The 71722-nt window shown below is 39.5% G+C and overlaps 1 protein-coding gene across 1 annotated transcript; it reads left to right on the top strand.

The window, feature by feature from the left end:
- Positions 1 to 11081: 11081 nt before the first annotated feature.
- Positions 11082 to 58409, top strand: LOC121169498 (eukaryotic translation initiation factor 1-like). The gene is made up of 2 exons (XM_041000078.1): positions 11082 to 11162; positions 57895 to 58409. The coding sequence occupies exons 1-2, from the start codon at positions 11082 to 11084 to the stop codon at positions 58228 to 58230; spliced, it is 417 nt and encodes a 138-aa protein (XP_040856012.1). The 3' UTR covers positions 58231 to 58409.
- The last annotated feature ends 13313 nt before the right edge of the window (positions 58410 to 71722 follow it).

Genomic DNA, 71722 nt, shown 5'->3' with positions numbered 1-71722 from the left:
CCTTTACATGGGTGCAGACCCCAAGAACTTGGGCCATCATCCACAGCTGTGCCAGGAGCATTTCCAGGGAGCTAGATTGAAAGTGGAATAGTTGGGACTTGAACTGTCATTTGTGTGGAATTCTGACCTCACAGGTGGTAATTTAGTACACTCTACCACAACACTGACCTTAACCTACAGTTTTCTGCAGATCACTTTAGCAAATTTTGTATCATCTTATGTGACCGACACTTGTAAAAATATGTTTTGTTAGAAACCACCTGGGACACTTTGTAACACCACCATAGGCTACAAGTACAGAAATCTCTGTGGATAACTCACACCATAAGTACAGGGTACCTCAAGAAGTTCTTTGCAAATGAAATCAAAGGATGTTTATTTTGGCACAAACATTTTTGAAATCCATGCATAGTTTTCTTGTATTAGGGCTTTTCCATGAACTTTTTGAAGTTTTCTCAAACACAAGGAAGCTTTCCAGCCACGTGGAATGTTTTACTATTTTATTCTTGAAGGCTCAATAACCTTGCAGAGGGTTTCTTGAAACACAGTTGCCGAGTGTAAGTTGAATTCATGGCCATTCCTTGCTGCTGTTAGCAAATGCTGCAGTATTCAGAGACAACTGAAAAACTGACAATTCTGAAAATGCTGCAATGTCTTTATTACTGCACAGTGTAGGTGTTCATCTAAAGTAAGGTCATGTGAAGTGATAGGACACTGCCAAGATATTTTAGAATTGGAGTTTGAATGAGAAATTCTCCAAAACGTGGTCCTTTTTCAAAAAGCAACAATCAGAAAGCACAGCACTAATATTTATAACCTTTCACAGCTAAGGCAGAGATTGGTACTCAGTCAGAAGTTTCATTACATTTTCCATACATGAGATGATTATTATCAGAGTGTTCATCAAATAATGCTAAATCCAGTGGTGCAAGTTGGGGCTGGAAACACTGAGAGATGTTGCACAGGATTTTGATACTCACATCTTTGAACCAAGGGTGGACGTTTGCATCTGTATCATGTGTGCTAATTTACCCAATGTAATCATCTCAGGTGAACATAGCAGGGTGAGAGGTAATAAAATGGCAAATATTTGAGATCTACAAATAATCAGGAGCATTGTTATGAGCTGGCCTAGCACTTAAAACTTGTATTCCAAGATCAAATGGAATCCCTTGGCAAACTTTCCTTTATTAGACATTCAACTCATGACATTAACTTAGCATAAGAGTGTCATATCTACCCTCATCATATAAAAAAACTATCTAGATTACTAAAAGAAGAAACATTAGCAATCCATGAATGGCATAAGCTGAAATTTTCTGTTTAACCATCAGTCTAGATCTGAGCTGATACTAAGGTCCAGTGAAGGAGTAGCTTGATGAGGCAACAAGAGCTTAATCTGACCTAGATTGGTGAAGAGTAAATGCTGGGTGTTGGCAAAGTTTAAGCATGGTGCTGTAGACGTGGTGAACCCCTCTTACTCTCTCCTGTAGTTTTCCCTATTAGGCCATGCTTCTGATCTCTAGTGTTCTTGACCATTAAACAGCAACCCTACCTTGACTTCCTGTATCCCTGACACCTCTATCTCTGGAAAATCCTAACTCTACATCTTAATTCCATCCCCCCCCCCCACACACACAAATCCCCCTTTTCATGCAGCTTTCAGTTCTCGGATTCTTCACTACACCCAAACCTGTATAAGCTCAGTTACCGTTTTTCAGAATGAAGGGTCTGGGTCTTAAACACTGTATTAAAACATGTTTAAAGCAAAAAGAAAAAAACAAGCTAAAAAACAAAACAAAACAAAACAATCTAAATGTCACTTGTGACATGGCATTCTGTTCCTAACGGAATTCTGCTAAAAACATTTTAAACTTCAGAACATAATTTGCCCTAGCAGTCAAAGATGACTGCAAAACTTGCTAGGCTGTAATAATGCACAACAGGTGAATATTAGCTCTGGCTTTAACATTTCTACTCGATGAATCCCAAAACAGTGTACAAACATAAAGTGATTCATATTTTGCAACAACTATTCAGAGCAAAGTTACTGTGCTCCATGCATTGTGTAAACTACTGGTTATATAAAGACCTATTACCTAGACAAATCTGAAATCTAGTCCTTGGGCCCTGTGTGATAGCGTAGTGGTTAAAGTTCTTGCCTTGAACATGCCAGGATCCCATATGGGCACCGGTTCTAATCCTGGTGGCACTGCTTCCCATCCAGCTCTCTGGTTGTGCCCTGGAAAGGCAGTTGAAGACAGCCCATAGCCTTGGGACCCTGCACCCGTGTGGAAGACCCAGAAGAGGCTTTGGGCTCTGGCTTTGGATTGGCTCAGCTCCAGTTGTTGCGGCTGTTTGGGGAGTGAATCGTTGGACGGAAGATCTTCCTCTATATCTTCTCCTCTCTGTATATCTGCCTTTCCAATAAAAAAAAAATAAATCTTTAAAAAAAATCTAGTCCTTGAAATATGTATAAATTTCCTCTTAAATCTTGGAAGGAAAACCTCTGGACTATTAAGAAACTCCAATCTTACTGACTGAGTCAATCCAAAAATGACAAAGTGGGCATTTGTTGCAGCTACTGAAATACTACTGGGGACACACAAATTCCATATTGAATGTCTGCTTACAATCTCAGTTATTGTGCTTCTAATTCAACTTCCAGAGAGTGTGGACCCGGGGAAGTAGCAGATGGCAACACCGATTGTTGGGCTACTGCCACCCATGTGGGAAGGCCGGGATTTAATTTGGAGCTCATTCTTTTGATTTGACTCATCTTAACTTGTTGTAGGCCTTTGAGGAGTGGACCAATAGAGAAAAGATCTCACTCTACCCTTTCACATAAACCCCCCAAAACACATTTCCTCCCCCTCCCCCAAATGATGAGCACTGGCTTTCTCTTTGTACATGATTAGTAGGGAAGACTTTAGGATTCTTCTATCCCTGCTGAGGTCCCAGTGAGCCCACACGAAGAACTGAGATAAGGAAAGTATAGAAAGTAATACCTGCATCGCCATGAGGAAGAGACCCTTACGAATCACTATGGATTTTAAATGGCCCTTAAAGGGCATTTCTTTCAAACAGCATCATCTTTAACTTCTTCAGGTGCTCCCATTAGTTGAGCAGCTGAAACTACAGACATAGATGAGATGGAAAGGAGAAAAGAACGTCAAGGTGAACCCTGAGTTTGCCTGTCTAATGATTAAGAATTACCCAGAAATTGTGTATGTAGGGGGGATTGGCTATCACTAGGCCAGAGTCAGTTATCCAGATGTTGTGGCTGGATGGAATGATGTGGGGGGGTTCTCTCTGTGGGAAATGAGCTTGATGAAAATTGCTTTTCTTTAACACTATTGGCTCATGGAGTATATATCTCTCTTAGGATTTTATTTTTACCACAAAACTATAAAGAAGTATAAGTCTCCTGCTTTTTTTAGCCTACAAATTAGCATTTTCCTTTGGATGAGTTCTGAATAAAATAAATGAAACATCAGCTGAAATATCATGTATTAGGAGACTTTTCTGAAAGAAACCACTCTAAGACGTTTTCCGTTGTCACAGAGACTTTTGGATTTTTTTTCTGAACACCATTTTATCTTTAAAGCAATCTCAATTTTTATTTTTAAAATGACAGGTAAATAAACAGAAAACTCCTTAATAAATGATGTTAGCTGCATGCATGGGTGTATAGATAGCTTGATACAGAAGCGCATGGAAGTAGGTTGAAATGACATAACTTCGTTATGTTTTTCCTCAATGAATGAGAACATTTGAGAACTGCTGCAGTTAATAGGATGCTTTGGGATGGGTGCTTAATTCAGCAGTTAAGACTCTGGTTGAGGAGCCTGCATCCTATGTGGAAGTGTCTGGCTTCATCTTGCACTTCTGATTCTGAATCTAGCTTCCTGCCAACGTGGGGCCTGAGAAGCAGCGGGTGGGCGAGGGCTCCAGTGCTTGAGTCCCTGCCACCCTTGAGAGAAATCTGGACTGAGTTCTAGACACTTGGCTTTCACCGGGCCTAGCCCTGGCTCTTGTGGGCATTTGGCGAGAGAACCAGTGGATGCAATGTTTCTCTATCCCTCTGCCTTTCTAATGAACAAATCAGTTAACTAAAAAATAGAATGTTCTGCATGGGCAACTGCGTCGGTGAGGGTTTACCACATTTGATGATATGAAGGTCATCGTTTTGTTTATTGAAGTCAGAAGCAATTTTGAACATTTACTTTTATCATAAAACTCTTTTCCTCTGCAATTCCTCTTTCTCAGTGAGGGAGCAATTATATGATTTATGTCTGATTTGTCAAATGGGTAGACACCATGGTTTTTTTTTTTAGCATTAATCCCACTGAAGGCTTGGTCAGAGCTGGGAAGATGGCACAAACAATGCTGGTGAAGAAAGAAAAGCAGCAATTTCATCATTGTCAGGGTGTTTTACTTGTCTTACTCATGTCTTCATAGTTTATCCACTGCTAACTCTCATACATCCAGCTGTAGCAGTGGTTCTAGAATTCAGTTACTGAAGTACACTGCCAGCAGTCTCCTCTGTCAAGGATTGAGTGATTTGTTTTTTGTTTGATTGCTTAATTCATCGATTATGGCGATCTTCCTCTTTTAATGGTTTATTTGTTTATTTACTTGAGAGGCAGAGTGACAGAGATATCCCGTCCACTGGGTCACTTCCCAAATTGCTGCCACAGCCAGTGCTGGATCAGACTAAAGGCCGGTAGCTTCAGCCGAGTGTCTCATGTGGAGACTTGGGTTTCCCAAGTGTTTGGGCAATCTCCAGATTCTTTCCTGTGGACGTGAGCAGGGGGTTAGGTTGGATGTGGAGTAGTTGGGACTCCAGCTGGTACTCCAATACAGGATGCAGGCATCAAAAGCAGTGGCTTAATCAGCTACATGACAATGCCAGTCATAAAGAGAGAATGTTTTAAGCAGCTATGGTAATCATGAATCTCAGTGTTAAGTTTGTGCATAGAAAAAAATCTTTTCAGATACTTCATTAAGGATATGGAAATAGGGGCCAATAATGTGGAATAGAGAGTAAAGGTACCACTTATGATGCCAATATCCCATTTGGGTGCTGGTTGAAGTTCCAGCTGCTCCACCTTCAACTCCATCTCCCCGCTAATGGCCTGGGAAAACAGCAGAAGGTGGTCCAATTGTTTGGACCCTTGAAGTCCATTCAGGAGATACAGATGAAGCTCATTTCTCCTGGAATAGACCTGGTCTGGCCCTGGTAGTTGCAGCTGTCTGGGGAGTGAACTAGAGAGTGGAAGATCTCTTTCTCTCTCTGTCTCTGTCTCCCTCTTTCTCTCTGTAATTTTGACTTTCAAATAAACAAATACATCTTTTACACAAGAATAGAGAAATAAGTGGAAACACATTTTACTGGCTGGTCTGGTGGCCTAGCATACTAATCCTCCATCTGAGGCCAGCGTCCCACATGGGTGCCTGTTCAAGTCCTAGCTGATCTACTTCCAATTTAGCTCCCTGCATATGTCCTGAGAAAGCAGTGCGAGATGGCTCAGGTCTTTGGGATCCTGAGTCCACAAGGAGGTCTAGAAGATGTTTCTGATCACTAGTTTTGGGCTGGCTTAACTCTGGATGTTGTGGCCATTTAGGAGTGAACGGAGGATGGATGATTCCCACTCTGCCCACCCCTCGGCTCTGTCTCTGTGTCTCTCCTCTCTGCAAATCTGCCTTTCAAATAAAAATAACTCTTTAAAAAAGAAATTTACTTTTTAAAAACATATGAATTCAGCCTGGCGCGGTAGCCTGGTGGTTAAAGTCCTTGTCTTGCATGTGCCAGGATCCCATATGGGCACTGGTTCTAATCCCAGCAGCCCTGCTTCCCATCCAGTTCCCCGCTTATGGCCAGGGAAAGCGGTTGAGGATGGCCCAGGGCCTTGGGCCCCTGTACTCACGTGGGAGACCTGGAAGAAGTTCCTGGCTCCTGGCTTCAGATCAGCATAGCACCAACCATTGCAGCCACTTGGAGAATCACTGGACAGAAGATCTTCCTCTCTGTCTCTCCTCATCTCTGTATATCTGCCTTTCCAATAAAAATGAATATAAATCTTAAAAAATATGAATATATTTGTTTGACTTTATAAATTATACAGTATTCAGTTCAATAACAGTACATCTAAATATCTATAAAAATAGGACTGTTCTGGATAAGATAGGATGTTTTCACTTACAGGTTCTTTCCAAGTCAGATCATGTCTGTACACACCTCATCTTAATGCAGAAATTATATGCTTTGGTCTCAGACCCATTTACATCCTCAAACTATTGCCCAGGAATTACTGTTGCCACACTGACAGGTCATGGCATCCACAAAATCCTCACAATGTCTACATCTCAAGGAAGAGCCTCCCTACCAAACTCTCCTTCATTTGTTGAGCAAGTATCCTGCTATAACTCTTTCTGGAGCTTCCTTTTTATGCTTGGGAAGTCAAAGTGGCTCAACTTCCTTGATTATAAATCTTGAAGGAAGGGATTCCAATGAATCCAATCATCATGGGTTTGAACCACCAGTAAATGCCCAGTACTCTGCCATTTGGAAGAGGAGATAGAGGAAGTGAAATTCTACACTGCTGATTTTGAGCTCATATTTTTGGCACCTGCAACCATCTAGAATATTTTTAAATTGAAGTAAAGCAAGAGGCTTCTGAGTGCAGGCATTCTTTTCCCAAAGAGTTGAGAAGATACAATGTTTTTGGTTAACTTTCCAAGCAGAATGAAGGAGTGTTCTGTTTGACTCATAATGGTAGCTGTAACAATCAAAACTGAATAGTGACAATGTACTGCAATTTTCATAAAACAGAAATTTAAATCATGAAAACAAAGTCCAATTTCATCAAATGTTCTTTCAATCAAGGGAAAACAGATTACTTTGTGCTATTTTTAGGAGAAAACATTTTGAACGGCTGAAAAATTCAGGACTTGCTGCAATTTTCTCAGTGACATCTCTCTTTTTAAGTTTTGCTTATTTGTATGAAAGGCAGATCTGGAGAGAGAGAGAGAGAGAAGGAGAGCGAGAAAGAAAATCTTTCATCTGATGCTTCATTGCCTAAATGGCTACAATGGCCAGCACTGGGCCCAGCCAAAGCCGCCATCCTGGATCTTCATCTGGGCCTCCCATTGTGATGCATGAACCACCTTCTGATGGTCTATCAGGAATAGTAGCTGGGAACTGGATGGAAAATGAAGTATTTGGGACTTTAACGGTGCCTATATAGGATGCTGATTTTGTGGGCTGAAACTTAACATACTATGCCACATTGTTGACTCCAAAGGACTTGTATTTTTTTCAAGATTTATTTACTTATTATTATTATTATTATTTGGAAAGGCAGATTTACAGAGAGAAGGAGAGACAAAGAGAAAGATCTTTCCCAAAGGAGATGAAATCTGCATATGAAAAAGGGATCTGGAATACTATATTTACAGCAGCAGTCTCTAAAATAGTAAAGATCTATTTTTATTTGAAATTGCACCTTGAAGTTGATTTCTATTATGTTGTCCAGAGACTCTTCCTGAGATGGGTTCAGGGAGGCAGGAAGAAGTGTTTAAATAGAGAATAGATTTCCTGTGGTCAGTTCATTTGTGAACAATTTGTGTTGTAATGACTTTGGCTCTGCTTCACATCCTCTTAATTTCCATGGCTTGAATAATGGATACTTGGATCATAAGGATCACCTGTCTTGATGTCTCCTGAAAACCACAGAAAATTCAGAGCTGTTAAATGAGATCAATACAAAAGTGTTTTGAATGCAAACTGTTTAATTATTTCATAAATGTTTATTTTTCTTGGAAAGGCAAATTGACAGAGAGAACAGACAGAAAGATCTTTCATCTGTTGGTTCTCTCTACAAATGGATGCAAGTGCTAGAACTGAGCTGATCCGAAGCCAGGAGCGAGGAGTCTCCACTGGGTTTCCCATGCGGGTGTACGGTCCCAAGGACATGGGCCGTCTGCTGCTTTCTCAAATCATAAGCAGCGAGCTGCATGTCAAGTGAAGCAGCTGGGACACAAAATGGTACTCATATGGCATATTGGTAGGTAGAGGATTATTCTGTTGAGCCACCACACTGCCCCTGTTGTTTAATTGTCAGGAAGAATGTATTTATAACTCATAGTTAAGCCTTGAGTGAATACTTTTATTGTTCTATTAAATGTGAATAAATTCTGTCTACCCTAAAAGATTGTACACTTTATGAGGCTAGGACATCTAACAGGAAAGAAAATATCAAACATGTTGGGAGAATATCTTTTGAGATAGCACTCATTCTATAATTTGTTATTTTTCCTGTCCCAAGCCAAGGCATCCTCTTACGACTGTCTCCTGAACTGTGGATTTTGGCATTATATTTTTCTCTGAAATGTAAATAAATATTCCAAGAGAAAAAAGATTATATATTTAAAATTAATTTGGGAATGGCTTCTTCTGGCTCTTCCATGTTTGCTGGAAACCAAGAATTTCAGCTATTCTCCACTGCTTTCCCAGGCCATGAACAGAGAGCTGGATTGGATATGGAGTAGCCAGGACTCAAATCAGTGTCCATTTGAGGTGCTAGCACTACAGACTGAGAATTAGGTTGCCATGCCACCTTGCTGGCCTTTGTACTTACACATTCATTATAGCACTATCCACAATTGGGAATTTTTTGAAGCAATCTAAATAGCCATCACCAGATGAAAACAGAATGGTTCAAAAAACCAAATGTATCTGGAGCCTGTATTGTATTGTAGCACGTTAAGCTGTGGCCTGCAACATTGGTCTCCTATATTAAAGTACTGGTTGAAGTCATGGCTGCTCTGCTTCTTTATTCATTGCCCTCTTACTCTGCCTGGGGAAGCAGCCAAATTTGTTGCAAGTGCTTATGGCTTTGCCACCCACATGGGAAACCCAGATGGCGTTTCAGGCCTCCGGCTTCAGCATGGCCCAGACTTAGCTGTCACAGGCATTTGAGAAGTAATTCGTAAAGCAAATGAAAGTTTCTCTGTTTCCCTTCTCTCTGCCTTTCTCTCTCTCTTTCAAATAAATCAATCTTCAAAAGTGGAAAATAAAGATCTGGCACGGTAACCTAGCAGCTAAAGTCCTCCTCTTGCACATGCCAGGATCTCATATGGGTGCCGGTTCTGATCCTTGCAACCCTGCTTCCCATCCAGCTCCCTCCTTGTGGCCTGGAAAAACAAAGATGGCTCAAAGCCTTGGGACCCTGCACCCACATGGGAGACCTGGAAGAGGCTCGTGGCTCCTGGCTTTGGGTGGGCCCAGCTCTGGCTGTCAAGACCACTTGGGAAATGAATCAATGGATGGAAGATCTTCCTCTCTGTCTCTCCTCCTCTCTGTATATCTGACTTTCCAATAAAAAAAATAAATAAATCTTTTAACGAAAAAAGGGAAATAAGATGTGACATGTACAGTCAAGCACCTCGAAACAACATTTTGGTCAATGACAGGTCACAATATACAGTAGTGGCCCCATAATACCATTTTGAAGCTGAGAAACTACTTTCTAGTGAGATTGTAACTTTCACCACAGCATCATAGTTCAGTAATTAATTATATTGCGATGCTGTTGCAGATATGTCTACTGTGCTGCTGCTCATATAATAGTGCAGTATGTATAACTGCCTATAATGTAGAATACTTGATAGTGATAATAAGCACTTATTTTACTGATTTATGCACTTATTATACTACTTGTTTTATTCTTACTTTAGAGTATACTCATTGAACTTATTAAAAAAGGGTTTACAGGGGCTGGTGTTATAGTACCATGGGTTAAGCTCTTGTCTCCAATGCTGGCATTCTGTATAAATAATGCCAGTTTTGGTTCTGTCTGCTTCCTTTCCAAACAGCCAGTGGCCAGTGCTCCTGGGAGCACAGCATAAGATGACTCAAGTGGTTGGGCCCCTGTCCCCTCGTGGAATAGCTGGATGGGGTGCCAACTCCTGCATTTAGTCTGGCCCAGCCCTGGCCATTGAGGCTATTTAAGGACTGAACCAGCAGATGAAAGATTTTTCTTTCTCTCCTCCTCTGTCTCTATCTCTCCTTGTCTATCCTTCATTTCATCTCTAACTCGGCTTTTCAAATAAATCTTTTTAAAACATTGCACAGAGGCTGCACTATGGCATAATAAATTAAGCTGCTGGGTGCCATGCTATCATTCCACATGGGCAATAGTTTGAGACATGCTGGTGGATGATCCTTCTGAGGATACTGAGACTGTAGTTTGGGAAATGTTGACCAGAGAAGTCTCCCCCCCCCCCCAACTGCACAGAAATAAGACTATATATTTCCTTGGGGCCAGAGTGGTGGCATAGCAAGCTAATCATCTAGCCGTGGCACTGGCATTCCATATGGGCACCAGTTTCTGTATCAGTTGTTTTACTTCCAACTCTGCTGCTTGATCATGTGCCTGAGAAAGCAGTGAAGGTGGCCCATGTTCTTTGGTCTTGACATCCATGTAAGGAAGTTCCTGGCTTCCAGCTTCCAATCAGCTCAGCTCTGGCAATTGCTGTCATTTGGGGAGTGAATCAATAGATAAAATATCTCTTTCCCTCCCTATCTTGTCTTTTCTTTGTTTAATTCTGCCTTTGAAATAAAAATAAAATTTCAAATACAAATAAAACAAATTTTTAAGCAAGACTGCTGTATCAAAGAAAATATTTCCAGGCAGCAAAGTAGATTGCATTTTGGAGATAACATATTGAATAGAGTATGTGTTGGAAGAGTTTCATCACTTTTAGTTCTTTGAACACTAATCAAAATCATTGTACTGGTAAATAGAAATCAAAAGCTGTAGAAGCACATTTGATGAAAATTGTACTTAGATCAGTGATTCCTAAACCTTGCTGTATCTTTTGGGTTGCAATAAAAAAAAAAAAAACACAGTTCAGGCCTCAGTACCCAGATTTAATGGTTTGCTATATTTGAAAATCAGTCATGGTTGGGAACCAACTGCTTTGGGAGTTTGAATTTTGAATGATTATGTGCACAAAGATAGAGAATTGCTAAAATTTATGTATTAGCCTAACGTAAGCAAACCAGTGCATAGAACATGGACGAAGACGGCATAAAACAGAACAAGGACTGGAATAAGGAAAGAATATTTTTGCCTAAGGGTTGTAAGAAGGGGCTGGTAATAAGTCAAAATCTAAGCCCCTGTTAGTGATGCTTGAAATTGGTTCTATATTAGCATGTACTTACTCTTGTTGAATTTAACTGCCTAATAGACCATGCATAGTTCACCAAGTGGTATAGGCATTATTACTCCCAATGTGCAGGTCTTGATTTAAGAATTTCTTGTTTTACTATCAATGCATTTTGATGCTATTCTTTGAGAAGTATAGTTTTGACTCTTTTCACAGAATGAGAGTATTCATTGCATATAAAGCCACCGGGATAAACTCATTGGACTTCACCAGAGAGACTTTATCCAATCTGGTCCTAGTCACTTCCCATAGGCTCACTCTCTAAATACTTCAGGCAGGTTAAGTTTTCTTCCTTTGCATAACTCTTAATGGGCATGAAATTTCAACATGTGAAGCCTTGAGGGACACTCAAACTCTATCTAAATCAGCAGGTTTTTGCAATGTGCTGTGAATTGTGCAAGGAATTGGAGCTGTAGCAGTGAAGAGGAGGAACATAGCTCTGGCCTAAAATATGCTCCCCTTTCCTCTCCACCTTTAGATCCTTCAAGACTCAGCCCCAGGTCACTCTATCTTGTGTCCTTCTTTCAGAAAGACTCAACTTACAGGTTATTGTCTTGCTTTCAAAAAGCAATCAGTTTGTACACCATTTGAGTCAACATATATTCAGTTTTGAATGTTGCTAATAATATTTTTGATTTCAAAGAACAAAATACCTCACTAATGGCAGCTGAACCACAGGGTATTCGAGAAGGAAACTGTTGTACAGCTGATCTGGAATGGCCAGTGTGGCCTTAAGGAGTCAGGCTGCTTTGATCTTCCACATCACTTTCTTTAGTGAGTCAGTGCTATCTTTTCTTATGGTTTGAAAAAAAGCTACCGTAATTGCACATATCAGATGCATTTTTCTCTTTCTTACATTATAACAGTCAAAACAGGATATAAGAGAACAATAGTAGTACTGAAACAACCTTGTTCTGTGCCTTTCTCTGAAGCTCCAATGGATTTCTAGCCACTAACAAAGAGGTGCAAGGTTCTCATTGCTAGATTAAATTATGGAGTGTTTATACTCTAGATCTGGACATATTTGTTCCAGAACACTGTTGGGATATGTTAGGAGAAAAAAGATGAGAGAAAGCTATTTTCTGGGACACCAATTACATATGCTAAAGTGCACAATTTTGGTTTGTATATTTATTAGCTGTGATATTTTGAACAAATTATTGACCCTTCCTAATTCTCAATTAAGGCATCTGCAAAAGTGTTTAAATTACAATATTGGTTTAGCAGCATCAGATGAAATACGCCACTAAAAATGCCTCGCATATAGCAAGTACTCAAGAAATTTTCCCCATATAAAGATTAGGGATAGCTCTAAAACATCACACCAATAGCAGTGTTCCAAGATTTTGATCTATAATACTGTTTGCAGATAATTCAGGTAATTATAGAGAAACTTTACAATGTGCTTCTATGCTTGCATATGAATGTAATAATATAACCAGTGTTGAAAGAGACCTCTAGATCTAAACATGCTTTCTTTGCTTGGAGTGTGTCTCCTGTTACAATACAATAGCTCTGAGTAGAAAAACACAGTAAGCCGTATATCAAGCAACCGTGTGCAAGTATAAATTTTGTAATCATGTCTTTCATATGATAGGTGGCTTAAAGTAGATTGAAGACTTAGAATGTCAAATTGGATATGTTCTACTCTTATTTAACTTCAAGAGATCATGAAATAATAAGTTAGTTCACACTAAACTGCTAACAGTTAATTTCAATATCATGCGTTAAATAGTCTAGCTGAATTTATACTTTCCCCTCTGGGTTAGAATCTAGAACTGAATAGATCTGAATTTGACTCCCATCTCCAGCTTATATGTATGATCTTGGGCAAGTCATCCAACCACTGTGAGCTGCATTATCCACCAATAAAGCAATTGGTCTCAGACTCAATGGTCCTCCTGACCAAGACTGATTCCTACTGACACAAGAGATTTGTGGAAGCTATTTTGGTAAAACACCTGAGTCAATAACACTAATTTTTATTAACAAATAATGTGCACTTATTCTATCTACACCCCACCCTTCTCTTTTTGAAATATATTTGTTTTTATTTGAAAGGCAAAGTTACAGACAGAGAAGGAGAAACAGAAAAAGAGAGAAAACGAGACCTTCCATTTGGTGGTTCACTCCTCAAATGGCTGTAATGGCCAGACTGGGGCAATTTGAAGCCGAGGGGAGGGGCAGCTTCTGTATCTTTCATGAAGATGCAGAGCCAAAGGACTATGAGTTTCCCTCCATTGCTTTCCCAGGAGATTAGCAGGGAGCTGTATAGGACGCAGAGCACCCAGAACTTGATCCAGCACACGTATGGGACACAGGCATCGCAAGCAGAGGATTAAGGTACTATGTCGTGGTAGCGGCCCCACACCTCATCGTTCTGCACAAGCTCTGGAAGGAACAAACTCACAGACATATTGGGAGTCACAAATGGGACAAGACAGTCTGATGTGACTCTGTCCTTCCTCACTGTTAAACAGGCAGCGCCAAGCCCAGAGTCTGTCACGTGATTTGTATTTGCAAAATGAGTGCATTATTTGGCTACTTTCAAAGGCTGAAAATATAATGGATTGCTTGTGGGTTTTTTGTTTGTTTGGATAAAAACATCATAAGCCTACTTGATTATTACGACCAAACCATTTGTGTAAAAAGCATCTTGTTCTAAAGATAGAAGGTAAAAATGAACCAGCCAAGCTAGGGTTTTTAATTTTCCCCATACAGATCTGGACTTTGGACAACATTTCATTTTGTACAAGGTTGGACTTTGATGTTCGTCTCTTCTCAGACTGCTCACAAATCACTTCCTGCAGTGAGAAGTAATTTTTGAAAGGAGCAGCAAAGCCTGATCCTTGGGGGCAAACTCAGCTAGGCCTTTCTGGCTTCTTTAGAAATGAAACATGTAGACAGTGGTTTTACTTTTTCCTTAAACCAAACAACACAGAAATTGTGCCTTGAAAAGTACACGAAAATTAAGTCCAACTCATGGAAAGACGACAATCTCTAATAGTGGGCATTCTGTAGTTGTGATTCTTGCTATGTTACCCCTCTACCTCATTGGGGGCTCTGATAGTGTTGTTTTTATTTGCTTCTTTAATTTTTTCCCTTCAACCCTGTGCCTGAAAAAACCCTTTGTGCTTAGTCCTTTAGACCTCATGGTACATATACTTTTTACCATTCATTGGTACATATACATTTTATTATTTATTAGCAAGTATGCATTTTATCATTTGTTAAGTAAATTTGTTTTGCCCTTTTTGGCTCTTTGTTTTCTACCAGGCACTGGTAAAAATCCTGAAAGTCAGAGATGAGTGAGGCATTGTCATTGCACTCAAGGAATTCACAGTCCTTGCAGGGGTAGGCAGACACACTCCAATAGATAACTTCTCTTACTCAGATGTGAGACAGTACTGTGGGAGTTCACGTCTCCATCTCAAGTGCATCTGATTTATCATCTTTATCTCTAATTCTGAAAGAGAAGGCGAAGTACTCATTAAATGTCTTCAAGCTTCAGAGAAAGAACAGGCTGTAGATGTATTTTTGGCAGATCACCCCTTCCCATTGTCACTAAAATAACACCACGAGGCTACTTACTCAGTCTTTTTTAAAGGCTAGTCTTGCTAATAATATTATGCTTCTTACCCCCCATCCCTAATGAATAACAGAGTGTTTAGCAGAAAAGTTGGGGATCCCATCAGTTAGCTGGAAGACAGACAAGTCTTGTCTACTGGGAGTCAGTTGGAGTGTTTTGGGAAGGAAGCAGCTTGACATGGAGGTTGTTGTCGTTTCTGGGGTTCTCTCATTTCCTCTGGTGCTGCAAATTTAACTGAAAATGAGCAGAGAAGCAATGGAGGGCAAACCTTCGTGTAAGTACTCAGCCCCCAGAAGTCCTGAGGTCTTCCACCAGTCCAAATGGACACATTTAGGAATAACATTTTCCATTTCTGCAAAGGGAAGAGGAATGTGAACAAGAGCGAAGCCAGCCTGAGGTCCTGCCCTCATATAGTGTGCGGGACTCAGCCCGTCTGCCTCTGTGCTCGGGAGGCTCCATACCTGGCCTGCCCAGTAGTGAAAAGCTGAGTAATGCTCTTTCTGAATGACAATGACAGCAGCAACAGCAAGATCTAAAATGATATCTGTGAGGGGAAAAAATATCTTGGGGAAACTTGGCATTACGAGTGTTGAGTTTGTCAAGGAATTAATTGTAGGCTATTTTTTATAATAAAAATAACATAAAAATAAAATATTGTTTAACATTTTAAATTTTTTTATTGGAAAGGCAGATGTTCAGAGATTAGGAGAGACAGAAAGCTCTTCTATCTGCTGAATCACTCTCCAAGTGCCTGCAATGGCTAGAGCTGAGCCAATCTGAAGCTAGGAGCCAGAAGCTTCTTCTGGGTCTCCCACATGGGTTCAGGGTCCCAAGGCTTTGGGCCATCCTCTACTGCTTTCTCAGCCTCCAAGCAGGGAGCTACATGGGAAGTGGAGAAGCCAAGACACAAACCAGCATCCATATGGGTTCCTGGTGGATGTAAGGTGAGGATTTAGCCACTAGGCCATTGTGCCAGGCCAAAGCTGTTTTATGTTTGCATACTTTTTCATTTTGGCCCTTCTGAAGGCTAACATTTGTGATGGCCATGTTACCTTTTCCATGATTATATCACATGCAGATGCAGATTCCCCAAACCATTGATCTCTAACAAATAGGTATAATGTCTGTTTACAAGGGTGATGAAAAATTCAGGATTTCTGGGTACCAGTCAGGCATGTGAAGAGCATAGATGTCTCCAGAAGAAAAAGCAAAAGGCTGGACAGACCATCCTAGTACTGAAGTCACAGGGCAGCTTGTTGCTCCCCAAATTGGAGAACCAGTGGTTATATACTCATGAACATAGTGGAAAGGAAACTCACTTTCTGAGAGTTAAAGGAAAAAAAAATTAAGCTATTTGGCTGTTATTGACATTTTTGCGAGTTTACCTACTGGACACAATTAGGTTCTCACGGAGAAGATCAAAGAGAAATGTTTTTGTGCTTCCACCAGGCGGGGGAGGAAACTGATCAGTTTGAAATATACCAGAACATTCTGTTCTCATTAACAAGGCCTGCTTTCAGGAGAAATTATTTTACCAGAACTTAAATTATTGGGATTTGTCCAGAGCCTGATTGGCTTAGGAGAAAGGAAACACGTCATTCTCTAGTCCTCCACATAAAGAGAAGGAAATACAGAATTCCAGTCAATTCAAGCCATGCCATTCCATGTAAGAGGTGAAAAAAATGCATAATACTTAAGGTAGCAGAGCAGAGGCACAGGCTGGCCACAAGTGTGAGAACAAATCATAGAAAGATCCAATGCTTCTCCTGAGCCGACAGCTTATCACCACGTCACTAAAGGATACCTGCTAACAGTTCCTTTTAACCACTGCATCACATTTGCCTTTCAAAAAAAATATTAGACAGGGCTGGAGTAGTGGTGAATCAGATTAAGTCTCTGCCTGCAATGCTAGTATCAAATCTGAATGCTGTTTCAAGTGCCAGTTGTTCACAGTTTCAGATACTACACAGCCCAAGGTCAATATGTTGGTATCAACATCTGATGAAGGTTTCTGTCTGCTTCCAAGATGGTGCCTTGATCAACACATTCTCTGTAGTAGAGGGATGTTATACCCTCGCATGGATGAAGGGTAAAAAAGGAATGAATTTTATTCATCCTAAGGGCACTGAATCCCATTCCCAAGAGAGGAACCCTTAGGATCCAACCACCTCTTAAAGGTCTCACCTTCTAATACCACCACATTGGCAACACCACAGTTCTGGAGGGGACGCACTCAAACTATAGCACACTATCACTGAACTCCTCAAACTGTGTCTTCCTCATACACAAAACACATACATTCCATCCCAATACCTCCTGATATCCTGTCAGCATGAAATTCAAAGTCCAAGTCTAGAGTCTCAGCTAAAATCAAATATTGAGATTCCAGATATATTTCACCTTTAGGCAGGTTTCCCTGAAGCCTTGAAATAAATCAAGATATGGAGTTCCAAAATACAAAGGTGGAGTAGGCATTAGGATAGATATGTCAGTTCCGAAAGGGAAAAAAATAGATGAAAGGAATAACAGGTCATCAATAGGTCCAAAACTTCAATGGGGCAGCATCAGTACCGTGAAGGTTTGAGTACAATCTTAATCTTGTTGTGCTGCCTTCTAGATATACATGTGGTGATTGTGTCCCCAAGGCACCAGGCAGCCCTGCTCCTGTGACTTTGCTGGGCATAACGCACACCTCAGCTCTCACACAGCACTGCTGCTGCATGCTGGCAACTCTGGAGCATTGGTTTCCAGGGCCAGCCTTGCTGCCGGGACTCAACTAGGCATTTCCTTAGTAGTGACTTTCTGTGGCAGCTCTAATCCCCAAAGTTTCACTGGCTATGACTCTAGTGAGGATCTCTGCAGGCTCACTTGGTGGCAGGTCTCTGTCTAGGTCCTGAGGATCTCTGGCCCTATCTTTTGAAATGCAGATGGAAGCAATGTGGCTTATTACCTAGCTTTCTACCTTTGCAGACTTGCTATCAGTGGGTGATGCCAAACTTTCCCAGAGCCTGCCTTCCAGAGCAATGACCATATCCATGTGTTTGTTGGGGGGTGGGTGGGCACCTAGGTCACAGCTGGGGGTGTCGAGGAGCACTGCCCTGGAATGTGAGGAGCGGAGACTTCAAGCAGTCTTGAGCAGTGATCCTGAAGTTCTCAAGTGTGCTTTCAGCCCCTGCCCCCAAAACCATTCTGCCCCCCAACTAAGGAAGGCCTAAGTGCTCTGGACCTGTGATGGAAATGGTAGCCTGAAGATCTGCATGCTGCCTGTGGGGTCACCCTCCGCTCTCCTGATGACTGGCATCTGGCTTCCTTCTCCCCTGTTTGGCTGCACTTTGGCATTCTCCATGATGCAATCTTTACATGGCCAAGTTGAAAACTTTCTAAATCTTTACATTCTGCTTACCTCAGAATTATAAACTTTACCTTTAAATCATTTCTGTCGCCTCACATTTTAGTATAAACAGTTGAGAGAAGCCATGCAGCATCGTGGACACTTTGCTCATTACAGATTTCTTCTGCCTGCTCTTCTATTCAGTTGCTTGAAAATTCTGCCTTCTAGAGTCCTAAAATGCAGAGTAATTCATCAAGTCCCCTCCCCGACTTTTTTTTTTTTTGCATATCTATATGCTTTGTAGCAAATGTGGCTCTTCCTCTGGCTTCCAATACCTTGTTCCTCATTTCCTTGTGAGACCCCCTCAGAACAGTTTCCACTGCCATAATCCCTAGGAGAGTGAGGTGCTGCTCTTCTGAGAGCTGGCCCAACTCGCCCTGAATGCTGCCTTCACGACTCATTAACCTCCCATAGGGCATACCTCCCAATACCCCTGCACTGGAGGTTAAAGTTCTACATGAATTTTTGAGGAAATACATTCAAACATAACAACTGAGGAAAAGTAAAAGCTACGTTTTCAATTCAGTGGCTAGAGATAAATATAGACACACATATAAGATCTAGTTTTTAACTTAAAATTTATGATAATTTTGCAATAATTATGGACTTTGAGGGAGGTTGAACATAGCCAATCTTTAACAGTGGCTGCCTGGGGATAATGTGGTTGGGCATGTGGGCTTTTTTTCAAATTTTACTTTGCATACTTTGCTATTTTTGATTTGTCAGAATGAACATGTAGTATCATTAAAATATTTTAATAGCTCTTTATCGAAAAAGTAATTTCGAAAAAATAGTAAGTAGTGATACTAAAACTTCTTAAACTTTTAAAGTTAAACTTTTGGAAGTGCTTATTAATCGTAAGTGCAATAACATTTACACATACTCAGGTATCGAGAGAAAGCCATCTAAATACCATAATGCATATGTAAATATCGTATTTTAAATTAGAATTAATAAAGACCTTATACACACAGGGAGACAAAGCAGGATAAACATTCTTTTTAGCATGTAGAAATCTACCTAGGTATATATTATACGCAAAGTAAAAATAAAAGTCATCACCTACCTAGGCTGGTCTCTTTTTTTTTTCATGAGGCTCCATTGTTACGACTCACTTATATAAAGCTTCGTGTTTCTTTCCTCCTCCAAAAAAAATTAGTTACCATTCTCAGCTGCAGCGCTTCCAGGCAATGGAAAGGTCTGGTACTCCATGTTTTCACAGTACCTTGACAAGGGCTGGCAATTTTCTTCAGCTGCTACTTTAGTTAACAATCTTTAATGGTCAAGTCTCCACGCTCTCCCTTCTCTTTTCTAACAGGTGTCAAAAGCTATTCACTAGCTCTTTCCCCTTTCTGGTAACAAGTTCCTTTCCTATTGCTACTGATTGCATTAGGAGGACAGTGGCAATTCTTTCCCATTTTAAAAAATATTCAGAGTAAAAAAATGACTGGGCTTTTGGTTCTTTTCCCTTTGTTTATATGCCTTATAAATGACTGATCTGTAGTTAGGCAATAGGTCCTTGTAGAAAACAGGGTATCAACTCTTTTTTTTTTTTAAGATTTATTTATTTGTTTTTATTAGAAAAGCAGAGTTACAGAAAGGGAAAGACAGAACAAAAGATCTTTCACCTGCTATTTCCCTCCCCAAATAGTCACAATGGCCAGAGCTGAGCTGGTCTGAAGCCGGGAGCTAGGAGTTTCTTCCAGGTCCCCCACATGGTTCAGAGGCCCAAGGATCCTCTGCTGCTTTCCCAGGCCATAAACAGAGAGCTGGATTGGAAGTGGAGCAACAGGGATAAGAACCGATGCCAATGGAATGCCAGCTCTTGAAGTTGAAGGATTAGTTTGTTGAGCCACTCTGCTGGTCCCCTAAGTTACCAACTCACTCAATTGACTTTGCTTCTTCCAGACCAATGGTTCATATCCATAAGAAACTTTTCCTTTTCAGTATATTTCAAATCATATCATATACTGCTACAGAGCTCCACTACCCTTAATTAATTTTTAAAAATATACTTTATGATCTTTTTGTTTGGTATGCAGAGAGACAAAAAGACAGACAACAATCTTCTATCCTTGAATTCACTTCCTAAATATCAGCAACAGGTCTGTGCTAAGCCAAAGCTGACACCTAGAAACTCAGTCTGGGTGTCCTATGAGGATATCAGGGGCCTAAATAATTGTGCCATCCATTCATGTCTCTTTGAGTGTGAGTTCAAAGTAGCTAGGACTAGGATCAGGCACTTTAATATGAGATACATGTATCCCAAGTGGCTACTTAGCCACTGCCACACAGCCACCCTTACTAGCACTATTTTTAATGAGGGCTGCTTTAAAAACATGTTTTGACCTTTCCTCTCGAAAAATTTTAAGGGCCATTTAAAGAACACACACAAGTTTTGTTTAAAGAGTAATGTGGACCTCTCTTCTAAATTTGGAATAATATGGTGAAGAGTTAAAGAGTAAGAATGACATGTCAGTTCACCAAGAATATCATATACTCTTTTTCTTCATGGTGGGATAGAAAATGTTGATCCTTAACCCAATAGCATCATACACTATAGTAAAACACTATAGATGCATTCCTATTAAAATCAGGAGCAAAGTAAGAAGACCAACTGTCACCATTACGATTTTCAAATTTTCTATCCTGGGCAATAAACCAGAAATCAAAAATAAAAACCTTTACTACTACAAATTAGGATACTCAGTCAATATGTATAAATGAGATAATTTCCTAACCCAAGAGAATCTAAATGGAGTAATTTATAATGAGCTATAAAATTTACCACTTTGTCTAAATATTTTAGTAACCAGTTAGAAAACACAAAGGTAAGTCAATTTTTTTTCTAGTAACATCAAACTTTAGAAGTAACTTAGGAATAACTTTAACAAGAAATGTACAGGGTTTGGGGTAGGGTGTTTACTTGGGTTCCATACCTGGCTCTGGCTATTGATGGCAGCTTCCTGCTGATGCAAACCCTAAAAAGTAGCAGGGATCACTGAAATCATCGGACACCTGCATTGTGGTAGACCTACATTTTGTGTCTCCCAGGTCAGCCCAACCCAGCCTCCTTCAGCCTTCGTCGGCATTTGGAGAGTGAATCAGTAAGCGAGCAATGGCTGGAACTGAGCTCATCTGATGCTGGAAGGCAGTAGCTTCTTCCAGATCTCCCACAGGTTGTTCAGAAGCCCAAGGTCTTGGACTTTAGTCTGCTGCTTTTCCAGGCCATTAGCACTGAGTTCAATGGAAACTTGGGCAATTGGGACTTGAGCCAGTGCCCGGTTTGTATGTTGGTGCCTCAGGAGGAGACTTAACCTGGTGCTGGCCCCGCTTCCGTTTCTGATCCAGCTTCTTCATAATGCACCTTGGAAAGCAGCAGAGGATGGCCAAACTCTAGGGTTTTGGATAGCCACATGGGAGAATCTTTTTTGTTCGTTTGTTTTAAAGATTTATTTTTAAATTTCTTTGAAGATTTATTTATTTTTATTCAAAAGACGGATATACAGAGAGGAGGAGAGACAGAGAGGAAGATCTCCCGTCCGATGATAAACTCCCCAAGTGGCCACAACGGCTGGAGCTGAGCCAATCCAAATCAGGAGCTTCTTCTGGGTCTCCCACGCAGGTGCAGGGTCCCAAGGCTATGGGCTGTCCTGGACTACTTTCTCAGGACACAGGCAGGGAGCTGGATGGGAAGTGGGGCCACTGGGGTTAGAACCGGTGCCCATATGGGATCCTGGTGCGTTCAAGGCAAGGATTTTAATTGCTGTGTTATAGTGCCAGGCCCAAGATTTATTTATTTCTATTGGAAAGTCAGGTATACAAAGAGGAGGAAAGACAGAGAGGAAGATCTTCCATCCATTGATTCACTCCCCAAGTGGCTGCAACGGTTGGAGCTGAGCTGATCTGAAGCCAGCAGCCGCTTTCAGGTCTCCCACATGGGAGATTCTTATGGAATTATTTGTGTCTGGTTTTATTACGGACTAGATCTAGCTGCTGAAGCCATTTGAGGAGTGAATCAGTGGTTGGAAGACGGCTTTCTTGTCTCTCCTGCTCTCTCTGTTACTCTGCTTTTCAAATAAAATAAATATTAAAAAACAAAAGCATTTTTGTTTTGATAGATGCTACTTTCCCACCAGGATTCTTGATTATTTTGTTAAGAACAATGGGGGAAAATCATTCCTGATGGTCTAGACGCTTCTAGGAAAAATTAAGAGGCATAGTTTTATCTATCAAGATTTTCTTCTAATGTTTCATTCTCCTTCAGTGAGTATATAAGTAACAAGAGCTGAAGTGCATGCTTTGGAAAATGATGTCAAATATTTAAAAAGATTAGCACTACCTCTGAGTTTCTCTTTTGCAGGTGTCTGGTTGAACATAGATTTCATTATTTCTACTCTTTGATCTAAAGAGCCTTTTAAGAGGTAATTTCAAGATATTATTTCCTTGGGGACAGACACCTCAATTAGCACATCTGTTAAGGTAGCATCAAAGTCATCTTTTGGAAGACTTCATTGCAAAAGCAAATAGATTCCAGTTAATACTTATGTATTATGTGTAACTTTATTTTTATAAATTAAATTATATATTTAAATATTTCACTCATAAGACTTGTATATCCGAAGATAGAGTATGATCCAATATGATCCAAAGTGAGAGAAAGGAGACATTTTTAGGATAATTTCATATTCTTTTTTATTTTATTTTATTTTATTTTATTTTATTTTATTTTATTTTATTTTATTTATTTTTTTTTTAGGAACAAGAGAAGGTAACATGGTACAGCTATCTCAGTTTGATGACAAGTTCTTTAGACTTCACCTTGCCAGTTTGGCAAAGAGAGTCACAGATTTGGGATTGAGGATGCTGCCTTCCCATCAGTGGTGTCACTCAAGCGCTTCAAAACATTTTGGTAGCAGTTTACATTTTAGTCAAAATAATATACATCTTTGCTGTTTTTTTTTGAGGGTTTTGTTTTGTTTTGTTTTTTTAGTTTTGTGATCACCAGTTCACTGAGCAACTCCAGGAAACCAGGAAAGCTTTCACTGCAAGTGAGATTTTAGAAACAAAACAAAACAAAACCAAAAAACCCTCAAAGACAAAAAAACCCTGCATGCTAATGCTCAGTGAGGAAGCCCTGGACAACCACATCGTATAACGATGACGCAACATCCTTCTGGGAGTTGTGCATATTCCAGGAGTCAGGGTTAGAGTCTGCATTCACACTTAGCACAGGTGACCTTGGATAGAATAGTTCTGCACTTCTTTATGTCATTTTCGAAGGATGTGGTGAAGAATTCTGGAATTTCTTGGAAATATATTAAAGATGATACAGATTAAGAGGGAATGAAAAGAAATTGCTGGATGGTCTTTCCAGTCAAAATATTTTAAAAATATTTTTTATGTATTTGAAAGGGAGAGAGAGAAAGAAAGAGAAATATTTTCCATCTGTTGGTTCACTCCCCACATGGCTGGAAGTGAGTTGATCTGAAACCAGGTACCAGGAGCTTCTTTTGGATCTCCCATGTGGATACAGGGACTCAAGGACCTGAGCCATCCTCTGTTGCCCTCAAAAGTCCTCAGCAAGGAGCTGGATCAGAAGTGGTGCATTTGTGATACAAATCAACACTTATATAGGATGTTGGAGCTGCAGGTGTGGGGTCTAGCCTGCTGTGTTATGGTGCTGGCCCCAGTCAAGCTTGATTTTATTGTATCATTTTGACTTGCATTTATTTAAAAATTGGGATTACACTGTTTGCAGAGGCCACTGGACCACCCTTCCCATCCCCACCCCTTAATGTTTTGTAGGAGAAATGTGTCAAGATACTGTGTGACAAGGAGCAGCTTAGGTGTTTCTTCCTTGTTCACCATGCAGTGATTCAATGCCTATCACCTTCCTCAGCACCATCACCTCCCTCTCCTTTCCTGTCACTGTGAGTGACACACCAGCTGATGGTGTTATGAATAGGAAGGTTTGGGCAGAGTGACTGTCAGAAATATTTTTACCGTGTGAAGGGACATTTGTGGAATGCAATGGCATCATTGCCTCTTGCCCCTCGGAGAATGTGGCATTGGATGCTGGGCTGTTGCCATTGTACCCAGCATACTGAAATGATTTTCTGGCTTCACCGAATATTACAAAATACCTAAAAAATGCCTCACCTTATATATCTTAATGTGCTTGTTTTTATGGTCTTCCTTATGGCCAAACTCAGATTTTGTGTTTTGGCTGAGGCCTCTGAATACTTCAGTAAATGCTAGTACCAGAATTAGAATGTTCCCCTTGAGTTGCTGTGAGATTTGTGCTAAAGTTCACAATGTGAATTTGATAGCTTCAAACATGAGGTATGTGCTTGCTGCATTTATTGAAATCCCTCAGTCCCCTATCACTTTCCTTTGATTTCAAAGTTATGGAATTGTCCAGTATGTTTGCTCAGAATGACCTGATGTGACTCAAGTGTTATTCTGGGTATGGCACTGTTTCCAGTTATGTTGGCCCACGCGTTTTAATGGATTTGATTTGAATTATCAATGCAAATGACTTGCTTGCATGGGATTCTTTTGTCTTTTCTATTGTAATAACATTATATTCCTTTTTCAGATATTTCTTTGTATCAGATTACAATGAGACATCTTGATATAAAGCAATGTTAAGTGGGGTTGACTCAGTGTTTATCTTTAAACATGCAAATTTTTTAATTTGGATCATGTTTTATCGACAAATGCATAAGCCTCTAACATGTTTTGGATAGTGTCTGAAAGGATTACAAGGTTTCCCGTACCTCAAGCCATGTGATAATCTGAAAAATATTTCTATTTTATTTATTTATTTTGGAAACAATTTATGAGCCACTATGTCTTTGTGAATAACTAAATCCAAGAAAATATGTTGATTTGGCTTTATGTACGGAATCCCAGCTAGCTTTAGTCAGAGGTGAGCTTATTGGTTGTGTATTTTTTGAGACTTGATGATTCCTGCCTTTAAAACAGTTCCATTTTACTGATTCATTTGAAACTACTCCTTAGTGTTTCATTTCTAGCAGTGGTATGATGAAACACAAATAGCTTTCGATGGGCTATATATCATTCTGCTGTCTAACATTACCATCTTTAATACAGATTTATTGAACAGATAACTGATAATCAGCTGCTAAGACCTGTCACGATCAAGATTTGGTATTGGTGAAAGTGGATGATATGATTCGCTATTGGCTTAGGTGAAAAATAAGTCATCTCTAAGTCTGTTTTCACTAGGGAAAGATGCCGGTATAGAATTCACTGACTTCACTGAATTTTCAATTTCTCTGAAAGTGCTTGCCTGTGACATATAGGTAAAGTTAGACTCCCTTATGGCTGCTGTGTCCTCCACCCTGCAGGGTAATTGCATACAGCGGCCTAAAGGCTGAGCTATTCTCTTTGCAGGTGGCTAAGATGCATTTCGGTTACACCTCCCTCTTTCCATAATGTCTTTAGGTGTCATCATCCGGCTGGTTTTGGAAAAGCAGTCATTGGGAATGTTTTCATTTAGGATTCTTGATGCTTTTCCCTTTAATGAAGGGAATCCTGGTTAATATGCTTTTTAAGATTTATTTCATTATTATTTTTATTATAAAGTCAGATATAAGGAGGTGAGGAGAGATAGAGAGGAGATCTTCTGTCCGTTGATTCACTCCCCAAGTGGCTGCAGTGGCTGGAGCTGAGCCAATCCAAAGCCAGGAGCCCAGAGCCTCTGCTGGGTCTCCCACGCAGGTGCAGGGTCTCAAGCCTTTGAGCCATCTTTGACTGCTTTCCCAGGCCACAAGCAGGGAGCTGGATGGAAAGTGGGGCCACCAGGATGAGAACTGGCGCCCATATGGGATCCCAGCATGTGCAGGATGAAAACTTAAGCCACTGGGCTACCTACCACGCTGCGCTGGGCCCCTAGTCAATGTCTTGTACCATTTTTTTTTTTCTCTTTAAAAGAGATTTTATTGGTTCCAGTGAGGAGCCAGGTACAGCTTATTTAATTTCTTGAAGAAATTCCTGCGAGCCATGTTTATTATGATTTCCCACATATTATTCCACTCTTTTGGTTTAGTCCTTTATCTTGAATAAAAACAATCTCCAAGACTTTCTATGCAAAGCTACTTGAGAGAGAGGTGAACTGAACTTTTCATTATTTGAAAATACCTGTATTTTGCCACTAAATTTGAATAGGTATAGAGTGATTGGAACTTATTTTCCCTTAAACTTTGGAATATTTTGGTTCACTGTTCTCTAGTGTGAAGTGTTGCTATTGCATCACTGTTGCTACGTTGGTACCTCACACTGATATTTTTTGGTGTAATCTGTTTTATCCATTATGAGAGGCACTTAATGAGCCCTTTCAGTCAGGAAACTCAGATCCTTAAGTTCATAAACACTTTTTTTGTTTTTGCATTATGCCTTAGAAATGTCTTTTTATTCCAATTGGTTTTTTCTCTCTATAAAGTTTATTATCCAGACCTTAAAATTTCTAGACGAAGCATCCACTTTTGTCTTTAAAAACTTTAGCTTACAGGGGTTTTCATCCAAGTTAATTTCAAGACTTGGCTTTAAATTTTGCTTTGAATTTCAGGAACATTTTTGTTTTGTTTTGTTTTGTTTTTTTGTGAGTGCTATCTTTTTATAGCTGATTGTTGATGCCTAAAAATTTTAGCTCTCTGAAAATGAAGGCTTTTTTTTTTTTCAAAGTTATCTTCTGTTTTTCTGTGTAGGCTATGTTCCTTCCAAGTCAATCTTTTCTGTTGTTTTTCTTTCTCCAATGTCTTGTTATTCTGGATGGCTGTCTTACGTATAGCTATTAGACACTAAGAAACTTATTGAAAGATCCATGGGTCTAGGAGGTAGATCACATTTCCCTTCAGCTTGAGAAAGCAATAGCTCAAACTTTTCACTATGTTTCCTCAAAATATCAGCATATTTAAATATTTTCTTTAGAAATTTTTGTTTCCCCAGGGAGAAATAGTCCAACTTCCTATAAAGCCTGGCTTCCAGTATTTGGAGCTGTGTGAAAGAAATCACTTGGAGACTGAGGACTGAATGTGGCAACTATCCTTATGTTTTAACAAACTTTTCTAGAAAGTAAAATGCCTCAGTGTTTTACACGCGTTGGCAAAGGGAAATTACTCCATGTGACATATGACCGAACTTAGGAGTAGGGGTTATACATTCCTTATATTCCAATTGCCAACTCTATCACTCTCATTTTAGTCTTTTCCATATCCTGCCTCTATCATTTTTGATATCTTCAAACACTAGTACTTTCTAAGGTTCTGTAGCATGAATTGCCTTGCTATAAATTGAATTGACTTCTCTCAAGTTTCAGGCTTAAGTTTCAGTATTATCTACTTTGCCAAGTCAGTTAGCACCTGCACATCTATTTTCCATCTTACAAAACTTGTATTGACATTTCTACCGTACTCTGCTCTCATGTCCTGACTTTTCTTTGGAGTCTTTGACTTTTAACAATTATTTCTACCATTTTAGTAGTATTTGTGGAGTAAGCAGAAATAAAAGTGTTCAATCTGTTATGTTTTCTGGAACATACATTCATTCATTTCCAATAGTTTATGATATTCTATGTATCTACAGACAAAGGAATGAGATGACAAATATTTAATTTCTGCTAGGATCTGAGCTTCAATCAATCAGAATGGAAACCAATTGTAGTGGTAAGCATGCTCCTGAAGCCAACATCTATGCAAGTGTTAAATCTAGAATGTTGAAATGAATAGAGACTAGTATCTTGTTCAATGATGGAAAGATCTGACATAGTCAAAGTGTATCTCCATATTAATATGTAGATACAACTCATTTTCTATCAAAATCCCAACAAGATGCTTTTAGAAATAGACAAGATTATTGTAAAATTTATATGGGGAAAAAACCTAGACTATTTAAAGAAATTTTGAGAAGACGTACAAAATGAGAGAGATCAGTGTAGCCTTGAAAGACTTTATATAGCTGCTATAATTTAGCTTTTGCAACGTTGTTGGAAGAATAGAAAGAAATATAGATCGGTGGAATGAAATAGAGAACAAAGGAGTAAATTCACACAAATATACCCATTTGGAGGGACAATGATATAAACACAATTAAAAGGAGAAAGATCACCTTTTCAACGAATGGTGCTGGAGCAATTGGATTTAGGTAGGTGCAGCACTATCCTTGGATAAAACCTAGTATCTTGGGCCTGGTGCAGTAGCCTAGCAGCTGAAATCCTCGCCTTGCAAGTGCTTGGATCCCATATGGCTGCCGGTTCTAATCCCTGCAGCCCTGTGTCCAATCCAGCTCCCTGCTTTTGGCCTGAGAAAACACTCGAGAACGGCCCAAAGCCTTGGAACCCTGCCACCCACATGGGAGACCCAAAAGAGGCTCCTAGTTTCATATTGGCTCAGTTCCAGCTGTTGCGCTCACTTGGGGAGTGAATCAATGGATGGAAGTTCTTCCTCTCTGTCTCTCTTAGTCTCCGTATATCTGACTTGGCAATAAAATTAAATTTAAAAAAACCTAGCATCTTATTAAAAATAGCTCAATAGCAAACAAGACTCTATCAACCCTGTACGTTTCCTGTTTGATATATCATCAATTCTAGCTTCTATTAATTTTTTTCACAGGTTTATGTTATTTTTATTGAAAACTCAGATTTACAGATAGAATGAGAGGCAGAGCAGAAGATCTTCAGTCTGCTGGTTTACTCCTGAAGTGGCCACAGTGGCCGGAGCTATGCTGATCCGAAGCCAGGAGCCCAGAGCCTGTTCTGGGTCTCCCACATGGGTGCAGGGTCTCAACGCTGTGGGCCGTCCTCGACTGCTTTCCCAGGTCACAAGCAGGGAGCTGGATGGAAAACAGGGCCGCTGGGATACAAATGGGGCCAATATGGGATCCCAGTGCATGCAAAGTGAGGACTTTAGCCACTAGGCTAGCAAAAGCCCGGCCCTCTAGCTTGTATTTTTTTTTCCTGTCTATCTATAATTAAAAACTCTACATTATTAAAAAAATAAACAAAAGCTCAAAATAATGGGGCTGGCATGGTGGCTTAGTTGGCTAAGCCTCTGCTGGTATCCCATATTGATATTGGTTTGTGTTCTGGCTGCTCCACTTTTGATCTGCCTTCTTGCTCTGGCTTGGGAAAGCAGGGAAGGATGGCCCAAGTCCTTGGCTCCTGCACCCACATGGGAGACCCAGAGAAAGCTTCCAACCAGCCTGGGAGGCAATGATTGATGGCCCAGGTAGTTGCACCCCCTATTACACACCTGGGAGGTCCAGACCGAGTTCTGGAATCCTAGCTTTAACCAGGTACTGTTGGGGGGCGGGGGGCGGTGTTTGGAAAATGAACCAGCAAATGAAAGATCTCTCTCTCTCTCCCCACCAACATCTCTCTCTCCCTTTCTCTCTTTCAGACACACACACACACCCCTTATATCTCTGTGTGTTATAAACATAATGAAAATAAACACCTTTTTAGAAAAAGAAAAGCAGAGAAGAGAAAAGGGTAAACAAGAGATTCTGGTATACATTTGATATACATTTCTCTCTCTCTCTGTCTCTCTCTCTCTCGAGAATACTCAAATGTTTGTAGACACGCACCCATGACAATATCTTTCACAACAGGCACTGGTATACAGAATGATGAGACAGATGTGAGCAAACATATCCCAGACCAAGCGAAAGGAGGTAATCCTCTGGCTCTTTGGAACTTGTTGCGGAGCTAGTCTCTGTGTTTTCCATCCGCTGCTATCTAGAGGATGCTCTGGGTCATTTGGGCAGTAACAAACCTCATCTGTCATTACATCGAGATGAACACATAGACCTTTTAGCTCCAAATAGAAAATGAAACAACAACATAAACACTGCAACATCAATGAAAGCCAGGCTTGGAACTGTTACGTGAAGTGTCTGGCTTAGAAAACTTTTTTCTTTACCTTCTTCTTCTTTTTTTTTATACATATATATTATTATTAGGTAACGGTTTTACCGTCACCCCACCAAACGTATAAAAAAATGGTTTTCATTGCTAGATCTATTTGCAGTCCTGTCTGAGCATTTTAACATTGCTCAATTCAGCAGGTCTATAAAAATATATGTAATAGTGGTTATTTTCTTAACTCCAGTTATTCTCCAGATTGGAACACCACTGGAGAAGCTATCAAATCTTAAGTCAGAAGCCAACCTTGATGAGAAGCAAGCACTTCACCTAAAATGGGAAGCACACGGATGTGTAATTTTGTCTGTGAAACTGCAGATGACCCTAACAGAAGGAAGGTGAGGGTGATTATATAAATCAGTGTCATCTCTTAAGTAGATTTCTGATGAATCCTTTTAGAAGAACTTTTTTTTCTAGAAAATGGAAAGAAAAGAGGTACTGCTAAGAACATTTATGTAATTGAAGCATTTAGGTATTCCAGCCAACGTTCCCCACATGAGTATTGTCTGATGGTACAAGTCTAGTCGGTAATGCACAGCCACGGGAACTAAGCACAGGATGCCGTTTGTCTCATTTGTCTGAGATCATAAAGCACAATGAATACCGCTATTAACAATTTGCACAGTGCTTTTGTGTGCTTTTTTGATTTGATCCACATGAGAACCCTTAAGGAAGAAATTACTAATTTCTCTTTAGAACAGAAAATGACAGGTCAGAGAAAACAATTGACCTAAGTCACACTTCTGAAGGTTGGTGGCCCAGACACAAAAGCCAGGTCTTTTTACTCTAATAACTCCTGCTGTTTGCTCTTTGCTGCTTGTCCTTTAGGATGAATACACTGCCAGGCAATTGATAAAAGACAGCCCCAATTTATTTGTGTTTGAATTTCACAAAAATTGGCATACATATATTTAAAATATACTATTTGAATACTATTTATTTCAAGACCTAGCACACAATGAACATAAAATTGTATTATTTCTATTTTAATGAATATTGCAAGAAATTCTACATATTTTCCATCAGTACAAAATTATAATTTTCTGAATAATTCACTGATTGGAATTAATTATACAGACTACTTAATCACTTTCAATTTAGACGTAAAGGATTCTTATTAAAGCAGGTCTTACATTTAAATAAAAATTTTTTTCAGTTATTGAAGTAACATTTCATTGTAGAAAGTTCAAGAAAGAGGGAGCAGATATGTGGTATAACAGATAAATAACCATTGGAATGTTGATGTTCCATATCAGAGCATATAGTTCCAGCCCTAGCTACTCCACTTCTGAAAACGCTTTCTGAAACTGTGCACCCAGGGGGCCGTATATGATGGTCCGAGTGTTTGGATCGCTGTGTCTACATGGAAGACTCAGATCTGAGTTCTGTGCTCTTCATTTTGACCTGGTCTGGCTTTTGGGATTGTGAGCATTTGGGAAATGAACCAGATCAACGACCTCTGTCTTTCCCTGTCTCTCTTCCTCCTTTGGAATAAAATGAAAATACACAATGCTTTTGTGAAAGACAGAAATCTACTGTATCTCAAAAATCATTTTCAGTCATGCCTAAGTAATTGGGTTCACATTTTAGTTTCATAAAATTGATATATTTTATTTCATAGCCTTACACCTTACTTTTTTAAAAAGCCACTTTCATAGCTACAATGCATAAAATATTATTTGAAAATATGATTCTTTATGACTATAAATTATACACCAAAATGTACATTATCTAAGCAGATTCTGATTATTGGAAGTTCAATGTTTTCCAGGGCTTTGTTACTTTAAATTATGGTACTCTAAACATGTCTCAGAGTATTCATATTCACATAAGAATAGAAAATTAAAGCAAGTGGAATTTCTGGATCCCTGCCAAATAGAGCAATTTACTGCTATTTTAATGCTGAATAAACAAAAATTCATTTTTTTAGGTTGCCTACCATAAACAGAATCTACATTAGGGGTGGTTTTTAATTAAAATGTCTATTTTGAGATAAATATTGATTCACTTATAATTTCAAGAGACATTACAGACAATCCATGTACCTTTTAACCATTTTCTCCCAACAACAGCTTCTTGCAAACTAAAGAATACTACCACAACCAGGAAATGGGCATTGATATACCATAGTTCCTTCACATTTTTCAGCCAACTCCCTTTACCTCTCACTCCCTAAACTTTCCTTAACTTGTGGCAACTGGGCCTGGTACAATGGCTCTGTGGCTAAATCCTCATCTTGCACACACCAGGATTCCGTATGGCACCAATTCATGTCCCAGCTGTACTACTTCCCGTCCAGCTCCCTGCTTGTGGTCTGGGAAAGCAGCATTTTCTTATGCCCAAATTCTTGTGATCCTGCACTCACATAAGAGATCTGGAAGAAGTTCCTGGCCTAGCTTTGGATCGACTCAGCTGCAGCCATTGCAGTCACTTGGTGAGTGAACCAGTGGAGAACAAAGTAGTGGTTGCCTCTATCTATTTATCTATCTATCTATCTATCTATCTATCTATCTATCTATCTGTCTATCTATCTATCTATTTATATTGGAAATGGAGATTTACTCAGAGAAAAGGAGAAACAGTGAGAAAGAGAGATATTCTATCCACAATTGCCAGAGTTGAGCAGAAAACTGGAGCCAAAATGGAACCAGGACTACATTCCTGGCACTCCTGGGCACTGCAGTGTCTGTGGAACAACGCAGGAGGCATCTTAACTGCTGTAACACATTCTGTCTTTTTACTCTAATAACTCATGCTGTACCCCTTTCCTTTGTCTTCTTTTTTTTTCTTAATCTCCCTTTCTAAGTATTTCCTTCTTCACAAAACTTCTTCACCTCAAATCAATCTTACCTTAACATTATGAAATACATAGAAGCATGAAGTTTATTGTGAAGGATGAGAAAAGTCCTTCAAACTCCCATCAAGCATACGGGGATAGGGGTGGCATTGTGATGCAATGAGTTAAGCCACTATTTAGTATGTTTAGTACCAGTTTGAATCCTGGCTTCTCTGCTTCTGAGTCAGCTTCCTGTTAATGTGCCTGGGAAGGCAGTGAGTTCTGGCTCATAATGAAATGGGCACTGCCACTCATGTGGAAGATCCAGATGGAGTTTTGGGTTTCTGACTTGGCCCCTGGCTCATCCTAGGCTATTGGGGCCATTTGGAGGTGGGGAGTGAACAAATACATGGAAGATTTCTCTCTCTCTCTCTCTCTCTCTCTCTCCCTGTCACTCTTTCTAATAAACAAATAGTTTTTAAAAGAATCAGGTTGGTGTGATAGTTCAATGGGCTATTCCTCTTTCTGCAAGTGGTGGCATCCATTATGGGCACCTCTTCATGTCCAAGTTGCTCTACTTCTGGTCCAGCTCTCTGGCTATGGCATGGGAAAGCACTGGAGGACAGCCCAAGTCCTTGGGACCCTATACCCATGTGGGAGACCTGAAAGAAACTCAGGCTGCAGGCTTCAGATCTCATCTATGGCTGTTGGAGTTATTTGGGGATAGAAAATCTTTCTGTCTTTCCTTCTCTGTGTAAATCTGCCTTTCCAACAACAACAAAACAAATTGTTTTTAAAACATACAGAAATAATAGGAAATACAAAATCCTTTGACTTTTTACATCTTTTTCAGATTCGGCTCCATGGCTTGAAAGTCATGATGAATTTAGAGAACGAAATATTGCCTCAGCGGCAAAGTAAAGCTTTTGTTTGACTTCAAGCATTTATCACAGGTTGATAAGCCGCACTATTCCACAGGATAACATTTTTCTTAACTGTGTGAGCTTTAGTTTCCTGGTCTATAAAATAGGTTTGATAAAAGTAATTTATAATTAAAAGAAGAAGAGGTTGCAAGATTGTGAGAGGATATTGAATACCTTAAATTTACAAGAAATGTAGACTTGGCTGCTTACACAACATGGAGTCTGTTAAATTTTCTTTTAAGAAGAATTGTGCTTCAAGGACCTCATAGTGCTTGGAGTGGCAAGATTGGCAGCGATTCATAACTGTTGAAATATCAAAACCACTTGAGCCAGAACCTCAGAGCATACCCTACATCCGGGACCTGGGGAGGAGGGGAAATTGGGTGGACCTTCTCCCTTAATACCCCCCCTTTAAACATGAAGGAAACAATATGGAAAAAATACTAGTCTTACCCACTTTCCTGTAGCCCTTGAATCTTTTTACCCTAATTAACTATGTAAAGATTGTCAAAATATAAAAAGAAAAATTAAAAAAAGAAGAATTGTGTAATGGAGGTGTGAGGCAGGGATTAGAATCAGGAGAGCTAAAGGTAGGCAGATGAGTTAACATGTCCAGTTGAGGTATAAAACATAATAATTGCTAATATGTATTGAATGCTTACTATATCCAGGGTGTTGTGCTAATTCATTGTGTGAATTAGGTCCTATTTCCTCAACCATTCAATGATGTAGGCATCCTTTGATATCGACATTGTTCAGAAGGGGAAACTGAGATACAGAGCAATTATGAAATTTACCTAAGCTGTTCTTATGATGAGATCACCAAGGAACAAGATCAGTAAGTGGCAGAGCCAGGATTTGACCCTAGACTGGCTGGCTCCAGAACCCTCATGCTTAACCGCTGTGCTTTACTGTCTCTAACGTGTCAGTCAAGAGTTTGCCCAAGTGCCATCCACATTCTCTCATCAGCATTAGTTCAAAGAATAGTTGACAATTTGAGGATTTTCTACGTAGAGTGATTAGTCAGTTGCATGACGTGGGTATTAAGTGTCTTGAATTCATGTGTGTGTGTGTGTTTTCAGAGTACTAAAACTTTATCCCTCAAGCATTAAGAAAAGAAAAAAGAAAAAGGAAAATGGTTTAAGTAGAAATTGTACTAAAAACGTATTGTGAACTTTGCTGCTTTTGTAAAAAAAAAAAGTTTTCTTGAATATGGTCAGTTCATGGTTTTTAAAGATATCGGTTCCTCTGCCGTGTTACAGCAAAGCTTTGGAAATTTTGAGTCTAGAATATTATGTGGACCTATCAATTGCTTTTGCAATGACTTCTGTTTTTCTCTTTTCTGACTCCCCAACACAGTGATTTTCTCAATTACTTACAAGAGCTGGGTTTTCTTTTTACCTGTGGGCCCTAGCACATTAACTCTCCTTCCCTGTGCTCTGCTGCTTTTTGTCACTGGTAACAGTGGCTCTGCCCTCTTACCACTCTTGCATTTTATGCCATGGATTCTTTCCCCCTCTATTCCCTTGCTTTTTCCTAATCTCTCCTTTTCTGATGCTTCTCAGTTTTGTTGCTAAGACTGGGTTTTGCTATTTCAGATTAATCTACTTAATGCTCTTTCTTCCTTTGAGAGCCCAGGGGGGTGATTTGTGCACAACCTGGCTCCTGTTCTGTAGTCAGTGATGTAATCACAAATGCATAACTTTAGCTACTAATAATAGTTTTATTTAACTACGCATAACTCTTCTGTTTAAGTTCTTGATTTCTTTGAATAACTAAAGCAACCAAACATCTGATTCTGAAAACTGTAGTTCTATTTTATTTCTGGAACAGATATGACAAATCCTTCAGGGATCTAAATTGTATTATCCTTGAATTTAATTATTTCAGTAGTAGTATTGAGCAATGTATTCAAATATTTGTTGTTAAATAACCCGGTCTTTCAACTGTTTATCATTTTAACCAATATGTAAGTTTCTGAATGTGAGGTGACTTTGCTTTTTGTAATGTTATAGTCATACCAGAATTTTTTAAAAATCCCAAAGTTCTCAACAACTTTTATATAATGAAATAGGATTCAGTTAATGTTCACTATTTGTTTTTTGAAAATATACAAATTATGCTCAGGATATTGCTGCATTAAATTTCTATTTGAAGAGAGTTTTATACCACTCAGGATTTATTAGTGAAGTTGGAAGGTTTAGTTGAAAAGCAAACCATCAAAATGAAATAGTAACTCATTCTTTGAGAGGACAGTTTTTTTTCCCATTAACTAAAACTGTGTACATGTTATAGATGCTAATATTTTAACTAAATTAATTTCCTTTTCAAACTTACTTTCACATACTAAAAACTAATCATCTTCATTATGTATTTTAAAATTTATATGGTATCCCTCTGAGGACCTATCTACATTTGGCTTTGCTGTAAACTGACAGATAATCACAAAGCTTCCATAAAATAAAAGTAGAAAACGTAGATGCTTTTTGTGCCTTAAATTTATTAGAATATATGAAGCTGTTTTATTGTTAATAGATGTTCTTCAGCACAACTGTACAGAATGGCCCCATTACTACTCTGTTTAACAAACTATTTGTAGATAGATCCCCAAATACACAAATGAGAAAGAGTATGTTGTACTGTGTCTATACTGCTAGGACATCAGGTCAAAAGACCAGAATCCAATCTTCTCCAAAGGAAGATTTTCATTTGATAGGATGAAATCTTTTTAAGTAAAGCGAACCTTCTGATTTATATATTCAATTGGAAAGATGCCATTGTGACCAGCCTTTGGAACTATTTAACCTGAAGAATTACCAAGAAGGTAATAACTTTTTCAAGAATGATTTTGCAAGGAAATCGTACCACTTTAGAAAAGTAGAAAATATGGATTATGCAAGAATGATCCTGCAGATTTAGAACCTAAGACTATATTGCCTGTGGCTGGGTCAGCAGGGCAGGGCAGGGTGCTTACTGAGTATTGCATTACGCTAAGGTCATTGTTACGGGTCATGAGGGGTTAACTAAAAAACTCAAGGCAGAAGCATGATCCGGTAAGCTTTGTCAATCATTGTGAGACTACCTAGCAGGCTTACATGGCAAGTGGCATGATTTTGTTCTTAATCCAAGGGCCCTGAGTGGTATTTGTGGACTATAGTAAGGAGTAAAGGATTGGTGCTACAAAGTCAACACAGGAAACGTTCCCTAAGTCCACAAGAAGTTTGGGGCTGCAGTTGCTCTAACAACTAATTGAGAATGTCATTGTAAAATACACTCAAAGCTCATGTTCCCACATTGAGTTGCCAGTTAGCTCCATAGAACCTGTGTTGGAGATTTACCATTGGAAAAGAGTGTTAAGATTGGAATTCATGAACCTGAGAGAAGATGGGAACAAATTTGCCAAGTGCTTGCCAATTCTGAACTGCTGTCTCTTAGACTAAGCTCTATCAGTTTAGTCCTGTCTGGCCTGGCCAGCTTACTGAAGAGCATCTCACTGGCCAGCTCTGTATCTTCAGTAATCTACGAATAGGGTGAATTTCTCTGTGACAAACAAGGAGGCCTTGGATAGAAACGTATCGTCACTTTTTCACTTTTTTGAGGCATCATTCCTTGAAGGTGGGCCAGCACTGTTGTCATGTTGTTCTTTTATTTATTGTGAGACTGCCTTCTGATACCAAGGACTCTCCAAAGAGCCTTTAACTAACAATAACTTTTAACTCCACAGGATGATTCATTTCCTAGCAGCAGGAGTTGCTTGAATCAGAATCAGAGCATTTTCTTCCATCAATTGATGACAGGATAAATAAAATGTGGTATGTATACACAATGAAATACTACTCAGCCATAAAAAAGAATGAAATCCTTTTGCAACAAAATAGATGCAACTAGAAACCACTGTACTTAGTGAAATAAACTAGTCCCCAGAGGACAAATACCATGCTTTCTCTGACATGGGATAACTAAGACAGAAAGAATGAAGCAAACATCCTGTCATTTTATTGTTGTTTTTAGCCCTTGATTATATTTCTGTGGAACTGTGGTCTTTCAGTTTTTTAATTGTTGAATGTTATGGTTAGTGGTACATTAAGCCTGTGATTATAGAATGGATTGAAATTAAGTTTTTGCAAAATTAAAGGGAAAAAGAAAGGAAGAAAGGAAGGAATATTGAGGGAGGAAAAGATGGAGGGAGAGAAATATGATTATCTTTAGAAAAAAATTGTGATCTATGAGATACATGAAATCTGTTCTCTTTATATTAAACAAACAAACAAATTACAGCCTTAAAAAAAAAAAAACCTGTCTTAGGGTTAAAACCTCTCATCTATCCTCTCTGTCTTGTCTTGTGTTTTGATTCTGGAGGCTCTCTTAGGCCTTAACTATTACCCCAGAGCTTTGCCAGCCATCTTGGTATTTGGAATCAGGTTCTTTGTTGCTTGCTTGGATTTTGACTATCTACTTTCTTTCCATAACTGATGGTAAAACTGATTTTTTGCTATTAATTTCCATGTCTATATAGTTTTTTACCTACTTTTCTTCATAATATACCTGGTAACTAAAATCCTTTATTGTGGTTTATTGCCTTCTGAAACATTTTTAAATGATGCACTTATTTTTATTGGAAAGGGAGATTTACAGAGAGAAGAGACATGGAGAAAGATCTTCTGTTTGCTGGTTCACTCCCTAAATGGCAGCAGTGACCAGGGCTGAGCTGGTTTGATGTCAGGAGCCAGGAGTTTCTTTCGGATCTCCCATGAATGTACAGGGTCCAAAGGTTTTGAGTTATACTCCGCTGCTTTCCCAGGCCATAAACAGAAGCTTGATGGGAAGTGGATCAGCTGGGTCACAAAATCGTGGCCATATGGGATCCTGACACTCGCAGGGATCAATTAGCTAACTGAGCCATTGTGTCAGGCCCTCGTGAACCTCTTGACTTGCCAGTTCTTTGAACATGTGACTTTTCATCTTTCATCCAGATTACCTGCCTTCTTTTCACAATGTACAATTTCCGAGTGTTGACAACAAAAATACCAGTCATGTGAGTGACCAGGTAGGCATGGGATCAGTGCTGGATGTGGACTCCCATAGAATGAACACAATGGTGGGTACTAGGAAAACAAGGTCTTTACATGCCACTCTGTGGAAGTTAGGCCAGAATAGCATGCCTTTCGACTCTGGAAATGTCCTTTTGGAAAGCTGAAAATATATTTGAATTTGAATTATGTGCTTGGAAGATGCATTCAACCAAAAAATAAGCATTGGAAAGAGTCAGCTAGCATTCATTTTAAACCTAAGTACTAATTCTTTAAAATGTAGGATTCTGTAATGTGGTGTCACTACTTTATACCTGTGCTTGTGTAGCCAAGACATAATTTAACAGCAAAAGGGACATTAGGGATCATATAGCCCAATCTCCTAATTTTACAGATGAAGAAACCGAAGCCTGGAGAGGTTAAGTAGCTTGTCCAAGGTCACATATTTGGCTGGTGGTAAAGCTAGGACTAGAAAGAACCCAGGTCGTCTTACATGCATTCCTTTCTAGGCACTGCTCTGTCTCTCCACAGTTGCATTGTTTTCAAATTATGAGTGACTCAGCTCACTTCAAAGGACATAGAACTAATTTCCCTCTGATTGAAATGAGGCAGTCACAGGGATTCACACAAGAAAATTGAAAAATGATATATGCGGCTTATTTCTTTGTTCCTTTCTATTTTTGTTTCTGAATCAAGATGTAAAGGATGCGAGGAGAATAGTTGGAAGCAAGACAAGGCAATTTGATGGCTGCCACGGAGCAGAGGACATATGTATTAGGGAAAGTAAACAAACATCTGCTCGTTACTGAAGTATAAACAGAAAGCTGCATCTGGCTCTCATGGCGGGTAGATGAACCAGGGCCGCAGCTGCTAGGATTTCTGCTTCTCCGCTCAGAGCCTAGATGTTGGTGCTGACATTTAAAGGAGTGTATCACTTCTTATTAAATGCACAACCCTTGATAGGGACAAAGACAACCTGGAGGAGATTCAAGATTAATTATAATGTATAACTCTCCTAACCAAGGGAAAAATGAAGAGAACTGATGGATCTTCTCTAATTTATTGTGAAACCATTCATCTCTGATCTTTCACTTTGTATCACAACAATCTATCCATTGGCTACCTTATTTGTTTGTTCTGTTGTCCCCCCCTTTTTTTCATCATGAATTCGTGCATTTTTTTTTCTCTTTCTGTTGGTTTCACCATTTCTAAGCACACTGCTCTGGTTTACAATTGTTGTTTTGGAGAGTTGCAATCTAATAGGGAGACAGCTAAGCAAACACAACAGCCTACTACCAGATGTAATAATATATACTCCAGGTACCAACCAAAAGCAGAAACAAGACAGTTACCTCCCGAGGTGGACAAGAAGGGTTTTATTAGGCAAGTTAAATTTGAGTTCATTACAAAGGACAAGTACAAACTGAGTAGTCGATAAAGCAGAAAATAAGGTAAAATCAAATACACACAGACAAGGAGGCTTAAATATGCTGGTGCATTCAGGGGCCCTAGAAGGTATTCATCCCAGTGTGGTAGCCTAGTGGCTAAAGTCCTTGCCTTGAATGCGCTGGGATCACAAATGGGCACAGGTTCTAATCCCGGAAGCTCCACTTCCCATCCAGCTCCCTGCTTGTGGCCTGGGAAAGCAGTCAAGGACGGCCCAAAGCCTTGGAGCCCTGCACCTGTGTGGGATCCTGGCTCCTGGCTCCTGGCTTTGGATCGGTGCAGCACTGATCATTGCAGTCACTTGGGGAGTGAATGATCAGATGGAGGATCCTCCTCTTTGTCGCCCCTCCTCTCTGTATATCTGACTTAGCAATAAAAATAAATCTTTTTTTTTAAAGGAAGGTATTCACCCTGCCTGATAGTGGGATAGTGGAAGAATAATTTGAAGAAGTAAACAGAGGAAGGGCTTCATATATTAAAGATGTTTTAAAGTCAAACAGGGATGCTGAATATTTGTAACCTGAATATTTCTTACAGGAGCCATGTGCTGTAGTAAAAAGATCATCTATGCAGTCACATAGATTCATATTCTATTATTTCTGGACTTTGGGCCTTTGGTAAGGTACATAACTACTTTAGTTATGTTACTTGGTATTTAAAAAAAGAATTATTATTTTTGTTTCATGCTTGTGGGAAGAATTAATAATATACGTGAAATAATCAGTTATAGCACCAGTGTATATGAATCTTACATTCTCCTTTTGCTTTCTTTTTTTGTTTAAAAAAGTTTCTTTATTTATTTATTTATTCAAAAGTCAGAGATGGAGATTCACATACAGAGAGAGGGAGAGAGAGAGAGAGAGAGAGAGAGAGAGAGAGATCTTCCATCTGCTGATTCATCCCCAAGATGGCCCCAATAGTCAGGGCTAGGCTGGACCGAAGCAGGAGCCAGGAGCGTCATTCATTTCTCCCATGTGGATGGCAGGGACCCAAAACCTTGAGTCACCCTCTAATGTTTTACCAGCGTATGCGCAGGTGGCTGGATTAGAAGTGGAGCAAGTGGAATATGAATCAGGGCCCTCATGGGATGCTCGCATCCCAGGAGGCAGCTTTTGCCTGCTCCATCACAACATCAGTGCTCCCTTCCTCCTCTTTCACCTTTTTCTGTTAGTATCCTAACTAATATTTTCCTCCTTCTCTCCCAAAATTCATTGTGCTTTCAGAAAATGTGCTTTGTGTGACTTAATATTCTTTTTTATTATTATTAAATTGATTGACATTTAGAAAGCAATTTTGTGCTAGCTCTGTTCTCATTGTAGTCAGTGTACTAAACCTTTGCAGTGTCCACATTTCAGTAAGTTTGTTTGCTTTTACTCAATCGCATTTTGGATGATACTATCATAGACATGAGGCATTTTTGCAATTTACAGTTAGAACTTTACCCTCTAAAATCTGTTGCAGTAGTGACCAGATTGAATTCATCCTTGCACATACCCCTCCTCAAATCTATCAAAGTATCTGCAGTCTGCCTTTTGGAAAAACTAGATTTCTTTGTTTATAGATCCGGTGTTACCATGTGTGATCATTTTGTGATTGCTGTAAAAACAGCTGAATATTTTTATATGGTTGCATGAAATAATAATATCTAATGTACTGTGCTTGAATAAAAAATACAAAGAAGCTAAGGAAATGAAGAGAATTAGTTTTCATTGTACACTGAATTATATTTGTAATGTAGTTAACTATCTATCACATTCTCAGTGGCTTCTGGGAGGGTTGAGTATGTGGCTCAAATAGATGACTATGAGTCATTTTTGTTTACATCCCTTTGTTTGCTTGGCTGCTAGAACTTAAGGGATCTTGATATAGGACAGAACTGTAACAGTTACACAGCTCCCATGTTGCTTCTACAGCACTGCTGCAAACTGACTGCGCAATCCCAGCTTTCATGGGTTCAGTGTTCAAGGCAGCTCATGTCATCCTTGAGCTGCTTTTATTATTTGGAAAGGGCTTCCTGATAGTAAACTCAAATGGCTTTTCTAACCTTTGGCCTCAGATTTACGACTTTTAACTATTCAAAATAACTCTGAATTCTATTTTAACCTTAAGGCGTCTCAAGATTTGAAGCTAGCTAACATTCAACAATGTGCCTCCTCCAACAGAATCTTCTTTACTCTCTGTGTAATGTTTGCATTTCAATGAATGTTTGCTGCAAGACCTGATTTCATGTTTCTCTATGATGCTTGTCAAATGTCTCTACATGTATCTGGCCATATACAGCTTAAAGAATTAGCATTTACTATATTCTGCATGTTCACAGTATGCTGCAAACAGTACACAATTATCAATGCTATTCTCTACCTTGTTTTATGAATGCATTCCAACACCAAATTAGATGTGTTTTATGACCACCTCATTAGTATTATCTTGTATCAAGCTGACTATTGAATAAAATTTTAATTTATTAAGTACATCCATTACAAGTAGCCTTTCATATTATTTTAAAATTGTATTTGTAATATTGAATACAGTCTATATCTCTTCCAACTCCCATCATTTCCAAACATGATGGGACAGACTCTTTCTTTCTTCATCCAAATAGCTATTTAAATTGTTGAATCTGAAAAACCTAGGAACTTTTTCATTGGAATATACTAGTGCAATATTCCTTACCTGGAATACCTTAATCAATAGAAATTTCATGAATTTGATACAAAAGGCACACATACACTTTTTTTTTGGACCAAAACTCCATAGCTTGAATCATGTTATTAAAGGTCTGTATGGGGCTAAATCCTTGCCTTGCATGTCCCAGGATCCTATATGGCCACTGGTTCATGTGGACCCTGCACCCATGTGGGTGACTCAGAAAAGCTCCTGGCGTGGGATAGGCTTAACTCCAGACATTGTGGCCAGTTGGGGAATGAACCAGTGGATGGAAGATCTTTGTAAATCTTCCTTTCCAATAAAATAAATACTTTAGAAAAAGGTCTTTCTGATCCAAATAGCTTAGAAACACTTATTCTTGAAGGTCACCAAAATACTCTATGATCATTAGATCTTTTTAAAAAAATCTAGTTGAGTAGTTTCCTGTCAGAAGCTCTCTATCTTGAATGAATTTTAGCAAGACTTTGTAAAAATTTGCAAAACACATATGTGTAGATATATGTGTATATGTGTATTCTGCATGCCACATGTTTTTATTTTCAAGATTGTTTGCTATATATTGGAATGGAATGAAGTTAGTGTACTCATCTTTTAAGGTGTTCTTGAACAATCCCAGTAACACTCTATTGTAGGAGCTTTCTTGTAACTCAAATATTCAATCATTCATTCACCAAATAGTTATTTAGCTCCTGCCATGTATCAGAAGCTATTCTAAGCACTGAGGCTAAAATTGAGAGGAAGAGAATCAAGGTCTCTGCTCATATTGAGCTTATGCACTAGTGAGGGACTTGGGCAATCAGTAAACATGCAAGAAGAATAATTTCAAATAATGACTGCCTTTAAGAATATAGTTATGAAATGGTATGGAAAATGACCGGAGTTGGACAAGGTCCATAACACCAGATAGGTCAGAGACTGTGTCTATTAGAGAATGGCATTTTGACTGCGATGTGGTTGACAAGGATGTAAATCTGTAAAAATGCATGTGTAGAAAAATATACAGACAACCATAACAACAAGGTAAAAGCTTCATAGTAGGAGCAATTTTGAAGCATTCAAGGAACAGGAAGATGATCAGTGGGACCAGAGTATACTGAACGATGATAACATTAGGAGGTAACGGAGTTTAAGAGGGAGTCGGGTGATGTCCTTTCCACAGAGCCTAGTAGGAAGCAGGTTTGTAGGAAGCAGCAGGGTTTCATGGTCTCAGGCATGTTATGTAAAGTCTATTTGCTGTCTGTGGGGGAAGAGTAGAGCGTATGCTGTAAAAAAACAAGAGCAGAATGAATCTACTTTACCCGTATTTAATCTCCATTTTTCTCTCTTCTTAAAAAAATAAAAATATGGAAAAACAAAGAGGAGTGTCTCAAGTAGTCTTCTTGGATTTCATTTATTCTTATGATTCTTCAAATATCATTAATATAGGTTTGTTTATTGCACACATTCTTGGATTGAATTCCTTTAATCCAGGAGTTCAAAAGCCATTTAAAGTGCTGTAACACTAGGACGGTTTGTGTTTTTTTTAATAACAATCTCTCCAGCCATCTTGGGATTTGGTTACTTCTCAGCCCTGGTTGTTTTTCACTCTTTTCAGCCTGAAAAATAATTCTCTTTGACAACGAAGACAAAAACAAAATAGGATTTAAAGGAGTCTACTTTCCTCATGTCATCCATCACCGTGGACAGCTACTCTGGCTTATTTAGGTATCCACTTTATTTTTTTTTTTTCCTGCTACATCAGTGTAATTTACAGTTGTGTAGTTAGAATTATCTTTTTGAGTGTTTCCTTGAACCATATCTTGGATTCCAGTTTCCCATACTAGCTCTACAACCAGGGTAAAGTATTTAAGTGCTTTATGTCTGTTTATTCAACTGTAAAATGGGGACAATACTAGTCAATTTTTTCTGAGGAGTTATTCAGAAAAGATAATAAGCTAGGCATACAGAAAGTTTTCAGCAATGCCTGACACTTAGGAAGTGTCCATGTATTCGCTGCTATTATTCCTATTATTAATATTATTATTATTATACTTATACTTTGAGCATGGACTTAAGATTTCATACCTCCCCAAATCTCCTCAGTGTAACAGCCTTGCAAAGTCTATTCCAAGATTCAATGTTAGAGTTTCTAAACTGCTTTCTTTGCTGCTCACGTCTCCGGATCTGTTCCTGTAAAAGTACCAAGACAGAAGATGTCCAGATACAGGTTTGTGTCATGCCTCTGATGTTTTCTAGCTCTGTGATGCTGGAACAATGATTCCTTTCACTAATCTTACTTTCATGAATACAGTAAAGGCTCAGTAAATTCAGTTTGCAGTGTCTTCATGCTGCCCCAATCTCTCTGTGCTGTCTATAGGAAAAACCAGAACTCTTTGTGCAGTGTATTGCTCAGAATCAGATCTCTCTCACAGTAGAGTTTGTTGACTTCCTACGCTGCCTGTCTCAAGTCAGCAACCTTATGTCCATTTTTCAGCAGTTCTTGGCATTTCACTACTCTTGAAAGGAACTGAATTCCAAGATATATAATATTTTCCCATTGTGATGCCATCTTCAAGTAGATTCAATTCATAATGTACACCACAATCAATTTGCTTTTTGGAAACCAATCTATGCAAACTATGCGATTTTTCCCACCTATCTTATTCGGTATTAATAAATCTAATTATTAGCTTGATCTATATTTTGTTCATGCTTTGGTTTGTCATACATCACCATATTAGTAAAATAGAAATGAATTTAATTCATGTGGCATTGGTGAGATTGAATGAAATATTTAATTTAAAATGCTTAGCATTGGGCCCAGCTCAATGGCTCAATGGCTAAATCCTAGCCTTGTAGACGCTGGGATCAGATGTGGGTGCTGGTTCACATCCTGACAGCTCCACTTCCCATCCAGTTCCCTCTTGTGACCTGGGAAAGAAGTAGAGGATGGCTCAAAGTTTTGGGACCCTGCACTTGCATGGGAGATCGGGAAGAAGCTCCTGGCTTTGAATTGGCTCAGCTCCAGCCATTGTGGCCACTTGGGGGAGTGAACAAGTGGCTAGAAGATCTTTCTCTCTGTCTCTGCTTCTCTCTGTAAATCTACCATTCCAATAAAAATAAATATTTTTAAAAATGCTTAGAACTGTGTAAACCACATGGATATAGATAAATAGGAATGTGTAATTATGTATTTTTGAATCAGATAGATATAGATCTAGGTGCAACCCCCCAAGAAATAGTAATTATGCAAGAGATATTTTGTATATCAGAAAAAGGAATATTTTTTCTGTTTGTCACTGAAATTTTCCCTTAATTTTCTGATTGTCACTGAAAATTACCCTGCAGCCCATAACTCCTGTTATGTAATTGTCTTTTAAAATGTCACATACTCAAGTAGGGTGATAGATGTCTGCCTCTGCCCTTGAATAGGGTAAGTCCACTTGCCAAATTCCTATGAAATAGACACATTATACCATTTTTACATATGATAAAAGCTTAGCGAACACAGCCAGCCACATCCAACATCTTCTAGTAGGTATACTGTTTGAATTACAATATCCCCCCAGTAGCATTCCTGAGTCTTTCCTTCCTAGCTGATCTTTATCCTGAAGGCTCTGCTCCTCTGTTCCACTATATGCAGTCCCTGCTGGTTTCTCCTTGCAAAAGCATGACATCCTGAACTCAGAATTTACTAGCTTAAGCGGTCTCTCCCGAGTGAATCAGTTACCCTAAGCTGCCTTATTTTCTACTTCCTGGCTTTAGTTGTTTGCCTGCTTGCAAATTCCTGCTGCTGTGATCCATAGGGAAGTTTTACTCTGTTTGCTGATGAAGCCAGATGGAATCTTGTGTTTACTCCTCCTTTGGTTTCCACTGCTATGATCCAGTCAGGCCTTTTGACGAACCCACAAGGAATGAGAAAAAGGTGGTTTCACCAAGCAAGGAAGAAATCTTTGGCTATGGCCTTTCCTTTCTTCCTTCCTTTCTTCCTTCCTTCCTTCCTTCCTTCCTTCCTTCCTTCCTTCCTTCTTCTCTTTCTTTCTTCCTTCCTTCCTTCCTTTCCTTTCCTTTCTCTTTCTTTCTTTCCTTTCTTCTCTTTCTTTCTTCCTTCCTTCCTTCTTTCTTTCTTTCTTTCTTTCTTTCTTTCTTTCTCTCTTTCTTTCTTTCTTTCTTTCTCTCTTTCTTTCTTTCATAGATTTATTTGTTTTTAAAAGCAGTATTTACAGGAAGGGAGAGAGAGGAAGAGAAATTGTGAGATTTCATCAGCTGTTTCACTTTCTAGATGGAAACATGTCCATTCTACCAAATGTTGGTTTCCAAACTAATAACCAGTTTTGGTCCTTGCAGAAGCCAGGAGCAAGGGTCTCCCACGTAGGTTCAAGGACCCACGCACTTGGATTGAACCCTCTTCTGCTGCTTTTTCAGGCCAATTAACAGGGAGTTGAATAAGAAGTGCAACTAGGAATGGTACCCTTATAGGATGTTGGTGTTTTAGGCAACAACTTAACTCACTGCACCATAACACTGTAACTCACTGCACCTAACACTGGCCACTATATTTTTCTACGTATTTAATTCTACTATACATCCTAGAAGAGCATTATATGGAACACTTTAATATAACTTTCCAATGTGGAAAATTTACTGTGATCAATTTAATTTTAATTTTTTCAATGCAGTCTTACCTCAAACATTTTCAATAAGGAGATTGATGTGTTAAATCTGGAACACATTGTTTTGCCCTTGCATCTATCTGGAGTGGAGGCTTAAAAATAAAATAAAATCAAAGCTTACAGTTATTTTAATGATAAATTGTATTCTTTATATTCTTGTGAATGTCTTCTTTTAAGAACAGATTTTATGTTCTCTCCTCTAATTATGGTCTTTGTGATGAAAATGAGCTTACTTGGTATGAAAGAAGTTTTAGATGTTGACACTCCAGGAAATCTCACTTTAGGTATGAGAGTTTCCAAAACAGAAGACAACATCAGTACAGTTTTTAGAAGGAAAATGGGATGGAAAATCAATGCTGAAGACAAAGTGAAGCTACCTTTCAGCCTTTGGACATAATGAAATTGAAATCACTTCCAACTTTAAAAATTTCTGAGCTGGCTTTTTGCTGTGGCAACTAACACTCCAGAATTTATATAGTTGATGAAAGAAGAGAAGAAGCTTTTATGTTTTGATCTATTAAATTGATCTGGATTTTGTAGTGATATATATCAAAGCAGAAGGATAGTGTGAGATTCTCAGCTTTTTGATGTGTTTTATTTATGGTTAGAACTTTATTTTGGTACTGAAAAGAACTTAAACTCAAAGGGCGTTATTTTATTTTTAAGTCTCACATTCTTAAAGGAGATAAACTGCCCTAGTTTTGTGAAAGTCTGTTCTTGTGGGAGTTGGTCATCTATTGTGAACTGTTAGAACAAGGGTAATTAAAGGTATAGAGGTTGGTGATCAATCACATCGCAAGTGCTTAAGTGTCTTTAATGTGCCCAGCAATGTGCTTGCAGTTGTGTTAAGTACAATTTGTAATTTATTTGGGGTGATAAGAAACACAACTTGTAATTTATTTGGGGTGACAAGATTGAGGGAGATGCTATTTATGTCTCCTGTTATATATGCTTGCATATGTGCTTCAAAAGTTCCTGCTCCAAGTTGTATCTGATGCAAGGGAAGACAAGCAATTTTGAAAGTAAGCTGGAAGGTTGCTTAATGGTGCAGTAACACTGGGTTTATTTAAAAACTAATAAAAACTATCAGAAAAGCCAAGGGTGGGAAAAATAACTAAGTATTCAAACAACCTCCTACATATGGCTATGCTCAGCTGTTAGTTTGCTGTTGTTGGCTCAATCAGGAGCAGACAGGGAGTTAGAAAGGATAATCAGGATGAAGATAAAGATGTACCTCCCCCTTTTTTCTGAGAACTGCTCTCCTTTTCCATATGTCTGAGAGACCTTGCTCTTAATGGACTAGTGCATTCTTGTCACAATGAATTCTCTCTCTTGCAAACTACTATTGGCATCGATTCCATTCACTTTGACACAGTTAACTATCCTCAAGACTTGCTACTTATATTTCTTTTTTTTTTCCCACACAAGAATTGCACGTGGTGGAGCCTGGGATATCTTCAGATAGATGGAATGGCCCACTTTATTGCTACAGAGGAAAAGGAATCAAACATTGGATGTAAACTACTCCAGTGGCTTCCACCTAATTCCCCTTCTCAGGAAGAAATTCTATTGAGTTTTATCTTTGAAGTTGCTTTTAGCTCATCACAAGAAATACAAACAGTAGAGAAAATAATATACACCAAGATGCAGATATTCATGAGGCTTACAATCTCTGCGTTCGTGTAATGTGATGATAGTAGTATTTATATCCTGTGAGGCTAACACTCAGGCAGTGCTGCACACACAGAAAGTGCTTACTAAATGCTAGTTGTAATCCTCCTCATCACTGTCATCACTAAAGTATCAACACCCAAACGACAATGGAGAGTTGCACAATTTAGAGTCAGTGATATTTTAACAGTAGAAAGAGCGGAGCGGTGCCTATTCCTTTGAGATTTATAGGAAGGCAGAAAGAATAACTATAGAAATAAAAATGATATGTTAAGGGCAGATCAGGGAGAACATTTGAAGGGGATTGTACTTTAAGAAAACAGATCATTTGTTGCAAGCAAGAAATGTGGGGGTTGTAAGGGGACTTGGGATTTGGATGGGAGGAGGAAAGTCTAATCACCAAGGTACCATTCAGCAATAAATTCTGTGAATCTGTGCTTTGTTGTTGTGGGGGAATGAAACAAAAAGTATATTTTTCCCTTTCCCCAGCTTTCTCAATCACCTAGACCATGAAAGATAAATGAAGAGAGTCTTGAGTAAAAATTTAAACTTCTGAAAGAAAAAGGATTGTGTGTGGGGGCCAGCAGTACAGATAAACAAGTGGATGCCTGAGCTATGACTTAATTTAAAATACAACCATAATGGCTTTTTGCTGTAGCAATTAGAAAAAAATAAAGCAGGTTGTTTCAGATAAACAGAAGCTGACTGATGATAGGGCTTCTGAAGAAACAGAAATGCTGATAAAAAGTGAAATTCAGCAAGCACTTTAAGGATAAAGAAGTAGCTAGCTCAGTCAGACTGGTATGCCTCTGAGAGGAGTATATAGTTAGGCAAAACAAAAACAACAACAAAAACAGGGCCCAACAGGCAGAGCTGCTAAAGTCCTCACCTTGAACACCCCGGGATCCCAAGTGGGCACCAGTTCTAATCCCGACAGCCCCACTTCCCATCTAGTTCCCTGCCTGTGGCCTGGGAAAGCAGTCAAGGATGGCCCAAAGCCTTGGGACCCTGTACCCACATGGGAGACCCGGAACATAGCTCCTGGCTTCTGGCTTCGGGTCAGCGCAGTACCGGCCGTTGCGGTCACGTAAGGAGTGAATCATTAGACTGAAGATCTTCCTCTCTGTTTCTCCTCTTCTTTGTATATCTGACTTTACAATTAAAAAAATTCTTAAAAAAAAAAAAAAAACCCTGCACAGTGATTCAGTATCCAGGGATTATTAGGTGAGAAAAATAATATATATGAGAATATTTGTTATTTCTATTTGCTGTGCTGAAGTAAAAGTGAAACAATAAAAGCAACCCACCCCCAAGCTAGTGGCTGACAAAAATGAATCTTCAGAAGTTATTAATTGGGCATTGATTCTTATGTTTAGAGATGGGCTAGATGAATTGGTAGGTACAGAAAAGCTTTTTATTATTTTCAGCTTTGTGATCAGGAGGAAATCAATATATTCCCTATGAATATTTTTATGAATACCTTGGGCTTCTACCCCCAATTAATTGGTATGTTTGGAGAGAATAAAATTTTACTTTGCTGGATTTATTGTTGCTGCTTTGAGTGTTATTAACTTGTTTATGCATCAACGCTTCTGCATATGGGCCTTCCCACAAACATAGTACTTCTCTAATGTGATTCACATTTTTGTGATTGTTTCAGTACTACTCACGAATGTGTATTGCAAAAACATAGTAACAATAAACTGATTTTTATAAGGCACGATACAACACTTTTCTACATGGTCTCACCCACACCTTTGGTCTGCTGCAATTTCAGGACTGTGTTACGTTCTTCCATATCTCAGAGCTTCACACGTATGATTTCTTGCAATTGTTCTACTCTGCTCCTTACCTGCCTCCAATTTTTCCTTTGTCTCCTAACTTATAGTGACCCTCTACTTCCTAGTTTAAATAGCAGTGCTGATATGTATGCCCTTATAGAACTGTGATCTTATTTTTTATAGTACTTAGCCAATTATCCTCTATGTCCCTGGATTTTATACTCATGGATTCAATTAACTATAAAGAAGATGTGCAATTGGCCTACAATGTTTGTACCTACGTTGAACATGTGCATATTTTTGTCATTATTCCTTAAACAATGCAAGATAGCAAATTTTTAGCAAAAGGATTTTCACTGTATTAGATCTTGTTAGCAATGACTTAATGACTTAAAGTAATAACTTAAAGTATACAGGAGGATGTATGTATGTTGCATGTAAATACTACATCAATTTTATGTTAGGTGCTAGAGAATCTGTAAAGATACTGTGTGATGGCTATATGAGTGTAGTAGTTATTAGTGTCTGTCTTAATAGACTGGCTCAGGGGATGCTCATTTATCTTGCTTTCTCTCTTTTTTTTTTTTTTTTAAGATTTATTTCTTACTTGAAAACCAGAGTTGCATAGAGAGAGGGTGATATAGACAGGTACACACACACATATACATACATACATACATACATACACAGAAAGAAAGAGCTTCCATCTGCAGGTCTAGTCCCCAAATGGCTACAATAGCCAAGGCTGAGCCAGTCTGAAACTAAGAGGCTGGAATGCCATCCAGGTCTCCCACATGGATAGCAAGGGCCCAAGGACTTATGTAATTTTCTGCTGCTTTCCTTGGCACATTATCAGGGAGCTGGATCAAAAGTGGATCAGCCAGAACTCAAACCAGCACCCAATTGGGATGGCAGCATTGAAACTGACTTAATCTGTTACACCACAGTTCTAGCCTTTGTTATTCTAATTAAAGGAGTGTACACAAAAAGATAGACAGCTCTGAACAATGTCTCCACAGCACAGTTCAGAAAACTGTTGAAGGACAGAGGTTAGACCTTAGGTAAAAAAATAGGTTTACCTGCTCCTTCACACTTTGCGTTGAAGATGTCTGAACCCGAGTGCTGATCTCTCATACACACACTAGGGCCAGGATCAAAGAAAGAGAGAGCATAGAATCTGGTAATACTGTGGTGAGAGAGACAAAAAAACCAGCATAGACTTGTACCAGGATAGTTAATGATAGCTAGTGCTTAAAAGGGAAGTGATTGGGGCTGGTGCCGTGGCACAGCAAGCTAATCCTCCACCCTGTGGCACTGGCATCCCACATGGGCTCCAATTCATGTCCTAGCTGCTCCGCTTTCAATTCAGTCTTCTCTTTATGGGCTGTGAAAACAGTGGGGGATGGACAAAATCCTTGGGACCCTACCCTCATATGTGAGATCTAAAGGAAGCTTCTGGCTTTGGATGAGCTCAGCTCTGGCCATTGAGGCCATTTGGGAAGTGAATCAGCAGTTGGGCTATCTCTCTCTTTCCCTCTTTCTCTGTAATAATTTGCCTTTCAAAGAAAAATAAATATTAATAAAAAGGAGGGTGATGGTTAATTGTATCCAAGTTGCTAAGGAATAAGACTGTTGACAGTGACCTTGAGCAGAATGTTGGTGGAGGCATCTTGGGTGCCCAGGTAGTGAGAAATGAAGTGGTAACAGAAATCAGACAAAAGGACCTAAGCAGACAATTCACAGCCCCAGAAATGCAATGGCTCAGTAAACATAAAAAGATCCTACCTCATATTAACAAAATATAAAATGTGACTCCGTACCCATTATTTTAACCAGTCAAGTCTCGAAAGGCAGATAAATAATGCATTGTCATTCACATGCTGTTGGAGGTGTCACACAATTTATGAAGGCAGTTTGGTAATAAATATTACAAATTTTTAGATGTGCACAATTCGGTTACCTGTGTCAGAGAGAACAAAATATGTTCCTCCTTATGCCTTTTGTTTTGTTTTGTTTTTAATTTTTATTTGAAAGAAAATGATGGAGGCAGAGAAGGGAAGAGAGCAAGAAAGTGAGAGACAATCTTTCAGCCTCTCCTTCACCCTCATATATCCAAAACAGTTAAGGCTACGTCATATTGAAACAAGAAATCTAATACACCAAGTCTCCCATGCAGCTGACACTTGAGCCATTATTTGATGCTTTCAGGATGTTCATTAGCAGCAATCTGAAAACAAAAGTGGAACCAGGATTTGAACTCAGGCACTCTACATACAGGTTGTAGGCATCCTAAGTGGCATCTTAATTGCTGTGACAAATGCCCTCCCACCTATTTTGCGTGTGTGCATTCCCTACTGTCATCTCATAGTACCTGTTTGAGAGATGAGAGTACCTGAAAGATTTCTGAAGAAAGTTTCTTTCTCTTTCACTTTCTCTTTCTCCTCCTCCTCCCCCCTCCCTCTTCCCTCTCCTCATTCCCTCCCTTTCTTATCTTCTTTCCCTCCCCTCTCTTCCTCCTCCTCTTCCTCCTTCTCCTTCTTCTTCTCCTTCTTCAATAAGAGCAAAGGATACTCTTTAGTAATGCTGGGATGTCCAGACAGACTCTAAGTACTCCCATCTGCTGCAAAACAGGCTTCTGAAAACTGGAAGAAGAATCTTGGGGTTTAGAGGTCAGGGACCCCCCCCCCATCCTCACCCCCCGCCTACTGAAAGCAACAAACAAATAAATATAACAATTAAAAGCAAAATCATTTGGGAAGCAGAAAAATTCATCTTGTTACGTTGAGCAATTAAAAGATAATTCCTGATTTAAAATAATGAGGAAGTGGGGTGGGTATTGTGCCACAGTGGTTAAATCACAGACTGATAGATCTGCATGCCATATTGGAGGGCCTGACAAGTCTTATCTCTAGCTTCCTGCTGTTGTGAACCATGGTAGGCAGCAGGTAATGACTCAAGTACCTGGGTCCTTGTGACTCACCTGGGAAACCTGGATTTAGTTCCAGGCTCCTGGATTTTGCCTGGTTACTATAGGCATTTGGTAGCTAAACCAGTCTTGCTCTCTCTCTCTCTCCCTCTGTCTCCCCACATAAAAAACAAGTAAAATAACTTCATAACACAAATAAAGGATAGAGAAAAGATTTAAAAGTGATGTAGACAGATCACACAAAGAATTTTATCCCTTAATTCCTGAGGTATACAGGGCATATTTCCTAGCAGGTGGAGCAATAAAGGAAACATAACAAGGCGTATGCTTAAGAACTTTTCCTACCCATTCATCCAAATTTCATATAAACAAAGTCAGAAAGAAATGCTGATGTAGTTAGCTTCACACAATCAAAATAAACCAAAAGCTAAGTTACATTAGGGCCAGAATTATGTATGCTTCATTTCTTTTTTGCTACCACGTAGAAGAGTGCTTGGCATGTACTAAATGATCAATAAATAATAGTTGAAAGTAAAATGAAGATCGAATGAGAAATGTGAACTCGATATTGCCTGCAATGATCTCTGGGCCCTTAATTACTGCCTGTGGTGGGAATGGTCTGGGGAAACAAGGATTGCAGTGGTTGAACCTGACAGCCGCCAAAACAAAAGCAGAGAGAGGTAGGTTGTGGATAACACCTGATTTTATTATTGTTGTTGTTACTTTAAATTTACTTAACAACAAAAACAAGAACTGGAACCCTTTGACAGTAGTCATGTCTTTGTTTACTTTGGAATGCAATGGCATAGCTAGGAATCACCCTTACTGCTTAATTGATGCAGAATTTCAGCTGATAAAGTCATCTTCTTGTATATGCAAAGTGAAAGGGAGAGTATTTTTCAGTCACAGAACTTGTGGTATCATTAATTGGTAATTACTGTAATGAGCACAATAACTTTTATTTTTTCTCTTTATTATATATATTTATATATATTTATTATATATATTTCTTACTTGTTTGAAACCTTGAGACACAGAGATAAAGGTGGGGGGGGGAGAGAGAATAAGAATCATCCATCTGCTGGTTCACTGCCCAGCTGGCCACAGTTTCCAGGGCTAGGCTAAGCCAAAGCCAGAAGCTTCATCCAGGTCTCCCACTTGGGTGGAAGGAGCCCAAACACTCAGGCCATCTTCTGCTGATTTGTTTCAAGCCATTACTAGAAGAGTTGGATTGGAAGTGGAACAGTTGGAACATGAACTGTGGCTCATAGGGGATGCTGGTGTCAAAGGTGGCACCTTTACCCAGTGCACCAGAATTCTGCCCCTAACATTGCTTTTTCTAAGATTCAGCCATCTGATTTTGGCTTTATTTTGAGAAGAGGCAATAACAGTTGCAGATATAGGAAAAGTGATATTGCTCCTAACAAACTACATTAAGAATGAAGCTTTGTATGCATATTTTTCCCATATGGGAATAGAACCCCATGTTCAAGTACACATGGAGCAACTTACAGTATTTTTTTGTTATTACCTCTTGGCTCTCAGTTCTTTGCTGTACCTTAGAAGTCTGTTCTTTACATAAATTCAAGGAGAAATGAAGGAATTTCCTTACTAAAGCTTTCATTCCTATAAAGGCAACATGATGCAGGAACAGAACTCAATGTCAACATATATAAATGAGTTTGTAAGATTAATAACAAAAGGAAAAAACTATAATGACTTTTGGACTCTGATTTTCAGCATTCTATAGTTCAGATAGCTGATTCCCTGAAATGCTCTATTTTCTTAGTTTTTCTGAAGTATCCCTGCTGTAATTTTCCACCCATACTTTTAGCTTCCTTATTTCTGTCTTTTGACTACAAGTTCATCTTACACTACCTAGTCAATTTAAGACTTCTTCTTTTTAAATTTTTATTGTCCTTTAAAATATTGTTTACATAGTTGAGAGGTGTGCAGCTCTATGTGGGCCTCAGATGAGGGCGAGGAGGGTCAGGTGTGGAGAAAAGTGGGGGAGATACAAGTTTCAGTTTTTTTTTCCTGTATCCACTGGGGAGGAGTGGAAGGGGCTGCTCCTCACTGTCAGATTACATCAGTAGCTGGGGAAGGAGGGACAGTCATTTGATGATGCCTTAGAAACCCCGATTTGGGGAAAAGTGTTCTGAGGATGTTGAGTGGTTGTGATAGTTCTGACAAGTTTTTGGTTTTGTAGCTTCAGAATTGAGAAAATCTTTCCAAGGTCTGTTGGCTAGCCAAGTCCACCTCAGTGTGCATCCATAGACCCAGAAACATGCTGCGAAGCTTGGCCATCAGAGTAGTCCAACCTATTCTGCTTTCCATCCTCTAATGCAGCACTCAATGTATCTTGTTTGCCTGGGTGAGCTGACTGTCCTGGCCTCCTTATGCATCTGGTCATATTATTCACTGCACAGGCATTAACAACTAAGGAGGCCCAGTCCTGATACATGCACTCTAAGACTGAACCACACATCCTATGATTTTCTTTATGTCCAAGGTCTGAGTCCAGTGATTTAGTTGGGGAGTCCCCTGAGAAACCTTGCCTGGGATGACCTCAAACTTGAACCTTCAATGTGCCAGTTCAGGATCAGGTGTGGTCTATCACTTGCACCCGCCAATGCACATACTGGTAGATGCAGATGTCTAATTCACCCAGCCACATCTCTCACACAAATTGTGGCCCAGCCCAGCCAGCTTACCACAGGCCAGTCTTCACACAGGCCAGTGGGTGCTATTTCCTAGTTGTGGTGACCCCCAAATCTCTATCAGGCCTGCCCCCAACCCTGGCTTTTGCATGTATCAGCCTCTCCTGCAACCTAGTCTGGCCCAGCCCACATCCCATCCAGTTCTAATGGACACCCATGGGTTCTGCTCAGCCGTCCTGGTCCCAGATCCAGCTCTTACATATGCTAACTGGCGATGCCAAATAGTTCATCCTGCCTACCCCCAGCCTTGGTTCTTGTGTTCACCAGTTATAGGTACAGCCTAGTGGAGGAGTTGCACTGCCAGGCATGCTCCCAGTCCCTGATCTTATGCCTGCTACGGGGGACTGCAGTCCAGCTTGACATTACTTATAACCAGTTCTGGCACTTGCCAGCTAATGTTGTAGCCTCACCCATCCTTGCCCATCACCAGAACCAGCCCAAATGCCAGCTGATGAGTGTGCAGCCATGCCCATATGGAAGCAGCAGCCCAACAGGGGTGTCCTGGAGGCTCTACACTTCTGCATGCCAGCATGTGTTGCAAACCAGTCTGAGATGACCCACTTCCCAGTCTTGACCTTTGCCAGCAGGTGCTGCAGCCTGGCTCAGCCCAGTCTACCATCAGTATAGCTTTTGCCAGTGGGTGCAGCAGCCTAGTCTAGCCTGGCCCACTCCCAACCCCAGCCTTCATGTGAGCTTGAGTATTGTGGTCCAACCCAACCAAGTTTGAATCCCATTCTAGCTCTCACTAGTGCTGTGGACTGACCCTGCCAACCCTGCCCCCAGATCTGGCCCGCACACATACCAACGGGGGCCGCATGCCAACCTGGTCTGGCTTGCTCCAAGCCATGGCTCTCTCTCCCAGGAGCTGCATCATAGCAGAGGAGTTCCCCAACTTCACCTACCAGCCCTGCTCCCAACAGCAGATGTCACATGTGTCATCAGGTGCTGCTGCCCAGACTGACAGCCAACCCCCAGTCCTGGCATTCACCTGCGAGTACTGTAGCCTAACCCAATTGGCTCACACTTACTTTGTCTCTCACCTAGCCCAGCCTGGCCCACCCACAGGCCCAGTTCTCAAGTGACTCCGCAGGTGCTGCAGCCTAGCCCAAACTGTCCCACATCCATTCTGGTTGTTGAGAGTGTCAGCAGAACCTCCACTCTTTCGACCCCTTTGCTGGTGCAAGTAAGGGTGATGACTTGTTCCCCACTGGCACTGAGGATTATATCCATATAAGAATCCAACAGAGAAATGGTAGGGAGATCCTTACCACAGTCCAGGGGATTGCTGATGATTATGATAAAAAGAAACTGGTGAAGGCGTTTAAGAAGAAATTTGCCTGCAATGGGACGGTCATTGAGCATCCAGAATATGGAGAAGTGATTCAGCTCCAGGGCAACCAGCACAAGAACATCTGCCAGTTCCTGGTGGAGATTGCACTGGCTGAGGATGACCAGCTGAAAGTTCATGGGTTTTAAGTGCTTGTGGCTCACAGAAGCTTGTGTGAGGAGTTCCTTGCAATGAGTAGACTTGCCCTTCTGTCCCTTATCACAAGTTTAAAAAAAACCTCACAGTTTGTATAATGTAACCATTTGGGGTCCACTTTTAATTTGGATTAGTGCAACTCCTTCATGCAATAAACTGAAAAGAGCCATGCTGTCTCAAGAAAAAAAAAAAAAAAAAGCCCAAGCCCAGCCTGTCCCCAGACCCAGCTCACACAAATTCTGATGAGTGCCACAGACTTGCTTGGCCTGGCCCATCCCAAGTCCCAGCTTTTGTGTGGGGAGTTTCTCAAGTTTCCCTAAAAGTTCTGCTGCCAGCCCAGGATGTGACACAGGCTGGTGAGTGCAGTGGCCCTGTTTTGGCATGGTCTTCCCTCAATTCCAGCCTTTGCATGTGCCAGCAGGTGCTGCAGCCTGGCCCAATCGACTCCTCCCAGCCCCTACTAATTGTAAGTTTCAGGTGTGTTCCTGTCAGATGAGTTCTGTGGTCCAGCCTGGATTTGTTTTCTCAATTGGTATTCTTTCCCTTGGAGACCTCATTCATATCCAACACTTGCATTAGTATCTAACTCACATGACTCAAAATGTTATCTCTAGCACAGGTTGTTCCTCTAGCTCCAGGCCTTTATACCTAGCTGCTTACATGATACATCTTCTTATTCTGAAGGTACTCAAACTCATCATGTTCAGAAAACCAAAATCAGTATGGACCTCTCCAAATGATCACTTCCCCCAATCACATCAAAATTTATTCTGCTAAGTAGGCCTAAATTTATTTTTGATTTTAAAAAATATTTTATTTTATTGAAAATGCAGATTCACAGAGAGAAAGATCTTCAATTGTTGGAACTGAACTGATCCAAAGCCTCGAGTCAGGAGCTTCTTCTGGGTCCCACATGGGTGCAGGGTCCCAAGGCTTTGGACAAACTTCTGCTGCCTTCCTGGGCTACAAGCAGAGAGCTGGAAGGAAAGTGGAGTAACCAGGACAGGAACCTGAACCCATATGGGATCCTGGCATTTGCAAGGCGAGAATTTAGCCATTGAACCATCCATGTTGGGCTACTAAATATCTTCTAATACTTCTTTCTCTCCCTTCCTTTGCCTCATCCAAATCATCACTAACTCAGAAAAATATCCCTAAATAACTCTCATCTCTGGCTATGCCACAATTATATTGTGTAGTCTACAATATCTCATTTAGAATATTTCAAAATTTTAAGTTTTTGCTCTGCATCTGGCTTTGCCCTATATTCCGTAGTGCAGCTGTTTCAAAATATGTGTGAACATGTGGTTTTGCTTGCTACTGATCTTGAGAGAATTTCAAAGGTCTTAATAAGGTGCAACAATGCTTTGGCTGGTCTGACCCATACTTACCTTCTCCCATGATCAGCTTACCCAGTGCAGGTCTTAACTATTGGTATTCTGCTTGTACTGTCTTTCTTGAATCCCTGTTCTCTTTAAACTCTTTTGTGTCATGGGGCCTTTGAACATGTTCCTTTTTCCCCAAAATTAAGTATGTACACCATGCTCTTCACTTGGGTCACATCCATCCTTAAGATTTTAGCATATTCTTCTTTAGAAAAGGTATTGAAGCAGGTAATATGTGCTGAGTTTAGCTGCCATATCCCCAGCCTAACATAGCCTGTCCCTGTTCTGACTCTCACTGATGGATACTGTGATTTACCCCTGCCAGGTACGCCCCCAACCTTAACTTCAATGTGCTGGTGGGTGGTGGTCAGTGGTGGTCAATGCTAATCAGGCCAGTTCTGGTCTCGTGTGTGTGTGTGTGTGTGTGTGTGTGTGTGTGTGTTAGTCTGACCCAGAAAGTTCCTCTAGCTTCCCTCCTCCAATCAGCTTGGCCCCTTTGCTCATCAGCAAGTACAGTGGCCTTGTCCACAGAAGTCCCCTAGAAGTCATTCCTCACCTGCAACATACTCTCTCAGCAGTCCCCTTCTCATGTATCTTGTGCCCCACTTCCTTGTCAATCTATAGCCCCCATGCCTGAGAGCTCAGTAGTTCCACAGCCCAGTCTTCTGGTGGGGTGGTATGCAGGCATGGCTACCCGGGATTCCAGAGCCGGTCCTCCAGCACACGTGCTGTCCTGGGACCCTACCTCTCCACCTGTCAAGCACAGTCCACTAGCAAAGGCCACAAGTCTGTCAGCTCACCACAGTAGCATGCCAGCTGTACCTGTGCCCTGCCCACCCGCCTGGGACCCAAATACATGGTGGAGTTTCCAGGCCTGCTCTGCCCCACTGGCCCCCAGCCAGAGTCCCCAGACTCCCTGAGACCTGGTTGGAAGGATGGCACCTAGGTGTCACATCAGTGGAAGGATGGTACCTAGGCCTAAAAGTACCTTTTAATTCCATTTTTATGAACTTTTTGAAATACTTTGATAATTATCCACAAGTATATTTATAAGCAGCTTATGTAATTTTAATGGATAGCATTGAATATGACTGGATTTATTTTACACAGAAAAGTTGCTGATTGAAATTGTAGTTTAAATTTCTGTAAATCTACTTTTGAATTTATAGAATTGCAAATTCATGCCAGAGAACATAGAAGGTTTTTTTTTAAAGGCTCAGATTGAAATGTGGCTGGAAAAGCTAGAAAACTGGACAGTGATCTCATAGCTTTGATAATTGAAGTCCCTAAACTAGCCAGACCTAGGAAAAAGTATAGCTTATTTTTTTTCTTTCTGCCCATGATAGAATTTGAAATTATTGTATAATCTGTTTTTGTTGTATCCTGTGTGCTAAGAATACTTCTGACAAGCTACATCTTGACAAAAATGAACATGAACTAGATTCGTCTCTTTCAATTCATGCAAAAAATTTAAAACACTTTCTTACTTCTGTTGGAAGCACCCTGAGTTTCCTAGGTCACCAGCCTTATGTGGAGTAAGAGTCCTGATTACTACCTAACAATAGGCGTGTTGAGTCTACTGAGTTCATGGCACAGCATGTAGTCTTGTAGGGATACTAAAGACAGGTAACAACTTCAAGGAACCAAAGTTGAAACAGTCTCATGTAAGAATGAAAATATCTGCCACTATGTTGTCAGCTTGTCAAGATTGCCCAAGAGAATATAGGAATTTCCTTCCTGGATTGGATTTTAGAATAGACTAGACGTTAATCTAAGGCATGCTCATTTGTTTTCTAACTTTTCTGGTGCTCTGTGTTACAACTTCCTTGTGAGTAAGGGTATTGTCTTAAGAAGAAAATAACTTCAAACTTCCTTCTTTTGGAGATTCTTCAAGATTGCAGTTTGCATTTTTAGCCAAAAGTAAATAGAGATGGTTATATATTAGCCAGAAGAATGACCATAGGCACAGCATGTAATACAATCTCATTGACATTCCACAGATTAGAAATTGTTGGAGCTCAAAGGGACTTTAACAGTTCCTTAGCTGTTTTCTTAACTCTCATAGGGAGTTAGACCAGTTATCTCCAAGATACTTCATAGCTCATTTGACAAATGGGGAAGCTGAGATCCAGGGTTAAAGTTTATGTTTACTGTGGATTTTATCACTCAGGAAAACAGGAGGGGCTATGAAAATACAATCGCGCACTTGGATAGCAGAAAGTGGGTGACAATCTGCACTGTATTTCAAATAAGGGAACAGATTTGATCTGGTATTTGAAATGCTGGGAATAAACATTTCTAGCATGTCCTTTTCTTTGTTAAATTCTGACATACCTTGGGTAAGTATGTGCAAAGAAGCAAAAACGATCACACCAAAATCCCCTAGCTCACTGCCTGGATCATTGCAGACAGTCAACATAGAAGTGTTTGTTCAATGTCCATGGGTATGTTTCTAATCTCTTTAACTACTGGAAGTAGAGGGAACCTTGTGATACCAAGAGAAAATGTACTTTGACTCAAGCATGTAATCGTTTTTGAGGCAGAAACTAAACAACTCATTGTAACAGTTATTTTATCATGAAACTGCTACAAAGGTATATTTAACCTCAGTATAATTTTTGATAGATGCATAAAAAAGAGAAATACATTCTCTGCCTCAGATTTCATGTCTTACCAAAATTAAATTAATGCATAAAACATATGCATACATAAAACCTCACTGAACTCTGAAGACTTCCTCATCTGTTTAAAAGATAATAATGACTGTTATGGAAGATAATAAAACCCAAGTGTATTGTGTTCATTTTTCAGCGCAGCTGGGAAAAGGAAATAGGTGGCATTGTCAAGTTTTCCCCAATCACAATAGAATATGCATACATATGACAAAAATTTTCAGCAGGGAATATGATGTACGCTTTAATATTAATTGCGGCTGAATTAATGGTTGTAGTTTTTAATACATATTTAAAATTATAAATATTGCTTTTATGTTCTCCCTTGGGATAGTATTCTACCAGCAGTATTTTCATTACCTCCTTTTCTTGCTTAGAAATTCATAAAGAATGCCTATAGCTTTCAGAGCTGAAAGTGAAAGCTCTAGAGGCAGAAGGGCTGCATTTAAGTCTCTACTTCTGAGACTTTGGGAATGTTGGTTATCTCCTGTGCTGCTCAGCTTCCTTATGAGCAAAGCAGAGGGATATATGCATTAAAACTTCAGTGAGGGGATTGTGAAAAATTAGACACTATTTAAAGCTTAGCATGATGCTCATCATGAGGTGAGCTCTGGTACTTACTAGGTATCTGATAATACCCACTGATTGGAGACAGTGTTGTGGCACAGCCACTTATGCTGACACCTGCAAAGGTAACATTGGAGTCTCGGCTGCTTTATATCAGATTCAGTTCTCTGCTAATGTGGGGCACCAGGATAGAGCTCCTGGCTCCCGGCTCCCGGCTTTTGCCTACCCTAGCCCCAGTTGTTACAGGAATTTGGGTAGTGAATCAGGGAGTAGATCTCTCTCCTTCTCTGTCACTCTGCCTTTAAAATAAATAAATAATAAACCTCAGAAAAACCCTACTAATTTAGAGAATGGTTGGATACTTAGTGTTTGAAATAAGATGAAGGCCTGGGTCTGGTGTGATAGCCTAGTGGCTAAATCCTCACTTTGCATGCGCTAGGATCCCATTTGAACACTGGTTCATAATCCAGCTGCGCCACTTCTCATCCAGCTCCATGGGAAAGCAGTAGAGGATTGCCCAAGGCCTTGGGACTCTGCATCTGCTTGGGAGACCCATAAAAGTCTCCTGGCTTCAGATTGGCTCAGCTCCAGCCATTGGGCCCACTTGGAGAGTAAACCAGCAGACAGAAGATCTTTCCCTCTGTCTCTCCTTCTTTCTGTATATGTGCCTTTATAATAAATAAATAAATAATAAATAATAAATAAATAAATAAATAAATCTTTAACAACAAGAAAAAATGAAGTCCCTTACGACCTCCTAGCCTGACTAGCTCCCACACATTTTGTTTTGGCCTGGTTAGGATGGTTCCGTGGTTACAGTCAAACTAATTTCCTTCGGGCGTCTCAGTCCCATGCTTTTACTACCTCACAGAGAGTGCTTTTCACTCTTCAATGCCACAGATTTCCAATTACTTTCATGATCTTGCTCAAAACTCACGGCGTCCCAGGAAATTGCCTAATTAACCCCATCTGTTTGAGGTCCCGCCATTATTCAGGTGCGTGTCAGCATCCACATAATCAGTTTGTGTAATTCTCTGCACCTGCAGCTATGCACTCTGTTTTTAGAGCCATTTTCTGCATATACTTCACTGCCACCACAACTCATTGCAAAGATATTCAGTGGCAGTGAGGAATGCATCTCCTGCTTTGTAACATCCTTCCCATGCCAGTGGCCTTTAGCCTCAAGAGCAAAGTTTCAAACGCATGCTGAATAAGTGAATCATGGATATTTAAGGAAACTGCATTTTCCATCCATGAAAAGCAAAAATGTCAAATGGATATAATTTCACTTTTATGACATAAAGCAGCAGATGGAGTATTCTGACAATGAACGGATACATCATTATACTATGTTTTATAAAGTGAAGATTAAAGAGGAAAATGAGTGTTTGTACCACTGAATGGTAATGATTAGCATAATATAGGTTGCATTATAAAATCTTCTATTGTCACTGAATGGCCGTTCAGTTTAAAACAATGACAAAACTGTGAATTGGGCATGTCAATTAATTTCTCAAGTGCTCAATTTCCTCACCTGTAAAATAAATAAGAGGCCTGGTGCAATAGCTTAGTGGCTAAAGTCCTTGTCTTGCATGCACCAGGATCCCAAATGCGTGTGGGTTCGTGTCGTGGCTGCCCTGCTTCTCATCTAGCCCCCTGCTTGTGTTCTGGGAAAGCAATAGAGGCGGCCCAAAACCTTGGGACTCTGCACGTGGGAGACCTGAAAGCAGCTCTAGGCTCCTGGCATCAGATCAGCTCAGCTCCTGCCCATTGAGGCCACTTGGGGAGTGACTCATCAGATGGGAGATCTTCCTCTCTTTCCTTCTCTGTGTAAATCCGAATTTCCAATAAAAATAAATAAGTTTTTTTAAAAAGTTAAAAGTAAGAGTTTTGGATAATATAATGTCAGTTTACTTTCAATTCTATCATTTTGGAAGGTTTACATCACATATGATAGTGGAAATTGGCATCACAGTAGGTATGATGTGAATTTTGAGGTTGTAATAACAGTAGCCACTGTTGCCTTTTAGTCATGTCTAAATATGTTTTAAACATGTGCAGCTTCTCTGTGGGGTAGGTGATATTTGAGATATATTTCCAGAGAGACCATATAGTTTCGGCTTTTTCTAGGAAGCTAAGGATGATAAAGTGATACAGAGGAAAATGGTATTTTGGGACTAGAATGAAACTTAGCAAAAACAGAGTTAGGCATTTCCTTTTCAGAGGTGCAGAAATAGGCATCTTTCTTTACTCTCTCACTCCTTATCATTTACCTTCCAAAACCTCAAGATCACTAATCCCTGCAATCAAAGAATTTTTCATTATCTGCAATTCACAACCCCAAATCAGAAAAGTTGCTACCCTTGGAGCATGCACAATAGCACAGTAGATAGGTTAAACCATTACCACCAATGTCAACATCCCATATGAGCACCAGTTCATCCCCCAGTTGCTCCAACTGGGAAAAGCAACACAAGATGGCCAAATTGCTTGGGCCACTGTCACCCACATGGGAGACCCATTTGAAACTCCTGGCTCTTCGCTTTGGCTTGACCAAGTCCCTACTGCTCTAGCTATTGGGGTAATGAACTATCAGATGGAAGATATTCTCTCTCTCCCCTGCCCCCTTCCTCTTCATTATTCTTCCACTCTATATAACTCTGATATAGAATGTAGGTGTCCCAAGTCTCTGCCTGAACTTTATTCCAGTTTTCTACTATACATGCTTTGGGTGGAAGCAGTGATGACTCAAATACTTGGATCTCTACCACCCATGTGGGGCATCTAGATTGAGTTCCTAGTTTTCTTTTTTTTTTTTTTTAACATCAGGCTGGTTTAGCTGTGGCAGTTGAGGGCATTTGGAGAGTGAACCAGCCCATGAAAGATCTCTTCCTGTATCTCTATTTTAGTTTCTTCCTCTCAGATGTATATATATATATATATATATATTTTATAAATGCTACTCCAATGCACAGAGATTCAACTGTAATTTCAAAGCTATGGAAAATTTTTATTAATACATGAAAGTAGAGATACATATACATTTATAACAATACAAACCACTTGAAAATCTGCAAGTGTCCTTGGTTAATGAGATTAAAGAACCATAAAAGGGGAAGATGACATGCATGATGGGTTAATCCTCCACTTGCAAGCACCAGCATCCCATATGATTGCTGGTTCATGACCCAGCCACTTTACTTCCCATCCAACTCCCTGCCTGTGGATTGGGAAGTCAACAGAGGATGGCGCAAGTCCTTAAGTCCCTTGCATCTATGTAGAAGACCTGGATCAGGCTCCAGGTTCCTAGCTTTGGATCACCTTAGCTCTGGCCATTCCATTACTTGCGAAGTAAATCAGCAGTTAAAAGATCTTTCTCCTTATCTCTCTTTGTCTCTGAAAATCTTCCTTTCCAATGAAAACAAATTTTTATTCTTAAAAAAAAAATAAGACATTGATGTGGAATATATTATCCAAACACCAAACTAGAATCAAGAAATAGGCTGCGCTGATTCATCTAGTTTCATAAGAAGTTGTTTCTAGTGATTGAGTAAAAAATACTTAAAAACACTTCTCTATTAAGCTCTTTTTAAAAAGCAAAATGTCTGTATCAATACTAGATTGTGTGCTTAATTAAAACAGAAATCATTAAAATGTATATAAATTAATATATACTCAACACATACAGACAAAGAAAATATTTTATAACAAGAACTGGCTTTTGAAAAAATGCAATTTTGTCATGAACTAATAACATAAAAGGTGTTTTTAGAGCTTGATGCTTTGTATGTCATACTGAAAATACAAGTCTCCAAAGGGATTATCTGTAAAGGACTACAATTATGTATACTTAGCAGATAAACGGAAGAGAGTTGCTGTTGTACATACATGGATTGATGAGGAGAGCATAAAGGAAACAGAAGAAAAAAATACAACTTGAGAAATTTCTCTTAGATGTTTTATGACCTCAGAGGAGATATGGGCCTTCCTCTGAAACCCAGGGAGAAAAATAACTGGAGTCATCTTAGATCAAGGGTGCATGTGGTGAAAGTGAAGGTAGAAGAGGTAGGGGTGAAGGTCAGAGAGTGAGATTCAGAGCAGTTCTGAGGCTAGTGACATCTAAAAGGTTGCCATGGCAGTGGGAAGGGTGGGGTTGGGGTGGGGGAGAATATCATAGGGGTTAGAGGCTTAAGAACAGTAAATCTAGGTGGGTGAGTGCACTGGCTGTTCATAGGGATCTTTATTGGTTAAATGAAAAATGCAGGCCTATTGTTTGGGAGGCTTCCTGGAGAGATAGCCATAGCTGAAGAGAATATACTTCCTGACTTCCGTACAGAGCTTCCTTCTATTCTAGTACAGTGGGCAGACAGTTAAATAATTACAATGAAGTGTACAGAGTCTAACTTCACAGAAGAAGAAGGAATGTATTCAGGCAAAAGAAGTCTCTCCTCTCTGGGAGCAAATGAAAATGGAGTTATCTCTAGGAGGCCTGCTTTTGACCATTTTTCAAGTCAAGAATAGCTTTCAGGAAAACAGGGTTATAAATTGTAGTTTATAGATGAAAATAAAATAGGCTTAGAGAAATTAAGTGATTTATGCTATGTTACACAGTTAAGTGAGTAGCAGAGCTAGGATTGTTCATAGTTAGAGCTCTGTTATGGCGTTGTAAGGCAAGTATAGCTCATTCTTCTAGCTGATTGCAATGGAAAAATATGGAAAAATTCAACAGTCACTTAAGGCTTCTAGAAAGTCAATGAAAGCAGGACAGTTATGAAGAGAAATGAAAACTTGATAAAATAAAATGCATGGTTGTAAGCTTCTCATTTATTTTCCTCGTGCTCCTTTGAGCTAAGGTTGAGTTCCAACCAGTAATGATGTTGAAGGAGGTGTTGGAAGTTAAGTTTCTCATAAAAACTTCAACTTTCTGGATGAAAGAAATGGGCAAAGGAGCACCGTAAAGCTGGAGAGTGTGGAAGGAATCATGGAGAGAAAAAAACTGGAGGAATCTCCTAATTCTGCACAATTCGCAGCTGAACACCTAAGCCATGTATGCATGAGGCAATTGCTAATGAGCAGAGTAAGGGCTTTGAATACTGAAGTGACATCAGAAACATCCATACAAATCTCACTGCATTAGACTGAGCAAGATAAGCAGAACAAATTTGTAGAGGAGTAAATAATATTTAATTTTAAACAATTTTATGAGGAATAATTTACATGACATAAATTTTATACCTTTAAATTAATGATTGAATTAATTTTTAGGAAATTCGTTGAGTTATGCAGTAACCATGGCTGCAATTAAATTTTGAGTATTTCAATCACTCTAGCAAGACCTCTTTTCTTGTTTATGTTTAATGTTTGTTCTCATCTTTGCCTCCAAAAAACTAATAATTTACTTTGTGTCTACAGATTCGTTTTTACTGTACACCTCATTACAACGGAATCATATCATGCTTATGTGGCCTTTTGCATCTGAATTTTTCCCTTAGCTTGTTTTTATGGTCCCTTCATATTGTAGTATTTTGCTCTATTTTTAGTGGCTGAAAAGTATTCCACTGTCACCCATGGAAAGGAAGACAGAATTTATGATCTGAACCTAAAAGAAAGATTGCTGGTGGAAAGGAAGACAGGATTTATGATCTGAACCTAAAAGAATGATTGCTGATAAAATAAAAGCATCACCATTCTCCAGAGGAGTGTAACAGGATCCACAGTCTAAACAATGCAATAGACAAAATGTCTGGGAGATGATCTAAACTATAGATACTAAAATCCAGGAAAACGTAATAAACTCTTAAGAGAGAAAACAGTCAGTACATCTGAACCTTGAAAGAAAACAAAAGACCCAGATGTTGTAATTACCAAAACTAAAACACCCTGTAAACAAATGGATATGGAGCCAGCATTTTGGAATAGCTAGTTAAGCCACCACCTGTGATATTAGCATCACATGTGGGCATCAGTTCATACACTGGTTGTTCTATTTCCCTTCCAGTTCCATGATAAAGTATCTGGAAATGTAGTGGAATGTGGCCTGAGTCTTTGGCACCCTGTTGCCACATGGAAAACCTGGAAGGAGCTCCTGCCTCCTGGCTTTGGCCTGGCCCAGCCTTGGCTGTCGTGGGCATTTTGCAGATGGAAGATCTCTGTATCTCCTTCTGTTTCTTTCACTTTGCCTTTCAAATGAATAAGTGAATTTTAAAAAGAACAACATACACAGAAATGTGTGGCTAGATATTCCAGTAGAGAATTAGAAAGTATAAAAAAGAACTGAATAGAAAACTTAGGACTGAAAACATAAAAATTGAAATAAAAAATCTACCATATGGGCTAAGCAATAGATGAGAGATAATGAAGGGAAAAGTTGAGCCTGGTATAATGGCTCAGCGACTAAATCCTTGCCTTGCATATACCATGATCCCATATGGGCGCCGGGTCATGTCGCTGCTGCTGTAATCCAGCTCTCGGCCTATGGCCTGGGAAGGCAGTTGAGGACAGCCTAAAGACTTGGGACCCTGCACCCACATGGGGAGATGTGGAAGAAGTTCCTGACTCCTGGATTCAGATTGTCTTAGCTCTGATCATTGTGGCCACTTGGGGAGTGAACCAAGCTCCCCTTGTCTCTGTAAATCTGCCTTCCCAATAAAAATAAAATAAATCTTAAAAAAAACAATGAAGAGAAGAGTGAATGAACTAGAAAATAAGCAGTAAATATTATCCAGTTTGAGGAACAGTAAGGAGAAAAAGACTAAAAAATTGAGTGAAATGAACAGAACTTTAGGAACTTTCATGACTATCAAAAACTCAAACATCCTTGTCATTAGAGTTCTAGGAGATTAGCGCAGGACATATTTTAAAGAACAGTAGCTGATAACTTCCCACATTTGATAAAACGTAGATTGACATATTCAAAGAAGTTCAGTGAATTCAAAGAGAAAACCATGCCCAGATATATCACTATCAAACTATTGAAAGCCAAGATAAATGTGCAAGCCTTGACAGCAACCAAGGAAATACATCACATGTTATATATGGAACAGTGATTGGAGTATCTGTGGATTTCTCATAAAAAATAATGACAATGAATAGTTGAAAATAAAAATTTTCAACAGCAATACATTTATAAAAGTAGACACAACACAAAATGCTTGGGTACAGTATAACAATGCATGTGTGCTGATACTTAACTAATAAGATGAGAAAATCAAGAAATATTTAAACAAATGCAGTATAAGACGCTTCAAGGTTCAGAAAACTCAATATTGTTAAATATGAATTTAACAAATAGACAATATAATTGTTAGAGATAGCTGTTCAAAAATTTAAGTGAAAATTTCAAGACAATTTTTAAAGAGTTATAATCACATTAGTTTATTTCAAGACTTACTATAAACCTACAGCAAGCATAAAATGAGAGTATTTGTGCAGAGACCCAAAGATAATTTGTCCAGAATCTAGAGCACATAAGTAGAAAAACTTTATATAATTTACCTTGAAGGTAATTGTTATTTATTGGATACCATTGTGAAAATTTCTTTATGCTAAAATGCATTGCATTGTTCATTTCTAAACACTTTATTTCAGAATAATTTTAAATTTACAAGACAATGTATGAGGTAGTAATGCAACAAGTTCCCATATAGTCTTTATTGATTATTTCCCCTATTAACATCCCATATTAGTGTATTTGTCCCAATTGTTGAAACACTCCCAAACTCCCTTTTTCTTTCATAGAAACTCATTTTATCTCTGTCTCCTGTATTGGCCTACAGTAATCAAAGTTTTGGTGTGTGTTCAGTTAGAAGTTTTTTTAAGTAGCTCCCAGAGATAAGGAAGAATATGGGTATTCATCTTTCTCTGGCTTATTTTATTCAATATGTTGCTCTTTATTTCCATCCATTTTACTCAAAATGACATGATTTTTTTTTGTTCTGTTTTGAATAGCTGAATAGTATACGTGTGTGTGCGCGCGCGTGCGTGAGTGGCTGACTCTAAGTGTGAAAAATATTCATGGTGAACCTGAAGGGGCTGATGTGGTGGTGCATCAGGTTAAGCTGCTGCCTGTTACTCCTGAATTTCATATGAGTATCCATTTAAGTCCCAACTGCTCCACTTTCTACCTAGATCCCGGCTAACAACTTGGAGTTAGCAGATTATGGCCCAAGCAGATGAATCTTTTCCACTCACAAAGGAGATGGGATGGAGTTTGAGACTCCTGGATTTAGCTTGGCCCAGCCATGGTTGTTTGTGGCCTTTAAGGGGTGAGCTGGCAATGAAAGCTCTTTCTGTCACTCCGCCTTTAAATAAATACTTTTACTTAAAAAAAAAAAAAAAGAATTCTAGGCCCAGAAAGCAAGAAAACATTCTTAAGATCTATTTATTTTTATTTGAAAGACAGATATATACTGAGAGGAGAGATGTAGCGAAAGATCTTCCATCTGCTAGTTCACTCCCCAGATGGCCACAACCATCAGAGCATCAGCAAAGCCACGAGCAGGAACAGATCAGGGTCTCCCACGCGGGTGCAGGGTCCCAAGGCTTTGGCAAGTCCTTCGCTGTTTTCCCAGGCCACAAGCAGGGAGCTGGATGGGAAGTGCAACATCTGGAACATCTGGAACTGGTTCCCATATGGTATGCCAGTGCTTACAGGAGAAAGATTAGCCAATTGAGCCATCATGCCAGACCCAACAAAGAAGCATTTAAACAACCAACCAACAACTAACCAAACAAAAAGACATCCCTGTGGTACTGGAAAAACTTAAGCACCAAATAAAATTATGTCAAATTATAACCCAAAGTATACAATACACATCTGTGAGTCCAAATTAATATACATGATTGATGAAAAAGGGAATCAA

The sequence above is a fragment of the Ochotona curzoniae genome, unplaced genomic scaffold (genome assembly GCF_017591425.1).
Source record: "Ochotona curzoniae isolate NIBS_2020 unplaced genomic scaffold, NIBS_Ocur_1.0 scaffold_1852, whole genome shotgun sequence".
In the NCBI taxonomy this organism is placed as follows: domain Eukaryota; kingdom Metazoa; phylum Chordata; class Mammalia; order Lagomorpha; family Ochotonidae; genus Ochotona; species Ochotona curzoniae.
Note: the sequence above shows the minus strand (reverse complement) of the source record. Positions and strands in the feature narration are given on the sequence as shown.

What these genes read in the sequence shown, in the direction of transcription:
- LOC121169498 (XM_041000078.1), top strand. Translation starts at nt 11,082, where the DNA reads ATGGACGAAGACGGCATAAAACAGAACAAGGACTGGAATAAGGAAAGA. An exon ending in AGGGTTGTAAGAAGGGGCTG is followed by an intron (nt 11,163 to 57,894) that starts GTAATAAGTCAA and finishes GGTTGTTGAGAG; the next exon opens with TGTCAGCAGAACCTCCACTC.